The sequence below is a fragment of the Quercus robur genome, chromosome 1 (genome assembly GCF_932294415.1).
Source record: "Quercus robur chromosome 1, dhQueRobu3.1, whole genome shotgun sequence".
Lineage (NCBI taxonomy): Eukaryota > Viridiplantae > Streptophyta > Magnoliopsida > Fagales > Fagaceae > Quercus > Quercus robur.
The window spans coordinates 48391828-48463916 of record NC_065534.1 but is presented as its reverse complement, the minus strand read 5'-3'; the positions used below and the strand labels follow the sequence as shown (position 1 = coordinate 48463916).

General features: G+C 38.6%; 2 protein-coding genes across 6 annotated transcripts; both read right to left on the bottom strand.

Annotated features, from left to right (window-relative positions):
• Nucleotides 1–3564: 3564 nt before the first annotated feature.
• Nucleotides 3565–6419, bottom strand: LOC126690928 (U-box domain-containing protein 9-like). 3 transcript variants are annotated; one of them, XM_050386039.1, is made up of 3 exons: nucleotides 6207–6419; nucleotides 5822–6066; nucleotides 3565–4920 (listed from the first exon to the last, which is right to left on the bottom strand). In XM_050386039.1, exons 2-3 carry the CDS (start codon nucleotides 6056–6058, stop codon nucleotides 3829–3831), a joined length of 1329 nt encoding a protein of 442 aa, XP_050241996.1. In that variant the 5' UTR covers nucleotides 6059–6066; nucleotides 6207–6419; the 3' UTR covers nucleotides 3565–3828. The 3 variants fall into 3 exon arrangements, with proteins under 3 accessions (XP_050241996.1, XP_050242000.1, XP_050241992.1); XM_050386043.1 differs by having other exon boundaries at nucleotides 5822–6062; XM_050386035.1 differs by having other exon boundaries at nucleotides 5822–6419.
• A 35153-nt stretch (nucleotides 6420–41572) lies between these two features.
• LOC126690912 (monothiol glutaredoxin-S7, chloroplastic) lies at nucleotides 41573–70801 on the bottom strand. 3 transcript variants are annotated; one of them, XR_007644776.1, is made up of 4 exons: nucleotides 70485–70801; nucleotides 68702–68971; nucleotides 51246–52242; nucleotides 41573–41814 (listed from the first exon to the last, which is right to left on the bottom strand). XR_007644776.1 is itself a non-coding variant. In XM_050386024.1 (3 exons), the coding sequence occupies exons 1-3, from the start codon at nucleotides 70702–70704 to the stop codon at nucleotides 41759–41761; spliced, it is 546 nt and encodes a 181-aa protein (XP_050241981.1). In that variant the 5' UTR covers nucleotides 70705–70794; the 3' UTR covers nucleotides 41573–41758. The 3 variants fall into 3 exon arrangements, 1 of the variants encoding a protein (XP_050241981.1); XR_007644774.1 differs by lacking the exon at nucleotides 51246–52242 and adding an exon at nucleotides 43122–43241; XM_050386024.1 differs by lacking the exon at nucleotides 51246–52242 and having other exon boundaries at nucleotides 70485–70794.
• Between the last annotated feature and the right edge of the window lie 1288 nt (nucleotides 70802–72089).

Sequence of the window (72089 nt, the reverse complement as noted above, 5' to 3'; positions counted from 1 at the left end):
ATAGTTGAACCTTTACTCCAATCCCTAATTGGACTTGATCATATAGGGACTTCTTGCACGGATCCTAATACGTGTCTAACTCCCAGCAACTAGTTAATTGTTGTTGGATGCAAAGTTCTTCACTTCAAAGCATGTTGAAAATTTGGAAGCACTTGGTTACAAAACCATAAGGTGCACAAGAACGTAGTAGCTTCTCACAGAGTGTATGAGTTCTCTAATTGATTCTTTGTGTGTTTGATAACTTTAAAATAAAGCTTTTATACAGACTAGAGGTTTAGTGAACGAAACCCTAGCAATCCAGGTCATTGTGGGCCAAAATTCAAATCTGAGAATTCTAAAATCGTAAAGCTCGATAGATCAAGAGGTGTCAAGCTTGTGTCGAGAATCCTTCATTTAATCTCGACAGATGCTAGTGTTGAGACTAATGTCAAGGTTCATTGAATTACCTTTTCTTCACTTGATTCTTGATTCAATCTTCTTGTCTTTAATAGTACCACTTGTTATGTAAGAATTACATACTGCTTGATACATTAAACCCAACTTAGATCTACTCAATTACAAGTAAAGTGTATTTTGTCAAATGATAAGCCATAGAAAATATGACCCTAACAAAGAAGAAGAAGAAGGAAGATCTGAAAAGAAGAAAGAAGAAGAAAACCCATGAAGAAAGAAGAAGACCAAGACCCATGAAGAAGAAGATCTGAAGAGAAGAAAGAAGAAGAAGATATGAAGATTAAAATGAAGAAAGAAGACCAAGACCCAGCATAGCAAACCCATGGCAGGAACTCGAGTCTCTAAAACTCGAGTTCCACGTGGATTTTTTCTTCCACATCAGATTACCACCAATTGCAACTCGAGTTCCACATTGAACTTGAGTTTTAGAGTCTCGAGATGCGAGTTTGCTAAATAGTTTTGCAAGCTTGACAACTAAAATGTTTCAAAAATAATGCTAAATGCAAAAAATTTTTTTAAGAAAAGTCCAGAGCTCGGTGATGCTTTTGCAGAGTCCATGTCCAGAATAAGATAGAAGCCTCTGGGAGATGGATTGGAAAAAGCATGCCCCACTGATTTATAGGCTTTCATTATCAAAAGCATTCTTTAAGGAGGGAATAGAAGTCAAAAACCACTTATAATCTTTGGACCATTTAAGGTTCTTACTCGGTTGCTTATCCATCTCAAAGAAAGCTAGCTCCCCCTAACATTTTACGGTGCACAACCGAAAGCATGTCCAAAAATGTTTGCTTTGACACTGCCTGCACTGTAAATGGCTCACAGTAAAAACATGCTTACTAACCTCCAAACAAATTGAGATTGGCAGGCATTGGTGATCATACCCCTTTCCAATCTCACTGTTAAATTTAGATTCCTGCCCCTTTTTTATTCTTACAACAAATTTAGATTCCTCACCACAAACTAACCTGCTGCTACTCCCCAAATGTTGTGAAAATTGTTGTATATATGAGCATTACTCTAAAATTTATGGCTTCGCTAGTTTCAAATCAAACACTAAATTTTTAATATAATATCAATTGAAATCTTGGATTTTTTAGAGTTTATTTAGGAGTTTAAATTGATATGATTTTTTTTTTAAATCAAGATTAAATTTGAAAGAACTATAGTGTTTAATTTGTCACAATCTAAAACTTTGAATTTTAAGTTAAAACTTTTAATATTGTAGGGTTTAATTTGAAAAGTTTGACTTACCTCTAGTATTTTTTTAACTAGACATGTCCTTTTTAAAATCAAGTGGTAGTGGGTTTAAAAATATATATATATATATTTAAGTTAATTTTTTTATTAAAAAAAAGAAATCCCACTCTATCCCTTCTAAGCTGCATTTTTATATCTTTAAATATAAAGAATGAGGTTGCTTTTTTAATTAAAAAAAAAAAAAATGGAAAGGACACAGAAGATTGTGAATGGAAAATTACTGTTATATCTGCAATTTCAAAATTAAATTATGTTTTCCTTCTATTATTTTTATCAACCAATCTTTGGGGGGAGGGGAGGGGGGTGGAGAGAAAGACCACATAAGCTACTATTTTGGATGAACACTATTTTGGATGAACATTGGGAGAAAATTGGCCTCTACCCTTTTTTTAAAAAAAAAATCTAGCATTTTGCCCCTTTTCCCAAACTAATTAGGCCCTGTTATAACTCGATTGTCCAAAAATCGAGTTTTAAAACACCATTATAGGGTTCTTAAAACATCACTATAGGTATGGGGCGATCAAACTAAAAAAAAAAAAAAGAAAAAAAAACTTGCATGGAACTCGAGTTCATGGAGCTCAAGTTCCAAAAGGCCACTATAGGATCTAAAAATGTCACTATAAGGCTCCTTAAAACGCCACTATAGGGCTCCAGTTTGTTTGTTTGTTGTTTTTTTTTTTTTTTTAAAGGGCAAATCCCATTTTCTCCCGAACATTGCTTAAGGGTTTAAACATTGGGAGAAATAATGAAAATGAAACAAAAGTGACAGAAGAAAAAAGTCGATAATTATTGATATCAAAGGAGATGAAGTTTTGAAAATATGTGTTCACACTGTTCATTTTATTGTTACTAAAGTAAAAGATTGTCATTTTATTCATACTTTTTGGGGTCTCGGTCATAATTTCAAATTTACTCTTGCTATAAAAAAAGAAGTTGCTTTTTTTGGTGGGTAAATGCTAGTTGTTTTAGCAATTGGTGGTTGCCATTTTTTAAAATAAGATCCAAGAATTCCTCTTAATTACAAACGGCAGCAGTTGGATACCGTAGATGATGTTAAATATCATATATAGGCAAGGCAATTGGCCATGGGTATGCAAATTTGCTGAATCATCTTTAATAATTTATTACGATCATACAAGCAATAAAAATAACACAAAATTATCCGATTTCTTCTTGAATTTCTTATAGAAGCAACCAACTAAAGTAATCCTTTAGTCGTACTAAAAGGAAGCAGATAGATTAGTTCCTGCAAAGTAGTAGTTTGCAATAAAGAAAAAAAAAAAAATATATATATATATATATATATATATATATATGAAATTCAGTGCATTTCTTTGTTTCTTAAATTTCTCAATGTTCAACTTTTTTTTTTTCTTCATTTGAGAAGGTTCTCAATGTTCAAATTTTAGTTGTGGTATTGTGGAATAATGAGTCAGCGCATCATGGAGATACCAAATTTGATGCAAATCAATTTATACTTTGCTACTGTTACCCTTTTTTCTTCTTGTAAATTATAATATAGGTTTATAACTCTAAACCGCCGTCCAAATATACTATATTTTAATCCATTGCTCAAATAAGGGAACAAAGTAAATAAAATAAAATGTAAAGATACGGTGCCGACACTCCAAAAAGGTTGGTGCTTTATTGGTGACAGGAACAAGGGAGACCCTACAGTTCCAGTCTCTCAACCTCTAATTGATCTGAACAAGGGAGACCCAATCCTCTTATTATCATAAATTCATAATGCCTCTCTAGTTCTTGTGTAATCCAAACAAATCCCATGTAAGCAATTCAAACAGGTTAGCTAGTTGATGTAGACAAGACATGTCAGACTAGAAAATTGAACTTACCTGTCAGACTCAAAACTAACGTATTCATTCATAGAGAGAGGTAAAAAAAAAATCCAAATGTACCGTGCTCTTCTACAAGCCTAAGATGGACCAAAATCTGTGCACGATGAATACATGTAATGTGTACAAATGTGTGAACCCTTTTTCTTTACAGGTAACTGAGCTGGGATTGTTGTGTACAGCAGCAAATTGAGAGAAAAGGATATTTACAAGGAGTGACTACGAATGAATTTATGAATTTTTTGGAGAAAGGGGCTTTACTTCATCAAGCAGTGTGCGTTAATGAAGCAGCTTTATTCAGTCTCTCAAGGATGCCACTTGCCTTCCTCTTGGCCCTTAGAGTTCCACTTTGAGCAAGCCTAGAGAGTGTACCATTGGCATTTTCTTCTTGCCTAATCTCCTTCCATTTAGTTCGATCATTCATACAGATGGTGAAGAGAATGGCTACACAATTCTCCCTGTTGTGTTCACAAGTGCTCTCCCTAATGACATTGAGCAAGCAAGACACAGCGCCAAGCTCTCCCATTTCATCAACAGCATTCTGATGGCTAGAAAGCATTGCAAGTATAGCCAACAACTCATCAACTAGTACGTGATCCGCAATCTTTTTCAAAATCACATTGACTGCACCTTCATTGACAGCCCTCCCTTTATTCTCATGGGCAAAACAAATGTTGAATATTGCTGTAGCAGCATCTTTCATGGCTAATGGATGCCCCTCATCTAGAAGGTCAATTAAAGGTTTGAGGGCACCAGATTTTCCAATAATGAGCTTGTTTGGATCAAGGGCTGATAATGTGAAGAGTGCTGCAGCAGCATTGCTTCTTGTTTGAATTGTTCCAGATTTTAAGGATTCAATAATTAGAGGTATGGCCACTGGATCCTCTGCAACTAGTCTCTTATTATTATCATGAATTGAGAGGTTTAGAACTGTTGTGATCAAATCCTCTTGGAGATCAGGATGAGTATCAGCACTGCCTGATGAGAGTGGATGAAGCAATTGAGGAATGGCATCAGGGTGCTCGCCAAAAAGGGCCCGGAATGATGGCATTTTCTTTGTTAGCTTCCGAAGCTCTTTTGCAGCTTCTTTCTGGTCAGAAAGTGGTTGGGACAACTTGTCAAGCAGAGAATTTATATAGCCGGGTTGTAAATAGACTCTTTCTGCAGCAGTTACTGCCTCATCAATATTGTCTACAGGCTTTGGAAGCTCAACTCCATGCTCCTTGCACCATTGGGAAATCATTTCTTTGACCAATTGATTGGGGGTAAGATCTAAATGGGACAGGACTTGTTGGGTTTGAGGGCATGTCCGGTTACCTTCATTGAACCACCGCTGGATGAATGCACGATCATAAGTCTGCAGATCAACACAGTTATTAAATGACTCATCAGAAGAAGGAAAAAAATAAAAAATTATTAAATGCACAAAAATGAGTAATACCATGATTTTACAGATCAGTGACAAGGAAAAAGCATAAGAAACAGCCAAAAAAAGAAAGAAAAATAAAGCTGAGACATGATATTGAAAGATTGTACAAACATGATATTAAGTTTGTAGCATAAATAATTGATGACTGGTTGGTGACAATTCATTAATGTTATAAATGAATGATTCTAATTTTTGAGGTTATCATTTGAGATATAATTTTCATATCCACAACTAAATTATCTTTCGCAGTATGTAAGATTTCCAATAACAAAGCCTGCTGGCACTGCAAACATGGAGATAATGACTTCAACAAATATCATTGATCCCTCAATTCACAAAATTCTACATCCAATAAAACCACCTGTACTTTCTGACCCAGAAGAATAAAAGAATCAACCCATGGAAAGCTTGTCCTAAATTCTTAACATCACTTCCCTTCAACCATAGCAAGAACCAAAGATTAGTGAAAAATGAGATTCTTGGATTAATGTTCAAGCAAGAAACTGAGAAGAAAGCATGAAATAGATGCAGAAAATGGCAGTAGATCTTTTGCATTTATATATCTAGGGAAAGCTGGAATCACTCATATTCTTTATCAAGAATTTTGTTGCATAGAATTGAGGGGTTCATGGTATTACCAAATTGGAACATAATCAATAAAAGTGAGATCCTTAATTCCAAAGAATTCAACTTGTAAACAAATCCGTTTCTCGGCAAAGCCTAAAGCTTTTTCAAGATCAAGAAAAAATACTACTATAGAACAGAATAGAAAAGTTGAAGCAACAAATTAGCAACTGGAAACAAAAGAGGCAAGAAAAAAAAAAGGAACCTGGCCAGTAGCCAAGACAACAGGGTCTTTCATGAGCTCTTTAGAAATGGGACATCTGAATTCTTGAGGAACAGTGAAAGCATGATCATCAAGTTTGAAAGAAAGGGTGTTGTTTGATTGCTTCAAATACTTCAAAGAACACAATGTTGTGATGGCCTGGTCGGCTGTCTCAACCATATAGTCATCTTCATCAACAATCTCCTTCACCAGTCTCCACAACTCCTTCTTCAGCTCCATAGCCCTGGCTGCCATAGCCCCCCCATCAGTCTTGGTCATTTTGGATATTATGAAACAAAAAGCAAAAAACAAAAAACAAGAAAAGGCAAGAATTGCAGTGGAATTAGAAGATTGGGTATTGGTGGGAATGGAGAAAAAGATACAGAACTGTTGTGGTGGGCTGCTGCTTTTTCATTTTCTTTCTTGATTTGAATACTGTTGTGTCTTCTTCTTTTCCCTTTTGTGTTTCAGCGAGAGAGAGAGAGAGAGAGAGAGAGAGAGAGATTGAATGAACGAAATGATGAAACGGAAAGACTTTTATGAGATGGAAAATTCGGTTTACAACTTTTTACATGATGTACACACGCACACGGCCACAGGGGTCAGATGAGATGAGGTATGATATGTTATGACTAATCTATTGACTATTGCCATGTCATGTTACTCACTACTCTACCGTTTCCAATTCTCTGTTTTTGTGTTTGGACTTTAGACTCAAGTGTGTACTGATCAACCCACCTGGTGGTGGTACTATCTGAGGTCACAGCAGGAGATTCATAATATGGTTTTCTTTTTTTTTTAATATATATATATATATATATATATATATTTGATAAAGTAAAATAAGGCTTGGATTTATTAAGTGTACTTCACAATAATTACTTTTTTTTTATTAGCCTAAAACATCAATGGGTTCTTTTTTTTTTTTTGAGAATCAATGGGTTCTTTTGGTGTACATAGAATTCAATGTTCCTTATTCAAAGGGAAAAAGTCAAGGGATTTTACCAATCAACTTAATTTAAACCCACTTTTATATATAATAATAATAATAGATACAATGACAATTATGAAGCTTTGATCCTAAAATTTTGAGTTTAGCCATTGATTTTTAATAAATTAATTAAAGTTAGTCACATGTATTCTTTATTAATATTTTATCTAATCCAAATCATACTCTGTATCATTTTTTATTTTATTTTTACTACATGTGTATTCCTCTATAATTGATAGCGTAGTTAAATATTTTAATATAAAAATGTTATGAAGTTATTTCATATATTTGGGAATACTTTAAAACTATATATTCTATTAATTATTATCAATAATAACAAAGATTTTAAGAAAAATATATGTAATATTTCTCAATGACATATTTTAGTGGCAATCCATTTTCTCTATTTATTATGCATTGTTAAATATCTTATTGAAGGGATATCAAATTATCTTAGAACGTTTAAGAGAAAGAGTGCTTATACGAGGAAAAATTATTTAATATTCTAATTGTAATGTTCTCTTCTCTCAGTTGAAGGGTGAATTCCAACTCAAATTTAGTTAGTAAGATATATTATTATGTAAACGCAGAAAGCATTACTTCCAAAATACTGAATAATTACTCTATGATTAGAAGTGTGTATGAGTAATTGTCATGAAGGTAATGGTGTGAAAATATATGCATGTGTGTGTATTCATAGCTAATAAATAAGAATTTATATTTGAAGTTATGAAATATGCATCCACACATTTTTCTTTTTCATATAGTTTAATAGTTACAATGGATAACGAGGATCTAAACCATAGACATCTCTGTTGGAAACCAAGAGGTGCCAATTAAATAACAATACTCTTTGTCAAGATCACAACTAGTGTGTATGTGTAAGGTTGAATTTTATCAACCATCTTTGTTGGCTTTATTCTGTGCCAAATTTGCTTGTATTTTAGCAATTAGTAACCCTGTATTTAGGTGGGAATCATGTAAGGGTAGTGTGTGAGAGAGTGTGAAGAAATGCTCAAGATTATGCAAAAAAGCAGGGGCTCACGATTGGATCTCGCAGGTGGCTTGCGGCTTGCAAGCCGCCAAAAAAGGCACACACGTGTCAAGCATGCTAGAAGCTGAAGAGTCACACCAGCTGTTGCACTACAGGACAAAAGTCCCAGGCTGGCCAGGCCGTTAGCTCGCGGCTTGAACTCGCGACTCAACCTAGTCGCGAGGTCAAGTCGCCAGAACACCCTGTTTGGGAAAAACTGACTTTTCACATTCCTTCTCACCCTATTATATATATACTCTTATACCCACGATATTGAGAGAGCTTCTAGAGAGAATTTTGAAAGAGAAACTCTAGAGAAAAACAAGATTGATTCATCCACAATCTTCACATAGAAACTCTTCAAATTCCTCTACTCTCTTCCTCTCCATTGTCAAATTCTTGAGAGGTACATTACCAAAACTTTTTCTCACCATACCCATATCTGTGACGAGACTATTTGGTGTTTGGGAAGCAATTAAGAAGGGACCAATTTCATATTGGTAGATGCTATGGTCAAGTAGCGGAATTCGGCAAGCTAAAGAAGAAATAGGTTCGACGTAACCTCGTTGGAGTAGGAGCTTGGAGGGCTTAGGTACATTGGGTAGATTAGGCTTGGAGGGTCTTATGTTGTTTATGTATCCCAATTACATTCTTTAGTGGATTGTTTCCCGATTGGAGGGTGGCGGAGAAGTTTTACGCCGAGGGCTTCGGTTTCCTCTTCGATAACACATCGAGTGTTGTCCTTGTGTTTGCATATCTCTTCCCTTAATCTTTTCCATGTAATTTCTGCTGTGAATGTGAATTTAATTGGTTTAGATTGTTTATCAATTTTGTATTAAGCTTACATTCATTTTCCACACATTAATTGTTTGATATTAAGCTTGAATTGGTATTTTGTAAATTGGGGGTCTAAATGTTCAAGGTGTTTTATACACTTATTGAACTTTCAATTAGTATCAGAGCGGGTACACCCTTATTGGTTTCATTACCATAGTGTGATCCTTGACCCCATATTGAGATGGACCAGTCTCAATTTTTAAATGCTCCACCATATTTTGATGGTAGCAACTATGCCTTTTGGAAGGTAAGGATGAGAGCATTTCTGTGTTCTATTGAGCTGCAAAAACCTGTCGCACATACTAGTATTTGACTAGGAAAAAGGGAAAGTGGCCAAAATATTAAAAGTATATGATGCCCAAAAAAAAAAAAAAAAAAAAAAAAAAAAAAAAAAAAAAAAAACCAAAGGCTTACTCATCAAAATGAAATATCAAAAATTTCAGGCATCGATCTCAAAATAAGATGTGTTGATACAAATAGATCAAATGTTATGTCAAACATGAAGCCAAATGAAAAGTTTCAAAGATATTGTACTCAAGCCTTTGTGGGAGGTCATATATGCATATTTCTATAATTGAGATGGATCACATTATCTAGTGCTAGTTGTGTATGTCTTGATTGAATTGATCATTGAAACTCCACATTAGACTATGAACTATCTCATCTTTGATATTCACACACAACACACATGTCTATGTTCAATGAATGTCATATTCATTCGTGTGATTGTACTTGATTAAATGTGTTTTCACATGCTCTATCATTGGTGATCTATCACAAAAAGATTTTTTAGTGTTTTAGTTGTTTTTGGAAAATACTTTGTTTTAGTAAAAATTGTTAAAATTTTCAAAAATTGTTTTGCCCTGTTCTGGCAACTCAGTCACGGGTAAAACCAGTCGCATGCCCCGATCGTGAGTCCATTACAGAGATTTTTTGCGACTCACTGGCGACTCATTGGTGGGTAAATGCTTCAGTCGCAAAAAAGACTTGGTATATTTTTCAAAATTTGGATTTTCATGCTTTTCGCGGCTCAGGTTGGCGACTTGTTCACGAGTGGAAGGTCCAGTCGTGAGGGGTACACAGAGATTTTCACGGCTCAGTTCGCGACTCTCTCGCGAGTGGAACTTCCAGTCACAAAAAACACTTAGAAAATTTTGCAAAGTTTTCTTCTTAGTGTTCTAGCGGCTGGTCCTGGTGACTTGCATGCGACTTGTCTCAGTTGCGAAATCGCGTGTTTTGGGCAAACTTGGTCAGTTTTTAAACCTTTTCAGTTTTTCCCTCGAACATTTCTGACTGTTCATCTTCTTCCTTTTCTTAAAAACTCCCAAACTCACCGTGTCACTCTCCAAAGAACTTCCATTTTGAATCATTTCTTTCTCACATCTTCAAGAAAAAGGTATGGGTTTTCTCTCTCTCACTACATATTTCATGTTTTGAGCTTTATTTTCTTGGATTTGTGATTCATTACTGAGTTTTGTGTTATCTGTGGTTTCGTCTATGGGCTGGGTTCATGTTTGTTGTGTTTGAGTGTTTGGGCTTTATTGATCTTGTTTGGGCTAGGTTGCTATATCTGGTTACTTTCATGTGACTCTTCACTATTAGAGTTTATTATTTGTTCTATATTGTTTGGTTTATCTCATACCCATGTTTATTAGTCTCATTGTCATATGATATTGTTTTTGTGATATTCTCTGTTTGTGAGTTTTTTCTTTTCTATTTGGTTAAGTTCTGTTTGTTGGGTTATAATGTCCTGTCTGCTTGTTGCTATAGTTTCTTATTCTCATGAATGCTACTATTGTCTTGAGGATACTATTTACTCTATGTTGGCTTGATCATATCATAATCATTTAGATATGTCTCATAGACATATTTGTTTTGGTATTCCTTGTTTCAATTCATCTGAGTAGTGGTGATTCATTTGGTGCTTGGAATTGTGATCTAAAATGTTTGTGTTTGAGTTGTTGTGTAAACAAGTTGTTCTATCTCTCACTACTTTGAACTTTATCTTTCTACACTTGTCTCTGAACTGTGTCTTGATTGAGTACTTTGGTGATATATTTTTGACAATAATGTGTTACTAATGCTCCGAATGTCCCTCTATTGTGCTCTGTATTGTGGTCTTTTCTGCTTGTTCACAGATGGCACCTTCTCCTACAAAGAAGAAGACTCCTGCTAAGAAAGCTAACAAAAGGTTGAAAATGGACCATAACCTATTTAGGTCGGTTCAACACTTTGATAGATATAGGGACTCTTTTTTTAGGGGTACCATCATTTAGGAAAGATTTATTGACTTAGGGGATTTGAGGGACACCTTCATTCCAAGTTGCTTTGAGGGCAAAGGATGGGATAAATTACTGACTAACCTACCTGCTGTCTGTGAGCCTTTAATTAGAGAATTCTATGCAAATGTTGTAATAAAGGAGGATGAGTTAAGTTGTTGGGTTAGAAGAAAGGAATTCACCATAGATGCCCATGATATTGATGAAGTGCTAGGGCTTGAAGGATTAGAGGACTCTGACTTCACCAACTAAAAGGACAGGATGCTTTCTATAGAAACTGTCCAAACTCGCATTGGTGGACAACGAGAAGGGAGATGTCTCAACACTACCGCATTTCCAGCTGACATGAGGTGCCTAACCACCATCATGATGTTCAATTTGTATCCTGTGAGGAAGCTGACTACAATCAACAATGCCAGAGCTATATTCCTCATGGAACTTAAGGAGAAAACTTTCATTGACATCAGCTCTCACATTTTTGATACTATTGTGGATGAGACTAAAACCAACTCTAGGCCCAAGCTGATCTTTCCTAGCCTTCTTATGAGGCTTTTCAGAGCAAAATGTGTTGAAATCCCTCAAAATGTAAACCCCATGCCTACACCTTCAGCTATCAACAAGCTAACCATCATCAGGATTCAAGTTCGTCTTCCAAGTGATGAAAAGGTAGGTGATCAAGATAAGGGTGACCAAATGGAGACTGAGACAGTGCCTGTAGGACAAGCTTCAACACCCAGAAGCCGAGGCAAGAGGAGCAGAGCTTCAACCTCATCAAAGGTACCACTTGATGCATTCCAGATCATTTTAGAAAGGATTGACGGACTCAGAGAGATCTAGAATGAGCATACTGACAGGATGGCAGCACTTCAGGATCAGCTCAACATACTTTCGGCCAAGTTTGACAGCTTCAACACCCAGCAGTAACCCTTTGGCCATTACAGTCAAAAAGAGGGAGAACTTTCGACGGACAGCTCTTGAGGGGGAGTGTCAGTTTAAGGGGGAGCTATTTATGTTTTGGTTTTACTTTATGTTTATTATAGTTTATGGATTTGATGTGTCTAATCACTTAGTTTATTGTTTTGTTTCAAAAACTCATGGATCTGTTTGAAAACACTTTTGTTACTTTGGTTTGTTAATACTTAAAGTTGTTATTCAGTTTTTTTTTTGGAACTTGCTTATGATAGTTTGTGCCCATGTTGCTTCTATAAGCTTTTAAGGTTTGTTTCCATGAACTTGTAGGCTTTTATGGTCCGTACCTTGCTTTGCAGCCTTTATGTTCTGTTGCCAATACTTCTAACTAAATGTTATTCATTTTCTTTAAGTATTCTCACTCTTGTGCCCTTGTAGGATTTTGTTTCTAAATGCATATACTTTAAGTATTGTGCATTGGTTGAGTGTTGGGCATGCAAGTGATTTGCATTGAGCTAATCAACTTGTATGTCCGGATATTCATTCCAAGTGTGAATGAGCATTGTGGTCACTATTTTATAGTGATTGCCTGTTTGGTCAAGCCATGGTTTATTTCTCATTCCATTTTGCTTGATCGCATTGTGCTTGCCTCATATGCCTTACAAGTTTTCTGCATACAATGATCAAATTGTGTTGTTGTGTTTTAGGAGTTACTTGTTATTAAGTCTAGAGTTTGTTTTAGGGTTTTCTCACGGAATAGCCAAAGGGGGAGATTGTAAGGTTGAATTTTATCAACCATCTTGTTGGCTTTATTCCGTGCCAAATTTGCTTGTATTTTAGCAATTAGTAACCCTGTATTTAGGTGGGAATCATGTAAGGGTAGTGTGTGAGAGAGTGTGAAGAAATGCACAAGATTGTGCAAAGAAGCAAGGGCTCGCGAGTGGATCTCGCGGGTGGCTCACGGCTTGCAAGCCGCCAAAAAGGTGCACACATGTCAAGCATGCCAGAAGCTGAAGAGTCGCGCCAGATGTTGTACTACAGGACAAAAGTCCTAGGCTGGCCAGGCCGTTAGCTCGCGGCTTGAACTCATAACTCAACCCAGTCGCGAGGTTAAGTCGCCAGAACACCCTGTTTGGGAAAAACTGACTTTTCACATTCCTTCTCACCCTACTATATATATACCCTTATACCATTTTGAGAGAGCTTCCAGAAAGAATTTTGAGAGAGAAACCCTAGAGAAAAACAAGATTGATTCATCCACAATCTTCACATAGAGACTCTTCAAATTCCTCTACTCTCTTCCTCTCCATTGTCAAATCCTTGAGAGGTACATTACCAAAACCTTTTCTCACCATACCCATATCTATGAGGAGCCCATTTGGTGTTTGGGAAGCAGTTAAGAAGGGACCAATTTCATATTGGTAGATGCTATAGTCAAGTAGAGGAATCCGGCAAGCTAAAGAAGAAGTAGGTTTGGTGTAACCTCGTTGGTGTAGGAGCTTGGAGGGCTTAGGTACATTGGATAGATTAGGCTTTGAGGGTCTTCTGTTATTCATGTATCCCAACTACATTCTTTAGTGGATTGTTTATCACTTGGAGGGTGGTGGAGAGGATTTACGCCGAGGGCTTCGGTTTCCTCTTCGATAACACATCGAGTGTTGTCCTTGTATTTGCATCTCTCTTCCCTTAATCTTTTCCATTTAATTTCTGATGTGGATGTGAATTTAATTGGTTTAGATTGTTTATCAATTCTGTATTAAGCTTACGTTCATTTTCCGCACATTAATTGTTTGATATTAAGCTTGAATTGGTATTAAGCTTGAATTGGTATTTTGTAAATTGGGAGTCTAAACGTTCAAGGTGTTTTATACACTTATTGAACTTTCAGTATGAATGAACTTATTTTCATCAGTTAATTTGATTGAGAGAGAGAGAGAGAGAGGTGTTTAAGTTACACATTGTGTAACTTTAAAAAATATTACGCCACTTAATATTTTGCTATTGAATGCAAATTGTGACAAATCCATAGTTGGATTTTGATTTCATTTTATTCCCTAAATTCTTACAAAATTTCATGATAATCAGAGATTAATAACCATGTCATCTATCAAGTGTTTCAATTTGTAGTTTTTGTATCGTAAAATTATGCATATATTAAATGGATTTCTAGATCGAATAGTAAATAGAATCCAATTGACACAAAATTCAACATGTTTGTTAATAATATAGAAAACATGCAATTTAATGGTGGGATTTGTGTGTCTTTTGTTGGTATATATATTTATGTTAGATAAGAATAAGTTCCATTTTAAAGAGGTGAAGTTTTAAAAGTTGAAAGGAAAAATGACTCTAAAAAGTAGAAATAGTACCTGTAATGGCAGGTTTTGGATCCTAAGCCCATAAGGTAATAGGATTAAGGCCCAAAGAGCCCAATATAAGGAATTTTTAGAGAGTGGGCTGAAAACTGGTTTCAGTGAGTTGGACAACGCTCATAATGGATTAAAGATTGAAATATGTAAGGTTGAATTTTTTCAACCATCTTGTTGGCTTTATTTCGTGCCAAATTTGCTTGTATTTTAGCAATTAGTAACCCTGTATTTAGGTGGGAATCATGTAAGGGTAGTGTGTGAGAGAGTGTGAAGAAATGCTCAAGATTGTGCAAAGAAGTAGGAACTCGCGACTGGATCTCGTGAATGGCTCGCGGTTTGCAAGCCGCCAAAAAGGTGCACACGTGCCAAGAATGCCAGAAGCTGAAGAGTCGCGCCAGCTGTTGTACTACAGGACAAAAGTCCTAGGCTGGCCAGGCCGTTAGCTCGCGGCTTGAACTCATAACTCAACCCAGTCGCGAGGTTAAGTCGCCAGAACACCCTATTTGGGAAAAACTGATTTTTCACATTCCTTCTCACCCTACTATATATATACCCTTATACCCATGATTTTGAGAGAGCTTCCAGAGAGAATTTTGAGAGAGAAACCCTAGAGAAAAACAAGATTGATTCATCCACAATCTTCACATAGAGACTCTTCAAATTCCTCTACTCTCTTCCTCTCCATTGTCAAATTCTTGAGAGGTACATTACCAAAACCTTTTCTCACCATACTCACATCTGTGAGGAGGCCATTTCATATTGGGAGGCAGTTAAGAAGGGACCAATTTTATATTGGTAGATGCTATGGTCAAGTAGCGGAATCCGGCAAGCTAAAGAAGAAATAGGTTCGGCGTAACCTCATTGGAGTAGGACCTTGGAGGGCTTAGGTACATTGGGTAGATTAGGCTTGGAGGGTCTTATGTTGTTCATGTATCCCAACTACATTCTTTAGTGGATTGTTTACCGCTTGGAGGACGGCGGAAAGGTTTTACGCCGAGGGCTTCGGTTTCCTCTTTGATAACACATTGAGTGTTGTCCTTGTGTTTGCATCTCTCTTCCCTTAATCTTTTCCATTTAATTTCTGCTGTGGATGTGATTTTATTTGGTTTAGATTGTTTAAAACATATTCCGCACATTAATTGTTTGACTTTGAGCTTGAATTGGTAATTTGTAAATTGGGGGTCTAAACGTTCAAGGTGTTTCATACACTTATTGAACTTTCAATTGGTATCAGTGCGGGTGCACTTGCTGTGGTTTAATTACCTAAGTGTGATCCTAGACCACTTAGCTATGGATGAAGCCATTGAAAAGGCTATGCTGGATTGTGGTTTAAATGTTTGTGATAATGACTCTATGAGTATGTTTGAAGGGTGCCCTAACAAAGAACTCCTAGAGTTATTAAAAACAAAGAAACATGCTAGAATGTTTGTTCACATGCTGAAATTTTTAGAAAATGAGAATCTCACATCTTGCACAATAGTCTATGTGAATCTAATTCATTGGTTAAGAAGTATAAAAGAAGAAATAGAATATTGTGTGATAAGGTTGATAATCTGAAAAAGAAAATTCAATCTAGCAATAGCATGGAAAATGAAGATAAGTTTCTGTTTGAAGGTCAAGAGTGCTTGTCCCATGCTTGCCTATTTGTGTACACCTCATTGAAGGTATTTAATTCATGTTTATGGTATCTTGATAGCGGCTATTCTCATCACATGACAGGGGATAAATCACTGTTTAAGTCTCTCAAAGAAAAGGTTGGTGACTATGTGACATTCGGTGATGGAAGTCATGCTCTAGTTCTTGGCAAAGGAACTGTTGAGATACCGGGATTACCTCTATTGAAGGATGTCTTATACATCAAAGGACTGAAGGTGAATCTCTTAAGCATTACTCAAATATGTGATGAAGACTTCCTTGTTCAATTCTCAAAGAAAGGGTGCATAATCATTGATGATGAAGGGATTCAAGTCTTGAAGGGAAATAGGACTACCGACAATTGCTACGGAGTGATTCCTACGGCACCAATTTCTTGTAGAAGTGCTTGTGTTGACATGTTGGAACTTTGGCATCACAGATTTGGGCATGTAAGTTTCAAACAATTAGCTAAAGTATCTAAACTTGAAGCTGTTGAAGGACTTCCAAAGTTTGGAAAGGTAGAGAAGACAATTTGTGGCGCATGCCAAATGGGAAAGCAAACAAAGGTGAAAGCTCGAAATGTGTAAAAACACAAGAGCTTGTTTAGACCTCCAATTCAAATTACGGCTTGGTTGATTTTACACTAACTTAATACTAAATGCGGAATAGTGTAAAAGCAAGCATACAAGTAAGGGAGCTACTCTAATCCATATTTAAAGTAAAGTAAAATGAAATGAACAAGAGTAGGGAAGAGAGATACAAACACAGATAACACCGAGACGTGTTATCGAAGAGGAAACCGAAGAAAAATCCGCTCATACTCGACCCGGACAAGAAAATTCCAAAAAAAAATAGCAAAAAAAAATCAAAAAATTTAAAAACCTCTTTCCGGCATTATTTTTAGCCAAAACGGGATGATATAGGCCGAGAAAGAGAAAAAAAAAAATTTGTTGTCCCGAATTCCGTTTATACTCGACCCGGACAATAAAATTCCGAAAAAAATAGAAAAGAAAATCAAAAAATTAAAAAAGCTCTTTCCAGCATTATTTTTAGCCAAAACAGAATTAGATAGGCCGAAAAAGAGAAAAAAAAAATTTATTCCCGAATTTCGTTCATACTCGTCTTAGGGAAGAAAATTCCGAAAAAAATAGGAAAAAAATTCAAAAAATTAAAAAACCTCTTTCTGGCATTATTTTTATCCAATACGGGGGATGAGATAGGCCGAAAAAGAGAAAAAAAAATTTTAGTTCCGAATTCCGTTCATACTCGACCTAAGCTAGAAAATTCAAAAAAAATATAGCAAAAAAATTTTAAAAATTAAAAAAAGTTAATTCCGGCATTATTTCTATCCAAAACATGTTGAAAGAGGCCGAGAAATAGAGAAAAAAATTTTAGTCCCGAATTCCGTTCATACTCGGCCCGGGTATGAAAATTCCGAAAGAAATAGCAAAAAAATTCAAAAAATTAAAAAACCTCTTTCCAGCATTATTTTTAGCCAAAACGGGATTTGATAGGCCGAGAAAGAAAAAAAAAAAAGTTTGTCCCGAATTCCGTTCATACTCGGCCCGGGGAAGAAAATTCCGAAAAAAATAGCAAAAAAATTCAAAAATATAAAAAACCTCTTTCCGGCATTATTTTCATCCAACACGGGATGAGATAGGCCGAAAAAGAGAAAAAAAAATTTTAGTCCCGAATTCTGTTGGTACTCAACCCGAGCTAGAAAATTCCAAAAAAAATAGGAAAAAAATTCAAAAAATTAAAAAAGTTAATTCCTTCATTGTTTCTATCCAAAATGGGTCGAAAGAGGCTGAGAAAGAGAAAAAAAAATTTTAGTCCCGAATTCCGTTCATACTCGGCCCGAGCCAGAAAATTAAAAAAAAAAATAGCAAAAAAATTTAAAAAATTAAAAAAGTTAATTCTGGAATTATTTCTATCCAAAACGGGATGAAAGACGCCTAGAAATAGAGAAAAAAATTTTAGTCCCAAATTCCGTTCATACTCGACCCGGACAAGAAAATTGCAAAAAGAAATAGCAAAAAAAATTCAAAAAATGTAAAAACCTCTTTCTGGCATTATTTTTAGCCAAAACGGGATGATATAGGCCGAGAAAGAGAAAAAAAAATTTGTAGTCCCGAATTCCGTTTATACTCGACCCGGACAATAAAATTTCGAAAAAAATAGAAAAAAAAAATCAAAAAATTAAAAAACCTCTTTCCGGCATTATTTTTAGCCAAAACGGGATGAGATAGGCCGAAAAAGAGAAAAAAAAAAATTTATTCCCGAATTTCGTTCATACTCGGCTCGGGGAAGAAAATTCCGAAAAAAATAGGAAATAAATTCAAAAAATTAAAAAACCTCTTTCCGGCATTATTTTCATCCAATACGGGATGAGATAGGCTGGAAAAGAGAAAAAAAAAATTTAGTCCCGAATTCCGTTCATACTCAACCCGAGCTAGAAAATTCCAAAAAAATAGCAAAAAAATTCAAAAAATTTAAAAAGTTAATTCCCTCATTATTTCTATCCAAAACGGGTAGAAAGAGGCCGAGAAAGAGAAAAAACAATTTTAGTCTCGAATTCCGTTCATACTCGACCCAAGCTAGAAAATTCAAAAAAAAAAAATAACAAAAAAATTTAAAAATTTAAAAAAATTTAAAAAGTTAATTCCGGCAATATTTCTATCCAAAACGGGTTGAAAGTGGCCTAGAAATAGGGAAAAAAAATTTAGTCCTAAATTCCATTCATACTTGACCCGGGCAAGAAAATTCCGAAAAAATAGCAAAAAAAAATCAAAAAATTAAAAAACCTCTTTCCGGCATTATTTTTAGCCAAAAAGAGATAGGCCGAAAAAGAGAAAAAAAAAATTTAGTCCCGAATTCCGTTCGTCCTCGGCCCGGGGAAGAAAATTCCCAAAAAAATAGCAAAAAAATTCAAAAAATTAAAAAACCTCTTTCCGGCAATATTTTTATCCAATACGGGGATGCTACGAAAAGCCAGAAAATAAAACAAAGTTCCCTTTGTCTGGGAATGGAACGAGGCGAGCCAGCACAGGGTAGTGGTGGTGGCTAGGCAACCAGCAGACTAGTGGATGGCCAGGAAAGGACACCCACAACAGGCCAAAAGCAATTGAAGGATAAAATGGTAAATCTTATCATGGCAGGTAGTATAAAAAGGCCTTAGTTGTGCACAGTAAACAACAACTGGAGAAAACAAGGAAGAATAGTAGGAGACAGAGATAGAAAAGAGAAATACAAAGCAAAGAAAAACAAAGATGTTAAACAAAATGAGAGAAAATAAGAGAGTAGGAAGTGAAATGAGGAAAACTAAAGTGTGATAGGCCATGCACCAATAGGCTACTCCCTTCTCTCCCTCTCAATAGCCTACTCTCTAGCAAGTTAAAGGATTCGAGATTAAGCCACTAAGGTCCATTCTTCCAAAGTGGGCAATTTCCATGACAAGATTTCCTTGTGAGGTTGCCTACATTGGAGATTGGTTCCCTTCTTGGACTTAAATCTGCTAAGGAGCCAAGTTTAGAAGACTAATCCCCTTCCCTTCTCTTATCATGATTGTTTAAGCATTAACATTGTTTCTTTTGTTGCTAACTTATTTCTGCCATACTCATATTATCGCGTTTTCCTATTGCAAAGTTGTTTAAATATTATCTTTGGTTGACAGCAAGCATTTTAGTTAGAATGCCTCTTTTTATTGTCATGTTATATTATGTCTCTCTTGCCATAATATTTTTGTGATAGCATCCCCTGCCGTGGACATGTGATCAAGATCTTTGTAAAGGAGTCCTGGCTTGTGCACAAGCTAGCTTAAGGTGGGTCATAGTTGAGCTAGTCCCGACTCTCTCACCCCACAACTATCGAACCACAGTATAGTAGGAATAGTCCATCCCAGAATACAAAATGGCCCACCACAAATGGTAAATGTAAGTTTATGCATATCAATATCTCAAGTTCCAAAGGATACATCCTATTCTAGATGGATCTTTTTTCCTTTCCCATTGGGGTGCATCTTCCACTAGCACGTGCCATAAAATCTTTGAATAAAACCACAGTGGACCATTCGTGTTACAAACATAAAGCAACCCAATAGGGTGCATACTTCTTCTCTTGATCTTGATCATAAACCCAAGTGAATTCAACTGACTAATTTTTTCTTTAAAATGTGATCAGGCCAAGGTGGCTGCCTACGTACCTCCATATGGAAGGATCAGGTCATTAACTGAGATTTTTTATTGCCTTAAGTTTTGCCAAGACCACCCTTTCAGGTTTTTAATCTAGCAGGCTCCCTCGTGCTCTTTCTTTTGCTATCCTTTTGCGTAGACCACTATTTCGGGTTTTCAATCTACCTTTTCATATATATATATATATATATATATATATTTTTTTTTTTTTTTTTTTTTGCTTTTTTGTTTTTGTTTTTCGTTTACATAGGAATGTAGGAAAAAAGAGGTTGTGCTTGAAGGCTCCCTTATGCAAAGTACTGTATAACAGCATTAAAATTGGTGGGCATATTGAAGTCGTTCCCATCCACATCAGCTAGGATCAAGGCTCCTTGGAAGAAGGCCATCTTCACCATACACAGGCCCTTGTTGGTCAGGGAAAACTTTCCTTTGTGATCAGGCATGGCCTGGTTATACACTTTTTCAAGACTAGGTCACCTTCTTCAAAGACTCTGGGTCTAACTTTCTTGTTGAATGCTTGCTCGATGTGGCATTGGTACAACTGTCCATGGCACATTGTGGTCATGCGCTTCCCGTCTATCATGTTCAGTTATTCATATTAGGAATGGCCCACTCAACCTCTAATAGCTCTATTTGTGATAAGATTCTAAGAGATGGCAAAAATGCGATATGCGCACAAGGCAAATGGCAAGAACTCGTGCCAATCCTTATAGGTGTTCGTCATCTTCACCAAGATCTTCTTTATGTTCTTGTTGGCAGCTTCTACTGCACCATTCATTTAAGGACGGTAGGGAACCAAATTCTGGTGTTCGATCTTGAACTATTGGCAAAGTTATTTGATCATTTTTCCATTTAGGTTTTTCCCATTATTGATAATGAGCTCCCCTAGAACACCATAGCGGCAAATGATGTTCTGTTTCAAGAATCAGGCCACCGCAACTTGGGTGATGCTTTTATAGAAGACGGCTTCCACCCACTTGGTGAAGTAATTGATAGCCACCAAGATATACTCATGCCCATTTGAGGCTTTCGGAATCAAAAGTCCGATGATGTCCATTCCTTAGGTTGAAAAAGGCCATGGCGCTGCTAGAGAGTGCAAGGGTTAAAGGGTAACATTCTTTCTATTCTGGTAGACTTGGCAATGGTGGCACGTCCTTACATGCTTGATGTAGTCACTTTCCATGGTGAGCCAATAGTAGCCGGATCCCATTATTTTTTGGGCCAACAGGGGTCCACTGGCATGGGCTCCAAGCGAGCCTTCAAGCGTCTCTTCCATCAAATGGCTAGCCTCAGGGGCATATATGCATCGAAGCAAAGTTGTATTGTGATTTCTCTTATACAAGACTTCCCCACTCAAGAAGAATTGGCACGCCATGCGCCTAATAAATTTTCTTTCATTGTCCATAGCTTTGGATGGGTATTCACCATTCTTGATATAAGTCTTGATATCATGGTACCATGGCTTCCCATCGATCTTAGCTTCAACGTTCATGCATTCTTCGATATTCATGCAGTAGGCCAGCACGCCTCGGACCTCTATGCACAATTGAATCATCTCATCTCCTTCTGCCAATTTAACCATGCTAGCTAGGGTTGCTAAAGCATCAACGAACTGGTTATGTGCTCAGGGCAAATAAGCAAAGGTAATGTTCAGGAATTTTTGGATTAGGCGACTGTTGCACTTCTGATAAGGAATTAACTTGGTGTCTCGGGCTTGTTACTTTCCCTCTATTTGGAAGCTGATCAACAGAGAGTCTCTAAAGGCGCTTAGATCATACGTGCATGCCCACTATGCATGCCTCGTACTCTGTGATGTTATTGGTGCAATCGAAATACAGCTTGAACGAAACATGGATTTATTGGCCCTTCGAGGATACTAGAACTGCTCCCACTCCATTTCCATTGCTATTGGCAGCTACATCGAAATAAAGCTTCCAACGGCATGGTTCTACATTGCCAGGTTCTAGCTTTATTGCCAAAACATCCACATCTGGGAAGAGGGATTCTAAGAAATCTGGGTCGTTCAACGGTTAGTCTGCTAGGTAATCAGTTATGGCTTGGCCTTTAATGGCCTTTTGCACTACAAATATGATATCGAATTCGAAGAGCAACATCTGCCAACGGGAGATCTTCCTTGTGAGGGCAGGCTTTTCAAAGATGTGCTTGATGGGATCCATGAGGGGAATCAACCGCATGGTGAAGTAGAGCATGTACTGCTGCAACTTACGTGAGGCCCATGCTAGGGCACAACATGTCTTCTCGATAGCGATGTAATTGATCTCACAACTGGTGAACTTCTTACTTAGGTAGTAAATAGCCTTTTCTTTTTTATCAAGTTCATTTAGTTGGCCTAACATGTAGCCCAAGGATGTTTCTTGTACAACTAGGTAAAGAATCAGCGAATGTCCTGGCATCGAGGGAACCAGAATAGGAGGGTTCAATAAATACTGCTTAATCTTGTCAAAGGCCACTTAACACTTATCTGTCCACTCTATCTTCATGACCTTCTTGAAGAGCTTGAACAAGGGGTTGCATATGGCAGTCAACTGTACTATGAAGCGAGCTATATAATTAATATTTCCTACAAATCTTCGAACTTGTTTCTCGATTTTCAGCGTAGGTATGGCCCTGATGGCCTGGACTTTTGTTGGGTCCACTTCAATTCCTTTTTGGCTTACTATGAAGCCGAGCAATCTCCCTAAACCGGCTCCGAAGATGCACCTGTTAGGGTTAAGCCATAACCTGTACTTGACAAGGTGCTTGAATAGCTTTCTCAAATCTATCAAATGATCTCTAGGAGTGCGTGACTTGGCAATCATATCATCCATATAGACTTCGATCTCCTTATGCATCATACCATGGAACAGGGTTACCATGGCTTGCTGATAAGTCGCACTAGCGTTCTTCAAACCGAATAGGGCATGTTGGTCCCCACTGTCACAGAATAAGCAAACTTCCTAAACAAAACCTAGAGCTCCTATGTTCTTGAGAACAATGTGACTTTCTTGGGCTAAGGCCTATAGCATGGCTTTTCAAGGGAACGAGGGGATGAGAAATCTGGAATCCTTTCTTCCATTACAGAAATAGCATTCACATTCCCTTCCTAATGAGGGAGCAAGGGGTTAGTGATGACATTCAGCCCAGCCGAGTTATCGAACTGTATTAGCTTGTTGTCAATGAGGTCTTGGATCTAATGCCTCAACTGTGTACACTCTTCTAAAGTATGCCCTTTGGCTCTAAAATGGTGTTCACATTTCTTGGATGGGTCAAAACCAGGCAGAGGAGGAATGTCTCTAGGTTTCGCAAATATTGGAGTCACTAACTTCTTCTCCAACAGATGGGCATTGGAAGCGGAGAGAATTTCCAGGGTTACCCTCTAGGATAGCGGGGTTGATTTGGCTTTCCCCTTTGGTTAAATGCTCGAAGAAATGCTTGGGTTGGCTGAACTTGTTGCTGATAGGGTCAAGCTGTCGGAACTGTATAAGTAGAGGTGATACCTAGGGCCATTTAGGCGCTTTCTCAATCACAAGAACATCAGCTTCCTTCCCTTCACGGCCGGTTGCCTTCTTCACTTGTTGTTCTATAATAGAATTCAGAGCCTCATGATTGACTACCTTCTTACTCCTAATACCCTTGTCAATATTCCCTAATAGGAATCAAGCTTGCAAAGTGAATGACTTGGGCACTGATCATCTTCTTATAGTAAGAAGGCTTAAGGTTACCAATGAACCACTTGATCATTTTGTCTTCCATCATGGGAGGAAGCACTTGTGTAGCTAGCTCACGCCACCTCTAGGCATACTCACAAAAGGATTCTCCACTCTTCTTTTCTATCCTCTGAAGAACTGTGCAGTCGAGAGCTATCTCAGTGTTGAACCGGTAATACTCCAGGAACGCATTAGCCATCTCTCTCCATCAGGAGGTCTTTTCTAATCTCACATACCATGTGGCTACAGGGCCAATCAAGCTATCAGGGAAAATTTGGCAAAGCAAAGGATGATCGTCTCCATAGGATGCCATCTTCCTACAAAACATGTGCAGATGGGCGTAAGGATCTCCAGTGCCATCATACTTGGCAAACTCGGGTGCCTTGAACTTGGGAGGCATAATGACCTAAGGGAGGTTAGACTATCTAGATCGACACTTCCTCCGGTGCTAGGGCCTTCTATGACACAGATTTTCTCAGTCAGGGTCTCCACTTGACTTTTGGCCTAACCGTAACTAGACTCTGAGGTCTTATCCTTAGAAGGATCTACTCCTTGGTTGTTCCCCTACGAGGTGAATGGTGGTGTGGCTTGGCCCTGATTTGGATCTGGTGGAGGCTGAGCCTCGTTTTCAAAATGAGGTGTAGAGCCCTCTAAAGTAGGACCAGATGATTCTCGGTTCCCTCCTACAACCAGCTTTTTCATCACGCGCATCATTTTTGCCATCTATTCTTTCATTTGCATGAACTCAGCAACACTTACTTTAGAAGCTGAAGGATCACCAGTAGACATCTCTCTAACACAAGACCTAGTGATGATGGGATCACGACGTGATGGTAACTTAGACTGTTTCCTTTAAGCAATCTTTTCTCTTTAGGATCCTAGAAAGGAAAAGAATGGGATGCGAGAGAAATAGGGTATATTTGAAAATTTGACAATGTGGAAACATAAAATGAACACGAAGTTAGTTTAGTTTCTTGCTTATGTAAATTACACCTATCATTTTCGAAATATTGGCTTGGGCCCTTGATCGAGTATTTATCAATGTGAGTTTCTATAGTGACGTAGAATTAATGCACAAGCTTGGCAAGTAACTAGAACTTTCATATCATGCTTGAAATTATAGGATGGACCCTTCTTTTTTTATTACATGGAAAGCAATGATTTTACAAAACTTGGCTTTTTACAACGCCCCCAGATCATGGGCTATAGGCAATGGCTCCAATAGTGGGCCTTTTTCAATACAAGGAAATTCAAATTTACAATGAAGAGGCTTCATTCTGAATGACTTTGCCTTCTTGGAGAAGATCTTGAACTCTTGGCAATGTCCTCCTTTGTGCGGAGTTCCAGCTACTTGCCACAAATTGTATTTGTACACATTTACATGACGAAGCCATTAGTGTATGCATGCATACCCTTGTGGGGTTGGAAACCCTTAGGGATTGGGTATGATATAATGTGTAAGCAACGGGGTTGCTTTTCCCTAGGGGTTAATCATAGATGCTGTGTGAACAAGATGGATAGAACCTGGAGTGGAGCAAAACTCTTTGATGCAAGCAAAAAGGCAAACCTGCAAACGGAAACTTGACACCCCTTGACTCATTTTGAAAATAGTCCTATGAAGGATATCATACCCTAGGCTGGGATGTTCACTCAGATTTGACTCTTCCTAGTCCTTAGGGGTTTGACATAGTTTAGGCCAACTATGTGAGACACGCTTAACCGGTAAGTTGGTCCTATCCTTAGGGGGAACCTCAATCATCTAATCCTTCCCTTCATATAAGTTGTGGGATAGAGCAGACCCAGAAGTGCCTGCAAGTCAGTGCCCAGTAACTATCTATGGTTTGTGCGTCAAATGGTAACCTTAAAGCGATGAACCCGAGTTCGACATAAAATGAGGGGTGATGTCATGCATTTTGAAATCAAAGGGAAAAGAATTTCCAAGCACAACAAATATATGCATAGATAAAGGTGTAGCAGAAATTAAATTTTACTACCCTCAGTTCACACATTTGAAGGAAAGCTGTAAACCATGCTTATGAAAGCAGGAAAGCTTCACACATATGAAAATACATCAAAACTGGTTTTTGGAAAACCATTTAAAAAAAAAATTTTGGAAAATATTTTTGAGTTTTGAAAATAGTTTACTAGGATATGGTAAAAGCAATTTTCAAAAGGAAAGCCCCGGAGGCTAATGCCAATTTCAATGTTTTTGAAAGCCAATGTCCAAAGATTAAGATCTTATCAAAAGCTCTAAAGGCTAAACTCTCTAAGTATCCCAGTGGAGTTGCCAGTCTATCAACACTTCACGGCTACTCGACCACCCATCGCGCCAACGCTCACATGCCTTTCTCTATGTCTAGGGGCGAGAATGTGGTATGGAGGTGTGTCATATCTCTGGTGTGTGACTAGAATCTGAGTCAATTTAAGTAAATTACCAAGGGCAAGTGAAGTCACCACCAATCATTGGGTTTTTCTAAGGTGTGATTGATCACCTGACTCTATTTGATTTTATTATTGATCCTATGTTAAGAAAAAAAAGCATTTTTCCTAATCTAATGTGGACGGATAAAAAAAATCTTGATTCTTTAGTTCAAATGTCTGGTTACGTGTGGGGAAGGTGTTAGGCACCCCACAACGCTTGTCTATAGACAGTCCTTTGTTTTGGTAAAATAATAATTTAAGGACATTGGCAATTGAAAACGAGCTATTGGCATTAGCATTCGAGGCTTTAAGCGAATTGGGCTTTGAGGTATGGTTTCAGAATGGGTGTGGTCCCAATCGATGTTTTCCCAATGCATTTGGAATCGATGCCAAATTTCCACGAAAAATATTCAGCAACATTTTGCCTTATTTTCGTGGCGGAAATCTGGCAGTGCCTCGCCTCAGGTGCTTCATAGCACACAAAACGCTATTCTCACCAAGCCTTCACTTTGAGAATATGGCAACAAGGTACCCCATTTTCACAGCGAAAATCTGATAAAGTTTCGTGTTTGGTGTGTTGTGGTGCACCGGTAGGGTTTTTGCATCTATGTATACGGTGCATATCGACATGCTCGTACTGTGGCGAGCCAAAGCCCTTCAAAGCGTCAAGCGTGTTGATGCGTGTCACATACATAAGGAAACCAATGTCACTCAAGTGACATGGATCAAGAAAATCACTCTATGATGATCGTGCACACAATATAGCATGAATATGCACCTACAACAATCGCCATGAGCGCATACCCACACTACAAGGTCAAGGGCACTTGTGATCAGCGAGGGTCACTTGCGTAACCACAAGAGTCCATCATTCAAAGTGCACAATTACCCACACACATGCAGGCATATATATATATATATATATATATACATACATCATACATAATGCTATCACATAGAGCAAGAAAAACAAAATAGACATTGCCAACATTCCAAGGGTATGGCCCAACTAGGTACAGCAAATGTAAAAGCAGAAATTGCCATACCCAGGGAACGCAATCCAAGCAAGAAGCAAGGAGAGAAAAGGGGGTATATGGAGACGGGGAACCCTAATACATGCTCTAGAGAAGTGGATTTGAGAAAGGGAGAAGGAGAAAACCATTCCGAAGGGGCTAGGCCCCTTAATCTACTGAACATTTCACTTTGTGGGCTTGCATCCTTGCCCTTTTTGCTTATGCCTAGGAGGTCGCGCTCTTGCTCCAAGCATCCATGCTCCATGCATGTGCTTGCAAAGACAAAGAAACAAGCCAGCAGACAAGCAAAAAAGTAAACAAAGGAGATAGGGAGAGCATGCACAAAACATACTAATAAAGAAAGCCAAACGGGGCAAACAAAGCATGCTAAGCGTATGAAAGGGAAAACAAGCATGTTATCAAACAAAAGAGGATGTCCAAGGAGGAAAAATATAGGTTTGGATCGAGTGTCCATAGTTCCATTGGATTAGAGTACAAGCGACACACAGACTCATGCATGAACATGTAAGCAAGCATGCAAAGATGCAAAAGAAGCAAAGAAAGCCAAACGGGTGGCACAAAGCAAGAAAGGCAAGCATATAGACATTGCACAGAGCGGAGAAAGGCACGAATCAAGCGCACCAACACCATGGAGGTGTATCTCACAAGCGGCTACACCCAACCAAACCCTAGGAGGAACAGATGCAACTACACAAGAACAAGCCAATGGGGGGCATAGAGCTAGCAAAGTCTAGATCTAGAGAAGCTAACATAGGCATAAAGCATAGAAACAAACAAGCAAACATAGACATGCGTAAAGGAAATTATCCAAACCCTTTGATATAGGCCTAGGTATGCGAATGTAGGCCTAGACCATAAGATCTAGATCTACACCCCACCAATGAGGGCCAAGACATAAGAAAGAGAGACATCTAGAGATAGAAGGGCTTTAGAAGCACATGGCATAGCAACCAACATGTAGTTCTAGATACATGAACAAGGCATAGAGCACTCAAAGATATAGATCTAAGCGTAAGCATGGCATAGAAAGTAAAAGGCATGTAAATCTAAGCATAGACATGGCAAAGAACACATAGGCATGTATGTCTAAGCATAAACATGGTAAGGAGCCTAAAAGCATGTGGATCTAAGCACAAACATTAAATTTAGACATATCCTGGCCCAAGAAGGCTAGGCTAACAACATCAAAGTGATAAATCATGGCATAAGCAAGGAAACATGCTAGAAAGACATGCTAGGAAGCAAGAACATGCTAGGGAAAGCAATAAAACATATTATTGAACAAGAAAAGGCTAGAAAAAGCTACAAAAAGAAAAGGGTGTGAATTGTAGCTAAAATGCTACATCCACACCCCTAAATCTCAAATCCAAAGTAAGGAACTAAGGAGAGGAAAATTGGGTGCAAGAATACTACCTTTTGATTGTGGTGAAAAGATAAAAATCAAAGGTGTTTAGATGTGTTTTGATGTGTTTAGGAGAGAAATTAAAGAGAGGAGAGAGAGAATCTGCTCGGGAAACTGCCCAAAAGCTTCTTATGTTTTTGCAAAATGAGGGGTCTAGAAGCTTTTTTAGTGGAAAACTGACCCTTCAGCTTCCAGCACACCTTGTATGGCCGCCGGCCACCACAGCCACACAAGGGCCACCGGCCACCCCTGCTGACAACAGCAATTTTGACTTTTTCTGGCCTCGCTTCGAACGCATATTTAAAGGTCTTCCCAGACTCCGATTAAGCTAATCTTAATGTCCTTGAAAATTTCTGGATGTCTAGTTTCTATAACACTAAAGAAATTGAAAATCAAACAGTTGGATCAAAAGTTATGGCCTCGGGAAGTTAGCTAACGCATTTTGCACAGTTTTCAAGATATCTCAACTGTTTTAACTCCGATTTCGACCCATGAATAGTGGTTGGAAAGGGAATTCAATTTTTTTTGCAATGACACTAGTTTCAACCCATTCTAATGGTCAGATCAAAATTATGATTTTTAGGGCCCTCAGGTGTCAACCTTGGGTCAAACTTAGGATTTTTAGGACCCCACTCTTGAGGAGTTTAGTGCAATCTTAGGCGAGCCTTCAGTGAATGACCTTGCCTTTCCTACCATGGGTGGTGACCTTCCCACCTTGATTCAAGCTTTGTTGGGTGTTCCTCTTGAAAAGGCAAAGCATTGGTGTGTTTTTGGTAAGTTGAATGTTTGTCTCGTCTTTGCATAATTCTCTTAGTTAGCTATCCCAACGACCGAGATACCATGCTCTTGGTCCTTAATGCCTTTTGCCTATGCATGCTTGCAAGATACTTCTTAGTTCATGAGACTTATTGTGTGGATCATAGGAGGTGGTTGCCGATTTGAGGAATAGAAACCTTGTGGGCATGATCTTGGTTGAAACCCTCAATGGTTTAGATGCATTCCATAGGAAGGAAGCAAACTTCTTTGCAAGGAGCCCTCTCCTCCTTCAGGGATGATCCCTAATTTTTTACTAGGTTTCCAACCTAGCGCAATTCCTCTAATTTTTGCATGGGTTGCCTTTCATTTTTCAACCCATCGAGGCACCTTATATCGTCTTTTTCCATATTTTTATTATTAGTTTTTTTATTCATGCTTTCTCTTTTTCCTTTCTTTCTCTTCTTTCCCTCCTTTTCTAGATATGGCTATCTAAGAGGCTCCGTTTACTTCAACCTCCTACTATTCCTCCTAGTCAATACCTACCTAAGCATTATAGTGGCGCCCAAGCGTGCTGAGATGAGCTTTGAAGAGTTTACTGAGCTTAGGGAGCGTATTAATGCTATAGACATCCAATGGGTGGTGGAGTGGTGGCACATCTCAAGCATGGCTCACCATAGCCTTAAGGACTTTGCTATTACTCTTACTACTCCACATGTCGCATTGCCAAACAGTTTGGTGGCCACCAAGGGGCTCCTAGTGATAATGGCTCTTTCCATACCTTGGAGTTCACTGATAGGACTTTGAGCAAGTCTGTGAGGCTTGGCCATGATGAAGGGTGACTAGGGACATCCGTCCTTCTCAATTCCTTTATCCAACTTCAAGGTACCAAAAGTGGCTGCAAGATGACATGAAATGGGTCCTTAAGGATGAAAAGACTTATAAGAAGTCTGGCAAAAGGAAGAAGGTTGAATGACAAACTTGATATGGCCCAAATTTTTACTTTTTTGCACTTTCTGATTCTCATGTCTTTCTTTTGAATTTAATAAAGGATTACAATGTTCCAAATCCCCTATGGGAATAATTTACAATCTTTTAATTTGAGAAATAAGAGAATCATTCATTTATTATCTTTGCTTATTGTAATTTTTGCCCAGACGTCCTTGAAGGAATTTTCGCCATGACTTGGTCTTTCCCTTATCTTTTGCCTAGACCATCCTTCCGGGTTTTCAATTCAGCAAGGTCTTTTTGCCTTAACTTTTGCCTAGGCCGCCTTTTCGGGTTTTCAATCTAGCAAGATTTTTTTTTTCTTTTTCAAATATTGTATTTCTGGAGTCTATCCATGTTGATTGGGTGAAGCATCTCTTCCCCATCCATATCTGTAATTCTTGTAGTACCCCCTAACATTATCTTCTTGATAATGAATGGTCCAGACCACCTTGGCTTTATCTTTCCCCTCGGATCGAAAGTTTCATCCCTAAGCACTTTTAGGATCAAGTCCCCTTCTTTAAGGTTTCTAGGTTTCACTTTTTTGTTGAATGCTCTAGGAATTCTCTTTGGGTATCCTTATGCATGGTACTGTGCTCTAACTCTCTTATCATCTACTAAAGCCAATTACTCATATCTTGCCTTCATCCAGTCTTCTTCCAAGACCTTGGTTTCCACTAGCACTCTCAAAGATTGTATCTCCACCTTAATTAGAAGCACTGCTTCACTCCCATAAACCAAAGAGTAAGGTGTTGCCCAAATTAATGCACGGATAGAAGTTCTATAACCACATAAAGCAAATAGAAGTTTCTTGGCCCAATCCTTGTATGTCACTACCATTTTGGCTAGGATGTTCTTGATGCTTTTATTGGCTGCTTCTACAGCCCCATTAGTTTGTGGTCAATATGGTGAAGATTTGTGATAATCAATGTTATACAACTCCATAATCCCTCAAACCTCCCCCTCGAAGTGGGATACATTATTAGAAATGATCTCTTGGGGTATCCCATATCGGTAGATGATGTCATTCTCTATGAACCGAGCCACATGCTTGGCTTTCAGCACGAAGTAGGAGACTACTTCCACCTACTTGGTGAAGTAGTCAATTGCCACTAGGATGTACTCATGTTCATTTGAGGCCTTATGGGCTATTCTTCCAATCACATCTGTGCCCCATACTGAGAAAGGCCAAGGAGAGGTCATGTTGTACAATTCACTAGGCAGTACGTGGTTCAAGTTTGCATGTGTTTGGCAATCATGGCAACTCTTCATGAAGTCCACACAATTGGTTTCCATTGCGCTCCAATAGTACCCTATCCTTAGAATCTTCTTGGCTAATATCCTCCCATTCATATGAGGATCCCAAATCCCTTGGTGAATTTCCTCCATAACTCTTCCCGCTTCTTCTTTCTTTAGACAACTAAGGTGTATACCATCATAGGACCTCTTATAAAGCTATCCTCCACATAGGACGTATTGCATTGCCATCATCCTAATCGAACATCGCTCTCCTTTGTTGGCACCATCCGGATATGCCCCCAACTCCAAGAATTTCATGATGTCATAATACCACGAAACCCTTTCCACTTTTATAACCAACACTGAAGCTTCATTCTTCTCCTTGTGCACTAACTCATAACTCTGTTCAATCTCTAAAGGTCATCCATACTCCCTCGGGTATTTCCACCATGGATGCCAAAGTAGCTAAGGCATCTGCAACTGATTCTAAACTCTAGGGATGATCATGTACTCAATTTTGTCAAAATCTTTGGTCAAATCTGCTAGAGATTGCTGATAAGGTTTCAAATGTTCTTCCTTTACCTTCTACAACTTCTAGGCTTGAGCTATAACCAAGGTCGAATCTCAAAACACTTCTACCTCTTTTACCCCTAACTCTTGGAGGGCTTTCATTCCAGCGATACAAGCTTCATACTCTGCCATGTTATTAGTCACCTCAAAGTTCAATTTAACAGCCAAAGGCATATGGGATCCATTGGGGGTGATCAAAAGTACTCCTATTCCATTCTTATATTGGTTCACAACTCCATCAAAATACATTTTCCATGCCCCTAGCTCAATATCCAAGATGTCATCATCCAGGAAGTCTTCTTTTCCATCCTCTCCCTCTATAGGATTCTCGACACAAAAATTAGACACGATACTCCCTTTGATAGTCTTCCTTGCTACATACTTAAAATCGAACTCTGCTAATAGGATCAACTATCTTGACAGTCTTCCACTCAAAGCTGGTTTCTCAAATAGGTACTTCAAGGGATCCATTCTAGCTATCACCTATACTTGGAACGATAGGATGATGTGTCTCAACTTCTGCATGGCCCACAAGAGTGCAAAGCATGACTTCTCTATGGGGGTGTACTTAGTCTCATAATCATGGAACCTTTTGCTCACATAATACATTGCCCTTTTATTCTTATCGTCGTCTTCTTATGCAAGCATGCTTCCAACCGCATCTCCTATGATAGAGAGGTATAGTAGTAATGGTTTTCCATTCATCAAGGGTACCAAGATGGGTGGATGGAGGAGATATTCCTTAATAAGCTCAAAGGCTTTCTGACATTCATCATTCTATGTGTGGGGTTCATCCTTCCTTAGGAGTTTGAAGATGGGCTCACAAGTGGAGGTGAGCTTGGCAATGAATCGACTAATATATTGTACTTGACCTAGGAATCCTCTTATTTCCTACTCATTCTCGGGTGGGTGCATCTCCAATATGGCTTTAATCTTGGATGGATCCACGTCTATCCCTCTATCACTTACAAGGAAACCTAGCAACTTTCCAGCTGTTACACCAAAGGTACACACTTCTGTGGATTCAACCTTAACCTATACTCTTTGATCCTTTCAAAGAACTTCCTTAAGTTAATGATGTGACCTCCCTTATCCTTGGATTTTACAATTGATAGGCCAAGAATGTATTGACCCCTTGTGATGAATTAACAAATAAGTTGGTCGAGTTAATTAATTAATTCAATAAGCATGCAATACGCGTGGTAGCACAAACAAATCACCAATTAAGTAAATGCAATGGAAATTAAATTGACACAGTGATTTGTTTACGAATGGGGAAAACTTGCACAACAAAAACCCCACTGGGTGATTTTAAGGTCACTACTCCTAAGAATTCACTATTATCACAACAAGTGGTTACAAGTAAAGGAATCTCAGTACCTTATACCAACCTACAGTTGAATCCTTACCCTAATACCCAATTGGACTTGTACTGTAATGACAATCTCTCATTTTCAATGCACGGCTCCTAGTATGTGACCAACCAATTCGATGCGCGGATCCCAGTACGAGGCTTACTCACCAACTTGAGAAAAATGTTGGCTGCAAAGTTCTTTAGTTCATCAGACGACGAAGATCACAAAGCTCCTTGGTTACAAAACCCTATGGTGTACAAACACAGCAGCTTCTTTAAAAGAAAGATGAACTAAGGCAAATTTTGTCTCCGGTCACAATTTGCATGAACACAATTTTGCTTCACACTCGCGCAACCTTTGACAGCCCTTAAAATAATTCTTATATATGTTTAAAGTTGTGAGAGAAGAAAACTCAAACATATACACACGGATTGGATGAAAATTAGAGCTGAAAATCTATTTTTCATAAACCTCGATAGATAGCTTATCTATTGAGCTAGTTGTTGAGCATTGGGCTTCAGTAGGTTTTAAACCTTGATAGATACTAGCTTTCAAGATTTAAAATCCAGCACTTCTTCACTTGTTTCTTGGACAGATTTATACGGCTTTAACACTTGATCTTGAAACCTTGTTTCTTGAAACCTTGTTTCTTGAAGCATTAAACACATCCTAGATCTACCCAATTACAAGTAAAGCGTGTTTTGTCAAAGGATTAGTCAATTACATAAAATATTGACATATGTTCCTAACATGATTCACATATGTCCTAACAATCTTCCATTTTGGCAATCCATGACAAAACCACAACAAACAAATGAACATATGAGAGAAATCAAAAAACACTCAACTCATACGCACTTGTTGAATACAATAAAATCTATCCTAACACAAACTCTTGAAAAAATTTGCAAGAAGAGTGATTATGGAAAGAAGACTTTGACAACCTGTATTTCTTAAACACTTTAAACAAAACTGATTACAGCATCTTAGTGTGAAACAGAAACAATAGATTGCATACAATATATAAAGAATCATGTGCATAAAAAGAGAAAAGAAATAACACATGAAAAGATAGGTGAATAACATACATCAATATATATAAACCCAAATATAAGTACAATGTATGTCAAATGGTCACAAGACCAATATACATGAGGTAAATGTAAAAGAAAGAAAGGAAAATACATAAAATCCTCACTACATCCCTCATAGACACTCTCCCTATCACAAAAATCTCCTATGCTAACCCTTCCCCTATGTATATGACTATTCTCATATCAAAACTACTCCCCATTTTTTTCACGAGTGACTATCTCATCATCACTAGGCAAGCTAGCACCATCGTCCTCATCAGTATCATCACTGCCGGAACCATCATCACTCTCATCCTTGGAAGCTAGTGGAGAAGGAGAAGAAGCAACGGTGAAACCACCCATGATAGCCTGTCATCGTGTGATACGACCAACACAGCAGTTCGCCTGACACAACTCATCACTGAGAGTGCCAAGGCGAGCATCCATGAGCACAAGCTGTGCCATGATGGCCTCAAGAGTCACTCCACCCGCAGAAGACGAAGGAACGGAGGTGGAAGGAGCGGTAGAAGTTAAAGGAGTTACCGTCTTGGTCTGTGTCCACCTCAGGCAAAGCTAAGCCTAACTCCGTCTAACGATAGCGATGTCAATGGCACCCATAACGGAGAAGTGATTAGACAGAGGACAGGGGACGGAAAAATGGAGAACGATCCTTGTTATAGCCAAAGGAAAAATGAGCTTATCATGGGTCGTTGTAATAGACATCTACAAGGTATAGGACGAAGTGAGAAAGGAAGTCGATACAAATGTCCTCTAAGAGGGACAACAAAAACTGAGCACGAGGCTTTGTGATAGTGTTATAGTGAGACAAAGGATGAAGAATGAATGTCATCACCATGTTAAGAAATCTCAGACCTTTTGCAAAGCCCAAGCAATGGGTGTTTTGACGGTTACCCCAAGATGAAGGTGTCTCACAAAAGATGAGAGTTCATCTTTGGACACAGTCCTTAGATGATCGCAACCAAGGTAGTCAGGATGCGCTACCCTAGGAACATGTAGTACCTCAGATATAAGATCCGGAGTAACTACAATGCATATACCCCGAACGCGAGTAACAAACTAGGGGATAGAGTAATCAAATCCGTGCATGTTGGAGTAAAACTCCTGTATGATCACGGAATGGTATGTGACCAGGATGCCACACAATGACTCCCAACCCCTATAGTAGATGATAGTGGGAAGGTCAGTATCAGAACAGAAGAATGAGTGGGGTCAGATGAAGAAGTTGATGTCCCAGAACAAAGAGGATTCTGGGACGGAGTGGATTTTTGTTTAGGTGCCATGATGCAACTATCCGAATAGAGAGAGAGCGAGAGAGAGAGAGAGAGAGAGGGAGAGAGAGAGAGAGGGCGAGAGAGAGAGAGAGAGAGGCAGAAAAGCACCAAACAAATCAATATATAGAAAGATAAAGAAATGAAAGTACATATGCATGAAAATGCATGAACATGTGACATGTAAACCAAAAAAATAATCATGGGCTCAGCCCAATCCAAACCTAACAGCACATAGCAGATCAACATATATAGCACACATCTATAATGCATGAAAATATAGTTATAATGCAAGTGTGATGTAGTGCATGACATTTAGGATCATTTAAACATAACCCAACCCAAAAATTTCACCAAAAATTCATCAATTTCGTAAAAACCCAAATTATAAAAATTAAAAAATTAAAATAAAATAAAATAAAATAAAACACCAAAATCTAGGTCAAAATGCATGAAATGTACGATTAAAGGCTAGAAAAGATATCATACCAATGAAAAATGCAATGAATAGACCAAAGAATGAGTAGGGATGATAAAGAGGTTGAGTAAGACGTGTTTGGGAGAGAGAAAAGTGATTTTCTGTCAAGAGAGATCAAGGAGAAATGAGAGAAAATCTCGCTGAAAAGTATATATAGAAATTCATAAAGCTCGATGGATCGAGAGGTGTCGAGCTTTAAAAACACGTGTATTATCTGTCAGAGAGCTATCCAGAATCTGTCAAGAGGTGTCCGTAGCTAAAGGATCTCGATGGATTGAGAAGCTATCGAGAATCTATCGAGCATCCAGAAAGTTTCTCAATGAATCAAGCAGCTATCGAGAATGCGATAAAAAGCAGTTGAAGGGACTCGATAGATAGCCTAGCTGTCGAGAGGTGTCCAGCAGCTATCGAGATTGCTTAAAAACAATTTTTCAAGAAGAGAAAAACATAGATATGAATGCAGTCAAGCATGCTACACAACCAAAGATCCAAACAACATTTTAAACTCTCAAAATCATCTCTCAACAAGAAAAATGTTAAGCACATAGATCCAAAACACACACACACACACACACTAAACAAGTCTAACCAATTTTATATTTCAAAAACAAATTAAGATAGTTTAGGGAGCATACATTAACACATGTATTTCTTGTGATGGTCAAATCACATTGTACCTGCACATGTATCAAAAGTAGGAAAGAGTATTACGTGTTGTGTGTGAAAAATATCACAAGATTGCGTAAGTGTTTACATGTTATGACAATTTGAGATATGAGAAAATCAACTCACATATACTCATAACTGTTTGATGGGGACTATTACCTTCAAGATACATCCTATAACTCCCACATCTCTTAGAATACACTCTTGCAATCATATATAAAACATTTTGATTTTTTTTGCTTTTTGTTATTATTTGCATATTTTTCTTTTAAGCAAACCATGCGTGGGCATATAAGAGATAGAAAAGAAATACTCAATGATGTTAAGCATTTTACATTCCACTTTTGCTATGCCAAAGCATATGAATGTCATTTCATGATTGACGAGCAACAGTGGTGAAATGGTTATTTATGCATTTCTCTTTGGATTTTCTAGTCCTTCCTGTCAAAAAGAGTTATACGAGTGTTAAGTACAAGAAATTACTTAATCTTACTCATCACAAACACGAGCCACAAAGCTCACTTGCTTAGTTGTGCATAGAGATGCTCATCTAAGTTACAAAAGATACAAAGTTTAGAAAATTTTGTTTCAATGGTCATCCAAGGTACACAAGTACCAACGTACACAAACACACACTATTTTTGTATTCTTCTATTTTTTCTTTTTCTTTTTTGAAAAACAAAGTAAAGCAAAACTAAAAGAAAACAAACAAAAACATGTTAAACATGGGTTGCTGCCTAGAAACCCAAAAAACACAGGAAATGGAGCAAGGTTCAAAACATGATTTCTAACAACCTAACATGCTTTTAAAATGTACAAACAACACAAACCTAGGCTATACAAGAATATTAAAGCATAAAACAAACAAAGAAACAAAGCAAAGACATAATTGAAAGCTAGAAATGAAAGAAAAGTTTAAAAGAGTACCTCAAAGTAAAAAAGCTACTAGGCTTGATATTTTACCATTCCCCTCAGTCAATTCTATCACAAATCAATATACGTGTGATTAGTAATCTTAAAATTCAAAGATCAAGGCAAAAAAAAGTCCCTAATCAAATAAAATTGACTTGAGGATGTTTTGTGAAAAACTCCCTCTTTGATTCACTATTTATAATGAATCTTAGTGTTTTCCCATAGGATTTCTCTATGTCTTTGAAAGTTACCATGTAAGGCTATTTATATTGTGAAAATGGGGGTTTGGAATGGCTCCCAGGCGATGTGGGATTCATTCCAAACCTCAATCTTTAATGTAGAAAACTTGCATTTCTGGTACTCCTAAAACCCTAGCTGTGTGCACAGGCTTGTGCTTAGGTACTCAGGCTTCTAGGCTGCATATGCAGGTTTATGCCTACGTACTTAGGCCTAGGGTTTCTTTTGGCCTTTATTTTCAAAAATAGATTGTTTGCTCATTAAAAAGTTATATTTTCCATTTTAACATCTCTCAGGTCAATTTGTAATCTGATTAGGCTCTAAACCAATCTTGGATCTTAGAATTTCAGTATCATTGGGGAACGAGAGCCTAAGTCGTAAGGGATTCAAAATGCGGTGTCTACAGGTGCTGCTGTGGTTGTAACCCATTAAGTGTAAAAGGCTCCTTAGCCATTCCGAGGAAAGATAAATTTAACTTTTTATCCTTAATCAACTTGATTAAACCTAATCTTACTGCCTTCATTTTTCTCTTTGATACAGTTTATCATTTAGGAGTCAAAGTGTTGGTCCGCATACCCATCTCTACAAATTGATTGTAGTGGGCCTTGATCCAAGCCCAATCCTATATTGGGCCTCGAATTTTAACCCCATACAATAATAATAACAAAAACAAACATGTATACTTTAATTTCTTAAAATGATGGCAGTGGCACAAGTGGACAACTATATAATTGGTGTAATTTTCCTTCCTAATATACTATTATATGAATAATACGATACAAGAAATTACTCCACGATTCAACTCTATGTAACCGGCTTTTGTCATTTCCCCTTTCAAACTGTACCTTTTGGGTCGGAGAACATAAATGTTATGTCTAAAATAATTTAACAACAAATCTTAGGTGGTAAGTTATTATTAACTGTTATTGATGAGCAAAAAAGTGATTTCAGTGGTGGGCTCAAATTTAAACCAATAACAACTTACCACATAGAGTTTATTGTTATTAAATTATTATGAAAATATTGTGAACATAGAATTTTCGTGCATAGAATCATTAGCTTCCATAAAGTCTGCCATATTCTTTTGTTAAATCATTCCTATTTGACCCATTGCTTTGTGTCAAGATCGTGTATGCTTAGCTCAATATGTCTCTTGTTTATTGTGGGATCAAATGATCTTATCTAGAAAACCCAACTTGGAATGCGAGGTTTGTGCCAAAGCGGGTCATTTAGAGATTAATTTCCCATGCCTACCTTTTGCTAGGGTTTTTTTTTTTCTTCTTCTTCTTCTTCTTCTTCTTCTTCTAACATCACAACCTAGTGATTTTTGTCACGCAAAAACTCTTCATTAGTAAAATATTATCCTTTTTGAGAGTGACACATTGTCTCATCCCTCAAGGTTTTAAAAGGCCTCGAGTCCAAAGCCCTCCATGTAAGGCTTAAGACCTCTCCCTATCCAGGAAATGTAGAACTTAGTCAAGATTTGGTTTTCCCTCACCTCACTCAAGATGCCTTTTGGCCTTTTGGATCCCCACAATCTACTCTTTAAAGGGTCACATGTCACCGTGAGACCTACCCACCATCTCGTCTCGTAGAAGTTGCTCTAATATCATTCTATCAAGCCCAAATCTTTTTTTTCTTTTTTCTTTTTTTTTTTAATAAGTAAGAAAGATGTATATTCAAAAAGCTACCTCATGAAAAAAAGCATAAGGCAGAACAAAGAGTACAAAAAAAGAAACAAGCAAACAGAAAAAGCTAATTACAAAGGAGAGAACTAAGGAACAAAGGGAGAGAATCACTAGAGGTGAGTCCCCAAGCTCTAGACCGTTCAAAAAGAAAACCACTAAAAGAAGCAAGCAATTAGTCATCGGATTTGTCCATGTCCTCAAAAGTTTGTCAATTTCGCTCCCTCCATATACACCATATTAGGCACAACGGAGCTAAATTCCAAATGCTAAAAGAGTGCTTTCCAAACCAATTCCACCAACCAAAAAGAGTATCTGCAACTGATCTTGGCAAGACCCATGAAATCCCAAAAGATCTAAAAACCAAAGTCCACAACTAATAGGCTTTTTCACAATGGAGTAGCAAATGATCCACCGTCTCCCCATTACAAGACACATAATGCACCAGTCAACAAAATCAAGGCCGCTATCCTGCAAATTGTCACCCGTAAGAATCTTATCCCAAGTTGCAATCCAAACAAAGAAAGAAACGCCTCGAGGAGCCTTAACCTTCCAAATACCTTTCCAAGGAAAGATAATAGGCAAGGGACCTCGTAGCTTATTATAAAACAAGAGGATGTCAAAATCCCTATTCTTCGTCAACTTCCATCTCATACGGTCTCCGTTCTCATTTTGAGGTAAATTAGATCCCAAGGTTCGAAGGAATTCATCCACAACACCCAACTCCCAATCATTTGGTTCCCTAATTAAATGAACATTCCAACTTCTCTATGCCTCTATCCCCAACCGTTCAAGAGACGAGGCCACAGATGCCTCTCTATTAGTAGCAATCCCAAACACTAACAGGAAGGATAGTTGGAGTGGTAAATCCCCACACCACCAATCTGTCCAAAACTTCACTCTATCCCCCACCCCTACCTCAAACCGAATATTTTTGCTAAAAACCTCCCAACCTTTGCGGATACTTCTTTATAAACCACACCCATGTACACCCCTACCTAGCTTGGAAGACCATCCCCCCCACTCTTCCCCAAACTTCAAAGCTACAACCCTTCTCCAAAGTCATGTCTCTTCAACCCCAAACCGCCATAACCATTTTCCTAGTAAGGCTTTATTAAAAGTAGTTAATTTCCTTACTCCTAAACCACCATTCACCATAGGTGCACACACCTTATCCCACCCCACCAAATGTGCCTTCGAATCCCCCCACAAAAAATCCCTTTGCAACTTCTCAATCTTATTAGCCACATGCGAAGGGATGGTAAAAAGAGAAAAATAGTAAGTAGGAAGACTAGAGGTTTCAACTGTTGGTTTTGGAGTGTGAGAATCATCTCTATAATCGTCCTAGTTTTTCCAAAATCTTCAAACATTCTCTTTTAAGTACTGTTACTTGATCTATAAAACAATTTTGCAATTAAAATTCAATTCTGTATGTGAGGCACTGTGGTCAGATTGAGGTTGTAGAGAAAGAAAGTGTAGATAGACCTAGAGAGTGCTAAGGAATTAAATTGGTCCAAAACTTTGAGAGGATGCTAAGTGCTAATGTCCACAATCAAAGTTGGCAGCCATGTAGGGTAAGGTTCCCCACATATACATGGGAACACACGCACACACAAAATGAGCCCATTGCCATAGTCTTCATCTTTCTGACCTAGACCTGTATCTGTAACAAAACATATATAATACTATTGATTCGCAGGTGATTAACATGCAACAAATAGTAAGCTGTCATTGCCAAATAGAGATTTCTATTTTGTAGTCAAATACAAGGTATATGTTTTGGGCCATAATCAAACAAATTTTAAGGAATGATGAATTATACAATACACTTCTCAATCACCAGGCAAGTCAAGAGTGCAATTATTATACCATTGCCCAACTGAAAAGCTTCAAGAACACATTGCCTTCTCCAGTATTTCCTGCAATTGACCATTCTTGTATGCCTCTGCAGAAAAAATATATTTTATTAGAAGAATTTCACAACTACTCACAAATTAACAAACATACAGTATCTTTTAATATTAAAGAGATCTATAAATTGTATAAAAGCAGACATGTTTGAAGTTTTACTTGAACTTTTAGGGCCAAATTATTTTTTAAAATTGCTCATACTGGCACTGTGAATAGCATTGCATGTATAGGGTAAAAACTTTGCGTTTATCTTTTAATAGTACAAGTGTGTGCACGTGTATTATATATTACTAAGCTGCTGCTGCTGCTGCTAAAGCTATTCCAAGTATAAACTGCCTGAAAAGTGGAAGGAAGAAAAAAAAATGCAATGAGAACAGAGTTGGAACCAAACAAAGACTTGAAGAGGTTTGACCAAACCATGACAAGGCTAGGCATCCTGAAGGACATGGAAACCACAGCCACCTACAGAAACTCTTATGCCAAATTAACTATAACCTTTATTTCACTCCTGACATCAGCACATAGAATCTAGGTCTACGCACAACAAAACTCAGCTGATATATACAGAGAGAAGACTGGACATTCATTCCTTGATAGGTTGATAGACATCACCGAAGTGCCATCACTAGCAACTATTCAACTCCAAGCTTTGGTAATTTGATGGCATTCATCCACTCCACAACAAAAATTGATCCATGCAGGTTTATAAGCCAACAACCTGAACTGAGGATGTGAGGTCACAAGTAACAAACATTGCTTGTTTTCTATTTCTAGGGATATTCCAAAATTTTGAATACGGTTTAAAACTTTATTACATTTTATTTGGATGAAGCGATTTCCTATGCAAACCTGTCGATTCAGTAATGGGTCACTTTCTGTCCTGCCTGTTTGACCATCCACGTTGTTTTTTTAGCATATGACGCATAAGACATAATTCAGCTCTATTTTTTATTGGTAAATTACACATGCACCAAGTGGGTGTTGAACCCACAACCTCACCCTCCCTGCATGCTTGTGGAAGAAGGAAATGCCATTTAAAATCAAAGCTCATTGACACCCATAATCCAGCTCTATCATACGATTTTTTTTGTACGTTGCACTGAGCCTGCAACACCACATCAATTTTTTTTTTTTTTTTTGATAATTCAATTGTTACAAGTAGTGGGGTTCTTCATTTTTAACATCAAGTAATTATGTCGCCAAAAAAAATTTGGGAGTGGGGGGGGGGGGGGGGAGGGGGTTCATTTTGTTGTTTCCCATCATTTTAGACAAGATAAATATGACTCATCAGTATTAATAAAATAATAAAATAATAAAATAAAAAAAACATGGGGGCATAACCTCACTCAACCAATGAGCTCTAGCTTAACTAGCACCTCCTCCTCTTGTAAGTGGCTGGTGAAGAGTGAGATTATGGGTTCAAATCCAACGGAGATGTCCAAGGTTCAAATCTCCCCTCCCCTAAATATTAAATTATCAAAAAATTGTCTACAATTGACTCTAGAAGCTCTATACCATAGTACATCAAACAAAAGATTAGGCCACACAACTGGATTAGTCAAAGCATAAAGATTCCTGGAGACAGATAAATCACTTAATTGGTTGACAGTTCAAAGGCTGTAAAAATATGGAAAGACAAACAGGCATCACTAAGTAGATGGGAAGTATTACTGAATTTTATAAGACAAAGAATTCCAAAGAAAAAAACAATGAAAATACCGGATTTTATGAAGAAAAATAGATTCAATCTCATTCAAAGAGTTCTCAAAATCAAGACTACAACATTCTTTCCAAATGGTCTTCATGAATCAAAAGTAGGGCTGTAAATTAACCAAGCCGTTCATAAACAACTTGGGTTTGGCTCAATAAAATACTTGTTTATGTTTGTTTGTTTATAAACAAGCCAAGTTTAAACTTTAGTTTAGGCTTGTTTAATAAAAAAGCCGAGCCCAAGTAAAAATAAAATTGTTCACGAACAAGCTCGTGAACATTATGGCTTGATACAAAACAAGTTGAGCATAGGCTCATTTATGGGTTTGGTAATAAGATTGATGTGAACTTACGAATGAACTCATATTTTTCTAAGACTTTAATTAATTAGGAGTTGAGATCACTCATCCAAACCAAATAGGCTAGATAATAAGCTTGATATGGGCTTGATAATATACTTGTGTTAGATCTCAAGTTGGAAAGCATGATATGCAGCTCGAGCTTGACTTGACTAATGAATCAAGAAAAGCCAAGCTGAGCTTAAGTTTTTATATTTTATAATGAGCTCAAGCTTGAACATTATTTGTAGACTTGATTCAAGCTCGAACCAAACTTGAACATTCTACTTTTGTTGTCGAGCCGAGCTTGAACATTTACTACTCGACAAAGTTCGGCTCGTTTACAACCCTAATCGGAAGGGAGCCGTTTTCCATACAAATAGCTCTTTTTATCTCAAAATTTATATGCCACTATTCAGAGGAATCAGAGCAAACAACCAAATGATTTGTAGACATCCCTCCACCACCACCTCATAGAGTAACAACCCCACCAAGCTTATCAAAGCCCCAATTAAACCTTCCCATTTCCCCACCCCCAACATTTCTAACAACAGAAGCTGAAAGACTAGGAATGTCACAATTGATGGCACGGAAAGAAGGAGAAGGTAAGCACACCTCTTGTGCCCCACCACACCAACTACACAGTGCACGTATATGGAAGATCCCCAAACTTCTGCTTTCATTAATCATAATAATCATTCCCATCTTCCCTACCTCCATTGTTTGCAAATTTCCTTTGATCCTTTTTCCATCTTTTTTCCTCCCTTCTTTTCAGATGAAAGATGGGAAACTAATACTGACGTAAGACAACCAAAACAAAACTAAACAACAAAAAAATAAATGGATATAACCTAGGAGTCAATGCTTCAGCTTGGCTTGGAGTCGACACCAAGCAGGGAAACCACTAGGAGTCAACACCTAAGGTGGACCTGAAGTCAGCACTAGACCAAAGAGAGACCAAACGACCATTTTTTCATTCATCAAAATATCAACTATTTCCTTAAGGAGTACAATAGGTTGCTTATAAAAGATTGCTAAACCTTAATTCTAATTGGCTAGAAAACCCTAATTGTCTTATTACAAAAATAACCTTGCTTCCAAATTAAAATTCTAATAGCCTAATAAACTACTAGGACCTAAAACATAAAAATACAATTGACTTGCAAACATAAATAATACTAAATAAAAATCTTCTTGCTCTCCCACATCATTTCCCTCTGGTTGTAGAAAACTCGACCTATAGTTTTAAAGCATTGAAGGATTAGGATGCTGACAAATAACACTTGCTTTAAGTCTGGAATCACCTCAGGGAGCACAAGGAAAAGAAAAACCTTGAATTCCACCACATCAAACTCATTTGGAATAACAAAATCAATGTGTAGAATCAGTATAATCTCATCTTGAAACTTATGAACCATAGGAAGCAATGTACTTTTAACCTCTTCAACTTCACCAAGATGTAGATCTTCAAGCACTATGGTGGGTTGATCAGAAGCACATTCAACAACATCAATATTCACATCATGTGCACACTCAAGCTTGCTGCGTTGTTTTTGAGTAGGTGCCATTATATTTTCTAGCTAGGCATTAATCCTAGTGATTATTTGCTCTCCCAATTTCCACGACATTCTGATTTTCCTTTCTTACACTAGCAAAAAGTGAACTGAGAAGATCCAAGGAAATGTCTTCACATTCATCTATAACCAGATTCATAATTGTTTCCATGGCTGAAAGTACAGCAGGTGGATAGTTGGACCTAATTATCTTTATGAAACTTTGAAACATCTCAACAACCAATGCGTCACACTTAAGATCCAGCATCACCAAGCATAACTTGACCTTTGCAATGGTATCAAGAATTGAAACCACCTTCTTATAAGAGCGAGTAGACACATTAGACCTATTTTCAAATGCTGCCACAATCAACTGAAATATTTCTTTCATTTGCTCGTCCTTATATGGGGAATCTGGTGTTGTTATCCTTATAATCTCAATAATGCAAGATACAACTGAAACCTTTACATCCATTTCAGCATGTCTCAAAAGTTTATTAGTGATCAATGCCTTCACTAAGGGTAAAAGTGCATCTCGCATTGATTTGGATGGTTCTTGCTCCACATATGCTAACAAATTTTCAACTTTATCAAGAAGCGTGAGATCTCATCAATGGAGGAAGGAGTCTTAAGGAGTCTATTCCCAGCCTCCTTAATCTGCTTCTCAAATTCTCTATCCTTAAGTTGCTTCTCAAGTTCTCTATCAAAGGAAGTCATTTTGCAGCTCCAACTTAGAGGCACATAACACAGAGACTAAAACTTAATTTTCTAACTTTCTATTTTTGGTTAGGCAAGGTTTTATGGTTCAATATAGTACTAGGTTGTCAAACAATAGGCTTAGGCTTGCGTTTGTTAGGAAATGGGGCTGATGGGTGGACTTTTAAAGGGAAAATTGGGTCAGGTAAAGATTTTTTTTTTTTTTTTTTTTAACGGGTTTGTGCTGGGGTTAATAGGTCGGGCACAAGTTATGTATCCCGTGAGGTCATATGGATTGAGTATTGCAAAGAGAAGTGTGTTGGGATTTTAACACAAGCTATTTACAAGTTACCTTACGGGATTGGGTAGAGCTTGGTGTCGCAATTGGGTTCGGTGAAGTCTCGACGGTGGCTCTCATGAGTCTTGGAGGCTTGTGGCGGCATGGAACAAAGGTGATGGTGGTGACGTGCTAAGCAAACTTCGTGAGCAATTGAGTCTTGAACACCTTTCATGAGTTTTTCAAATAATTCCTTGCCTTGACGAAAGGTAGATTGTTCAAAAGTGCATTGAGGACATGAAATGGCATGAGGATTCTTTGTATTTGCTTCAACTTGAAAAGTACCACACTGAGATTGGGGTAGATACTTAGCTCGAAAGTATGGTGACAAATACTCATCACAAAGCTTTGCTTTCATATCTTCCCACATACTAATGGCAGGTTCATACTTTATATAGCTCTAAGACCCTCCCAAAACATTTGTGCTCCACCTCTTAACTTCAACTTTGCATACCTAACCTTTATGTTATCCGCAAAATTTGCTTGCTCAAAGAATTGCTCCATCCCATTCATCCAGTTGACAAAATCCCATGGATTAGTTTTACAACCATCAAAATAAGGTGCTTTTGATATTGCCATAATAACTCAATGAACAAGGATCTTATTGACTGATGTTTACTAGACTGATCAGATTGTGTGCGTGTTTTTATTTCAATGGGGTAGTTGGGTCAGGTCAATGCTAGGCTGAAGTTGGGCTGGAATTGTTTTTTTGTTTTGTTTTATTTTTTTTTTTTTTAAGAAAAACTGGTGTTGTAAAAGAAAGGTGTTAAAAAATGGGTCGGGTCAAGGGTTGTTTTCTAAAATGGGTTGGTTAGAATATTTTTTTGGCTAAAGAAAGTGGATAATGCAGAAGGGGGCTGAATTGGGTTACCTTTGAGATCGGGTTGATGGAAGACTTGTCAAGGAAGGCCACAACTTGACGGGGGTCGGCGGCAACAAGACTTCTTCTCTATCTTCGTGGTTGCAAAGGGTTGGTGATTTGAGTGTGGACTTAGGATATGTGGCCGTGGGGTTGGGATCTTTAACTAGTTGGGATGTTTATGTCAATGGTGGCAACATGGCTTGAGGAAGGAGAGATTGGTGATTCACGGTGGGTCTGGGAGTTTGGTAGGTTCTCTGTTTGGTTTGAAATCTGAGTCACTGTGGGGTGGTGGGTGTTGTGCCGATGGGTGGAAAATAATGACAGCATAGGTTTTTTTTTTTTTAATACTTTTCTAGTTCGTGACTGTGGTGATGCTTCAAACAGATAGGTGTCTGCTCTGATACCAAAACTAAGGCAAGACAACCAAAACAAAATTTAAAAAAAGGAAAATAAATAGATATGACCTAGGAGTCAACACCTAGGCCTGGCTTGGAGTCAATACCAAGCAGGGAAACCACTAGGAGTTAACACCTAGGGTGAACTTGAAGTCAACACCAAACCAAAGAGAGACCAAACGGCCATTTTTTTCATCATCAAGATATCAACTATCTCCTCAAGGAGTACAATAGGTTGCTTATAAAGGATTGCTAAATCCTAGTTCTAATTAACTAGGAAACCCTAATTTTCTTATTACAAAAATAACTTTGCTTCCGAATTAAAATACTAATAACCTAATACACTATTAGGACCTCAAACATAAAAATACAATTGACTTACAAACATAAATAATACTAAATAAAAATCTTCTTGTGTCTTCCGCATCATTGAGTCTTATAGTATTAAGTTGCTTTAGGTCGGAAAATTGGTGGTTCAGTTTTAATAAAGTATCACTAAAATAGGGGTAGTTTAATAATTTCCAAATTTTCTGGAATATTAGTCGTAGGTTGTTTTAAAGGCCTATGAGTCTTACTTTATGTTTTGAGTCCTTTTTCTATCTGATTTAGAAGTTCTTAATTTTTTTTCTTTATTATTAGGAGTCCTAGTCTTTCAAAGAAGAGGTTATTTAGGAGATGCGGTTGCTTAGAGAACCTAGGTGTGATTACCTGCTTATCTTTCCTGTTTCTTGTTATATTCACTGCTTTAACACCAAACAACCATCAAACTAGTTCAGGATCCAATCTTTTTATTACTTGAATCATACCTAAACCCTAACACATCAAACCCTATTCAAGAACCCTAATTTAGTGCTGAATTTCTAAAGATCCTATTAAAGTTAGTTTAATCAACTGGCACACATAACTCCAAAATTGTTGCACAGCCTTTTAGGTAGATGTTTTTCCGAAACAATCTTTATAAATTCTGCTTGCACAATCCAATGACTCAATGAAATGATCACATATGGCTTCATCCCAAACCAAGTGTCCATAATTTTCTAAATCTCCAATATAATCCAATGACCAATAATCTAAATGCAAGATGATCCACCCTTCTAGGAGTGTCATTAGAATAGTCTTTGGTCCATCACAAAACGAGATGTTGAGATATCTTTGAACTGCTATTTTATTAATCAACTCTTCCTTTTTCCATGAGAGACTACGTTGATAAATCATACATATTTTCTTGGTTGCATCTTTTAGTGATTTGCACTTAAAACAAAACAATCCATACAATGATTCATTTTCCTATGTGGTGGATCTATACAGATTACTTTGTCATTCAATAACAAATCATTGTAAGATGAAACCGTTAAAAAAAAATCAGAGCACAACTTTGCTAACCCTTATTCTTTCAATTAGTATGTTACATACACTGAGGGGTGGCCTTAGCCCTTAGACCCAAGACTTACCCTCCACCCCATTCTTATTGGTTCCATTTGAAGCCATAATCATGTCAACTCACTCTCAATCTAAGGGTAAGACATCAAGAAAAAGCCTTATGATAAAGAAACTGTTGTTTACTGTGAAAGTGTTTTAGGGTTTGATAAGTCAACCCTAACACATAAAATATTATTTACTCCCTCCGTCCCACTTTGTTTGTCCTCTATTCCATTTTGGGATGTCCCAAAATATTGTTCTGTTTCTAAAAATAAAAATCATTAATTTACTAATGTTCCTATTATATCCCTATTTTATTAATAATTTAATTTTTTGATAAATTTATTTAAGGGTAGTTTTGGAAACTTATACATTTTTAAAAGGTAGACAAGACAATAAATGATATTCCCTTAAAAAATTTGACTTTTCAAATAAGACAAACAATATGGGTCAGAGGGAGGATATATGAAGTACATGATATTACTGTTTTGCCCCTATTACTCATAACACTCCTCCTCAAGCTGGAAAGTATATATCATACAATCCTATCTTGTTACATGATAAACCCAAACGAGTCTTACATAAGATTTTAGTAAACATATCAGCAATCTGGACTCTTGTAGAAACATATGGAGTAGCAATTACACCATCTTCTACTTTCTCCTGAATAATATGACAATCTACTTCAATATGCTTGGTTCGCTCATGGAACACAGGATTGAAGGCAATGTAAATTGCTGCTTGATTATCACAATGCATAGTCATAGGCAGCTTCACAACGAATCTTAATTCCTTCAATAAATGCTTAATCCACATAAGCTCACATGATGTGTGTGCCATGGCTCTATACTCAACCTCTGCACTAGACCTAGCAACAACAGTTTGTTTCTTACTTCTCCAAGTAATCAAATTTCCTCCTAGAAAAGTGCAATACCCAGTAGTGGATTTTCTATCTGACGGTGATCCAGCCCAATCAGCATCAGTGTAAGCTTCTACCTGTAGGTGACCATTAGTTTTATACAAAAGACCACGGCCTAGATGTGCTTTAAGATACCTCACAATTCGAATAACTGCCTCCCAATGTGGAAGGCAAGGAACTTTCATAAATTGGCTCAAAACACTAACTGCAAATGATATATCTGGACAAGTAATTGGAAGATAATTTAGTTTACCAATCAAACGACAATATCTCTCAAGATTAGATAACAACTCCCCCTGATCTTCATACAATTTGACATTAGGATCCATAGGAGTCTCCACTGGTTTAGATCCTAACAAGCCAGTTTCTTCCAAAATATCCAACACATACTTCCTCTGTGATAAACTGATACCTTCTTTAGATCATGCTACCTCAATACCCAAGAAATAACAAAGTTTACCCAGATCCTTAGTTCGAAAGGAGTTTTGAAGGTATCTTTTCAAATCATCAATACCCTGCTTGTCATCTCCAATTATTATAATATCATCAATATATACTATCAACAAAATCTTTTCTCTATCAGAGGCATGAGAAAACACAGAGTGATCAGAGTGGCAACATCGCAATCCAAACTTTAACACTACTTCACTGAATTTACCAAACCAAGCTCTAGGAGATTGTTTAAGACAATAGATGGCCTTATGCAACCTACACACTTTTCCAGACTCCCCCTGAGCAACAAACCTAGGTGGTTGCTCCATATACACCTCTTCCTTCAAAGCGCCATTCAAAAAGGCATTTTTAACATCTAACTAAAATAATGGCCAACCCAAATTAGCAGCCAAGGAGATCATAATTTGGACAGAAGAAATTTTAGCAACAGGTGAGAATGTCTCGGCATGGTCAACACCGTATGTCTGGGTATACCCTTTGACAACCAAGCGAGCCTTCAAACGCTCAATAGAACCATCAGACAAATACTTCACAATATACACCCAACAACAACCAACAGTAGTTTTCCCTGGAGGACGAGTAACTAAAAGACCAAGTAGCATTTTCAGATAGGGCAGACATTTCTGCCTCCATAGCAGATTTCCAACCAGAGATGGACATAGCCTCCTGGACAGACTTAGGAACAACAGTAGAATTCAAAGATGCGGTAAAGGCATGAAGAGATGAAGACAAGTGACCATGAGACAAACTGAGAGATAGGGTGAGAGGTACAAGAACGCTTACCTTTGCGCAAAGCAATTGGAAAAGAGGCAGGATCAAGAGTCGGATCACTAGGCGGGGTAGAAGTCTCTGTTGGAGGTTTCTGCAGACGACAATATACCTAGAGTGTATTCTGAGGAGATTCAATAGGAGACACAGGTGGAGGAGAACTGCCACTAGCAACCGAAGGAAAGAAATAGGACTGAGATTCATCAAATGTGATATCAGCACTAATGAAACGACGCCGAAGAGTAGGTGAGTAACATCAGTATCCTTTCTGAGTATGAGAATACCTAAGAAAAACACATTTAATAGATCTAGGATCAAGTTTGTCACTCCCTGAACCTAAGATATGAACATAGCACACACAACCAAAGATATTAGGAGGTAGATGAAACAAAGGTGCATCAAGAGAGAGCACAGTATAAGGGATCTAACCACCTAGAACAGTGGAAGGCATACAATTAATTAGGTGATAGGCAGTGAGAACAAATCACTCCAATATGATTTGGGAACACGCATATGAAACTTTAAGGCACGAGTGACCTCTAACAAATGACGCATTTTGCGTTCAGCAACACCATTTTGTTGTGGAATATGGGGGCATGAAGATTGGTGAATTACACCATGATCATCAAAAAATTGAGACAAAGATGTAAGTTTAATGAACAAAAATGACAAAATATCTAAATCCCAACAATGAGGGAGTGTTTATTGGACCCCAAATATCATAATGAACTAAATGAAAAGGACTACTAACACGACTCTCACGCCTAGAGGCAAAAGTAACCCAATGGTGTTTACCCAACTGACATGCTTCACATTGTAAAGACTCAATTTGACGACACGACGGAACTAATGACTTCAAATTCTTGAGAGATGGATGACCAAGGCGACAATGATGTTGAAGAGGCGAGATAGACAAATGAGAAGCCACTAAATGGGAAGAACCACATCGATCCAAGTAATAAAGTCCACCGGCTTCATGCCCTCCACCCATAATCTTCCCCGTCTTGAGATCCTAAAAGATACAATGAGTGGATAAAAAAATGGCAACACAATTCAAAATTTTAGTAAGCTTACTAATTGACAAAATGTTAAAAAGAAAATCAGGAATATATATAAGACAGAAGAGAAAGAAAGATTAGGACTGAGATTGGCAGTGCTCAAACTAGAAACTGTAGTGGCTGAGCCATCTGCCAATGTAACATTGGGAAGACTACTAGATTGCTCAAGGTCAGAGAGTAAACCTGAGGTACCTGTCATATGGTCAGTAGCACCTAAGTCAAATGACCCAAGGGTCCTAAGTGGCAAGACAAGCAGCGGAAGTACCTTGTTGAGCCAAAGTAGCAGTAGAATCAAACCCAACAAAGTTGGAATGTAGAGACAAGAGGCGATTGTACTCTTCCTCAGGAATAGAGACTACTCTAGATGTTGGTGGAAGTGATTGTGAAGGCGGTTCTTGAACTTGAAAACGAGCTTGGTGAGCCGAGGGTTTACCATACAACTCCCAACAAAAGTCTACTGTATGATTCTCACCATGACAATAAGTGCACTTACGAAAACCACGTCCTTTACCACGACCCCCTTGTTCACTACCACAACCCCCTTGGTCACGACCTCCACAGCCTTGGCCCCCACGACCTCGACCTCCACGACCACCTCTATTACTCCCCATATAAGTGGTAAAGGCAGATTTATCACCAGAAGGTAATGCATCAGTATTGGAGGAAGAGAAATGGTCAGTACTCGAATCAGATAATGTGGCCTGTCGAAGTCTACCAAAAACTTCACTCAATGAAGGGAGGTCTGGACTAGCTAAAATTGTGATTTTACTGGATTCAAACTTTTAGGCAATCCAAAGAGGAAGCGAGCAACATGCATAGAATCTCGTTGTTTCTTCATAATTTTAACATTAGAGGAGATAGGCTGATAAATATTGAGTTCTTCACATAAACCCTTAAACTTGTTATAATAGTCTTCCAAAAACATATCACTCAAACTCAAGGAGAAATAATTTTGATGAAGATCATAAATCCGCTTCAAATTTTTAACACCAGAGGAAAGTTCCTTGGCTTGTTCCCAAACAAGTTTAGCAGTTGGTAAGAAAACCAAACTACAACTGATCTTAGACTCCATACTATTCTACAAACAACTCCTAATTTGTGCATCTTCGGCTCTCCAATTAGTGAATTTAGGGTCTGTAGGTACAGGAGGTCCCTTAATCACGTAATTAAACTTCTTTCTACCAAGAAGAAAGACTTCAACTGCCTGTACCCACTGAGCATAATTACTACCATTTAAACGAATGGAGGTAATTGATAACATATCAGGAGATAAGAAATAATTAGGGGGCTGAGCACTATCTTTGGACTCCATAATAGCAATCTGAATAACAAACTAACAATAAAGAAATATGTTGAACTGAATTAAAACAAACTCCAACCAACAACCAATGTACTTCAACCAATCAGCCACGCCAACAGCAACTCAACTATAACACCAAACTATTCCAAAAACAAGGCAGCAACAAATCCATACCAACACCAAAAAGAAATGCCCAATCCACCACTAAACATCAACCTAAGGCTGCCTAAACAGATAATCAAAGAATGTATTGAAGAAGAGAAGAAAAAAAAAATCAGACCATGGTTGAAACCCTCAATTGAAAAACTCTGGCGGCAACGCTAGGGTGCAAGAGCAGCGGCGCAAGGACCGGCAAGTAAGCTAGGCTGGGTCGCTAGAGAAGGGCGAGTAAAACCCTGCCTCTCTTGCAGTCAGGTGACATCAATCTGGTGTCGTGAGACCGAAGAGAGGGTCACTGGCACTGGACAACTCCTTCAACCACTAAATCAAGATCATCGGAGCTAGCAAGTAAGGTTATGGTTGCTGGCGACAACAATATCGGTGGGTGGTGGTCGCAGGGTTAACTGCAACAGCGGGTTGGGTGCTCTGATACCATGTTGTTTATTGTGAAAGTGTTTTAGGGTTTGATAAGTCAACCCTAACACAAAATATTATTTATATATGAAGTACATGATATTACTGTTTTGCCCCTATTACTCATAACAGAAACCATTACATTAAGTTCCTTCCTCATGAATATATTATATATCTAGGCCTCAAATTTACCATTCTAACAATGAAAAACCTAAAATTATGAAAGGAAATCCAGAATCAATTCAAAAGATTTTTAGGAAAGACTTGGATAGGAAGGTGCATACTCTAAAAAAAATAAAAAATAAAAATTCATTCTTTTTTTTTTTTTTCCTTGGGTGCTAATCAAGTTAAAGTTATACTATGCTACTTGTGACGACACAAGATGAGAAGTACTTCACAAGGTCCACCATACTTTACATGTGTAGCATCTTCATCTTTGCCACTTGTTGCATTGTACAGTGGGACCAACGGATTATATTAAAAATTTCTAGAATTATTGTAGCTGTAAACTTGGCTGTGGTAAAGCCATAAATGATATATGACTATTTTTTTTTTTTTTTTTGATAGGTAATCAGAAAACTATTATTAATGAGAAAATAAGGAAAAGTACAAGTTGTTCATAATGATAAACAAGAAGAAAAAAATAGAACAAACAGCACAACAAAAAGAGGGTAATCATGAAACTAAGCTAAGGGAAGACATAAACTAAGAGAGAGAAGAGCAATTAGTAAAACCCTAACAACGAGACCACTCCAAAAGACTACGTTGGCATAAAACCTTTAACTTATCCAACGTCTTCTCACTGTCCTCAAAGAAACGACGATTTCGTTCTAACCACACAATCCACATTAAGCACCCTGGAACCAAATTCCAAATGTCCGAATTATGCTTCCTAAGCCACTGATGCCAACAAGATAACAAACCTGCCACCGATCTTGGCATAACCCAAAGAATACCAAAAGCCTGAAGCATAAAAGACCATAGGGAATGAGTAATAGGACAATGAAGAAGAAGGTGGTCTACCGACTCCCCATCACAACAACACATACAACACCAATTAGCCAAAATGCGACCCTTAAGCATTAAATTATCCAAAGTGAGGATCCAACCATGTGAAGCTGTCCACAAAAAGAACGCCACGCGCTTAGGAATCTTTGGTTTCCAAACACCCTTCCAAGGAAACAGAATTCGAAGCACCCCGAATCGCATGGTAGTAAGACCAGGTGTCAAACTTACCATCACCTTTTAGCTGCCAACAAAAAGAATCTCTCCTATCACCCCAAGGAATACGAGTTTGGATAAACTGAAGTAGAGAATAAAATACAGCTAGCTCCCAATCTTCAAAAGCTCTATAAAACCTAAAATCCCACACTCTAACAGTACCCCCTTCTGGAATCCACAAAACCTCAGAGATACAAGCATCCTTGACCACTGAACACACATAGAGCTCAGGATAGAGATCTTTTATAGTACTATCACCAATCCACCTATCATGCCAAAAGCGGATACAAGTGACTTCACCCACTACAAAAGACAGATGCTTAGAAAAGCTCTCTCCCACCCTTCATTAATGCTTCTCCATAAACCACACCCATGAGTCCTCCTGCAAACTTTAATACTCCACCCCCCTTGACCCTCACAATATTTTGTGGAGATAACTCACCGCCAGAGATGGATAACTTCATGACCATATCTCCACAGCCATTTCCCTAATAAAGCTTGATTAAATGACAACACACTTCTTATCCCCAAATTACCCATCTCAATGGGTAAACACACATTTTCCCAAGCCACCAAAGGATATTTGAAACTCCCTTCATAAGACCCCAAAAGAAAATTCCTTTGAATACTTTCCAATCTAGCAACCACAATTTTAGGAATAGTCAAAAGAGATAAAAAGTACGTTGGAAGACTTGAGAGAGTACTCTTTAGTAACATCAACCTACCACCCTTAGATAGTAGAGACGTTTCCACCCAGATAGTTCTCCATTTTCTCCAAAATAGGATTCCTAATCGAAGCTGTCTTAAAAGAAGTTCCCAACGGCATTCCCAAATATTTCATAGACAAACTGCCCACTCTACATTGAAGAATATTAGCCTGTGCATCTAGATTATTCACCTCCCCAATAGGGACAATCTCACTTTTTCCAACATTGACCTTCAAACCCGTAAAAGCCTGAAAACAAGACAGCACCAATCTTATGGACAACAACTATTCCCTAGAGGCATCACAAAATAAGATAGTATCATCAACAAATAGCAGATGGGAAATACACACACCAACAGAGTTCACAGCTCCCACATGAAAACCCCGAATAAGATTACACTCCTCTGTCTTCTTCAAGAGTCTACTTAAAACCTCCATTATCAAGAGAAACAAAAGCGGGGATAGCGAATCCCCTTGTCTCAACCCACGAGAACTTCCAAAAAAACCTTCAAGGGATCCATTTACCAAGACTGAAAAACAGATAGAAGTAACACAAGCCTTAATCCATCCCCTCCATTTCAACCCAAAACCCATCCGGCCCAACAAATAAAACAAGGCCTCCCAGTTCGCATGGTCATAAACTTTTTCAATATCAAGCTTGCAAACCACACCCGGTATTCTGCTCTTCAACCTACTATCCAAGCATTCATTTGCGATAAGCACTGAATCCAGAATCTGCCTTCCGCCAACAAACGAAATTTTGAGTCTCAGAGATGAGATTATCCAAAACCACCCTCAACCTATTAGCCAACACCTTAGACAGCAGCTTGTACACGCCACCCACCAAACTGATGGGGCAAAAGTCCTTAATGTTAACGGCATTACACTTCTTAGGAATTAAACTAAGAATTGAAGCATTCATAGACCGTTCAAACACAGAGTGCCGATGAAAGTAATCAAAAAAATCAATGACATCTTTTTCCACAACACTCCAACATATGTGAAAAAAAGCCATGGTAAAACCATAAGGACCAAGAGTTTTATCACCCTCCATCTCCCTTAATACCTAGATGACTTCCTCCTTCGTGAACTCCTCTAAGGATAACCGCTCATCCTCTTCAATACATGCAAAATCTAACCTATCCATAGTAAGACGCCCCACCTCAGTTTCCTTATACAACCCCTGATAAAAGAGAACTAACTGAGAGCAAACATCAAACTCATCCTCATAAAGAACACCGTCCACCTCAATCCTTTTAATTTGATTAGCATTTCTATGTGAGTTTGCCAATCTATGAAAGAACCGAGTATTATTATCACCCTTCTTCACATACAAGGCCCGAGACTTTTGCCTCCAGGAAATCTCCTCAAGAGAAGCCAACTGTTCTGTCTCCTTTGAGTTGAAGGTGACAAATTTGTTCCTCTTTTGAAAGACCCACCAACTCCTCTCTCACATCTAAACCCATCAGCTCAGTCAGCAAGTTCTTCTTTCTAAAAGCCAAATCACCAAACTCCTCCCTGTTCCACTTTTTTAAATTTGCTTTCAGAGCCTTCAATTTTTGTGCCAAAATGAAACTTGGAGAGCTCACAAAACTGTACCCATCCCACCGTTGCTTAACTCTATCAACAAAACCCTCAACTTTCAACCATATATTTTCAAATTTAAAGGCACTTCGACCACGTCGAACAACACCAGCTTCCAACAAAAAAATGCAGTGGTCTAAACTAACACGAGGAAGCACCCGTTGGGATACATTCTCAAAGTGCTCCTCCCAATCAAGAGAAACCAAAGCCCTGTCAATTCTTGATATAGAGGGAAGACCAGAATCTCTAAACCAAGTGAAGGAGACCCCCTCTAAAGGTAAATCAACTAAAGAATTATTCTCTATAAAATTTGAGAATGCAAACATAGCAGGGCTAAAAGACTCACAGCCAAGCCTTTCACTTGGGTACCTGATAATATTGAAATCACCAACAAGACACCATGCCATGGGCCACCTGGCACACACCTATGATAACTCCTCCCACAAGGTAGACCGCTATCCATTGTCATTAGGGCCATACACACCTGTACAAGCCCAAATAAAGTCATCCACTACTCCTCTCAATAATACACTGACAGAAAACTGTCCAACAATTACATCCAACTTTTCAAAGGCCCTCTTATCCCAAATCAGCAAGACCCCTCCCGAGGTCTGCATAGCATCCAAAACAACCCAATCAATGAAAGGACTACCCCATAAACTCCGAACAAAAGCAACATCGATAGAAGATACTTTCGTTTCTTGAAAACATACAATATCATACTTCCACTCTTTTAGAAGATTCTTACAAACCTCTCTCTTCTGGGGATTGTTAAGCCCCCTTACATTCCAAGAAAGTAGTCGTAGAGTCATTTAAAACTACCAACAACCCCCACAGCAGTCGAAGAAGCTCTGCTCCTACTCCTAGGAGAGAGACCATCATAATTAACATAAGAAATAAGCCCCTTAAGCTCCCTGAGACCTCATGACCCTGAGTTTGCAAGTTGCTTAGACACCCCATCATCATTCACCTTGAGACATTCCTGTTCCAGAAGGCGAAACAGAGGCAAACATTGAGCTTCATGTTTCACAATAGGGAAACCCACCATTTTACAGAAATTATTCATCAACTGGGACACCCAATTCGAAGGTGGCCCAGACTCTATCACCTGTGTTCCCTCTACAGAATCCTTTTTTTTTATAGGTAATAAGAGTATTATTAAACAAACTGAAAAATAGAAGAAAGCAAATACAAGGTGTTCATGATGGTGAACACTAGGAAATGCAACAAACAAACAAACAGCATCAAGCAACACGAAAAAACTTAAAGTGCAATGCTAAGAGAAGGAATAAACTCCAAGATAGTGGAACAATCCGAAAAACCCCAACACCTAGACCAATCAAATAAAGTCTTCTGGCATAAGAGTCTTCTGTCATAGTTACCTCTACAAAATCCTGAACCAACAACACCTCACTGAAATCATTAGGTTCCCACCAAGACAGAGGTTCACATTCCAACACACAATTATCTCTCTCCACTGCCACAACCACTGTCATCCACCCCACTGGTCTCCCACAGTAGAAGGTGAAGCCCAGAATCTGTCTGAAATTCCCCAACAGAATACACTAACCTCTATTGCGTCGTATCATCATGAGGACTACTCTGTTCTTCTTCATGAGCTTCCCCTTCCCCAAACTCAGCTTCCACCCCATTACCCAAGTTTGAGAGAGGAGAAAATCTATTTTGAACCACCCATGGATGCCGACAAAGGATCAGCGGCACCTCTTTCAGAATCGGAGGCTCAATCGCTGCCATTGCCAAGCTAACCACCATATCACCTGTGAACCCAGAGTCTCGATTACCTAATCCATGAATTACCTTGGCATCGAAGCCCGTGCAACCAGACAATGATTGATTTCGCACCTGAATCACTAACGCTGGTGACTTCTCGGCATGAAATCCACCATCTGCTATGACGTCGACCACCCTCGGAAGCTCACCATGTTGACCCAACTCCTCATTCTGACTCAACGAAGCTTCGTGAAGGGCAGTGGACATCACAGCCATCATTGACATGCGGGCTTCTGGCGTTGGTGGGCTTGGGTCAGCTAACGAGGAGCTCTCACCCATTTCCATCCTAACTGGGCCTGTGAGCTCTAAGTTAGGGAAGCCCACCTGTTGGTCACAATTGGTGTCTAGGCCCACCACATCCTTATTTGAGCCCATGTGACCCATTTAAAATTTTTTACTCCCTCTTTATCGCTATCCCAAGAAATCCATCTCCTTCCTTTCACATCAACTTCCACAATTAAATCACTCCCTATCCAGCATGATCTCCTTATATCACTCCTCTTCCCATTTTCATTTGATTTTGAATTCAAACTGAATCTTACTGGGATACATTTCCTATTTTCTACAAGAATTTGCTCACCTAATTTTGTATCCACATTAATGCACTGCTCCCTCCTATCCTTTTCCTCCCACCACCATTGTATCAGGCTTGCCCACTGAAATATCCCCCACCTTAGCACTTATAAATTTCGGATTCATTGCCAACAACCCCCTTGATTGATTCTGCCTCTCCACAAACTCCCCCTGAAACATATTTTTATCCTTATCCTTGGTTGTAATATATTGTGACTGAGTCACAACCCTTGGCTGCACCTGACCCTTCAATGTCTCAACAAAAGACCAAGAGGGATGAAACCCCGACATTCTCTTTTATGGCTGAGACATTCTCCTCTATGGCTGGGACACAAATTTGGCCTGGCCTAAACCACCTAAAGCATATTGGTTAGGAAATAGTATTAATTTTACTTTCAAAATATTAGTCTGTTGAAATAGTTTTGCTATAGGAACTTTCTGCATGGGGGGGGTTCGTAGTTTCATCATTGAGTCCAAATTTTTTCAGTTAGTAGTAGAGGAAGGGGGCCGTTATTTCTTGTTAAGGATTTTTGAGAGGGGTAAATTCTTTATGAGATCTGTTTTTATGGGCAAGAATGCAGCACAATGGTTGATGTTTAACATTGAACACCTTGTCGTTGGGGAGAACTCCAAACAGTTTTTTACTTTTAGAGAAGGTGACACTGCTTTTACTCTTCAATGGAGCTCTAACTCCTCTGGTCAGTTCTTGCTGTTGACTGAACTCAAAGCTGGTGGGCCTAGGAGGTCGCTTATTATTCCGGAAGGCAAAGAGAGAAATGGTTGGAGGGCTTTTGGTCTGGAACTAAGAAAATTGTTGAACCCTTCTCATTATGCGGTGGGTGGAAAAGGTCTTCCTAAGTTCATTCCTCAAGTGCGGAGGCATAACTTGGAGGATCAATATTCTAGAACCTTTGCTGAAGTTGTGCAAGGTTTTCACGGAAGAACAGAGGTTAGAAAGAATCTAAAGCAACTAGGATTCACAGCTAAGGGGAAGGTTACTCAGTTAGGAGAGGAGAAAATGGAGTTGAATCTGAGAATTGCAGGGGCAAAAGCAGGGGTTTTTCCGGTGGGTAAGTCTGATAAGAAGGAGGTGGTGGGAGGGGTGAGGATGGAGCAAAGTATTAATGAGGTGGTAGAGGTAGGTGAGCAAAATCTGGCAGATAGGATACGTTTCCCAAGTCCAAGTCTGTGTTTGAATTCAAAAGATTATGAAAAGGGGAGGAGGAGTGAAGTTAGGAGATCTTGCTGGACAGGGAAAGGTCTTGTCGTGGAGGTTGATGTGACAGGGAGGAGGCGGGTTTTCTGGGTTAGAAAGAAAAGAGGAGATATGAAGATCAGAGGGGATGTACGGGCAGGAGATTGGAAATGCAATGAAGAAGCTTCTAAGACCCTTAAATGGGTTCCACGGGGTACAAACCAGGCTGCAATTAACCCAGCTTTGGGCCTAGGTACAAGCCCAGTGGTGACCGAAGCTGGTGTGGGCCACTTTCAGTCAGTTTTCTCAGGCCCAAGTCTTTTTGAAGTGGGTGAGACCTCTCTGACTGGAAAAGGATTATCAGCCCAGCCCCCGTGGACACTGGCGCACCCCAAGATCTTCTCCCAGTCTTTCGATCTCGAGCCAGTAGAGCCGGTCCAGTGCGCAGCAGTCCCGTTGGTGGCCGACGGCCCATTTTCCGCCGGTACCAGCTCCGACGAGTCTTGGTTACCTGGTACTAGCTCCGACGAGCCTTGGTTACCCAGTACCAGCTCCGACGAGCCTTGGTTACCCGGTACCAGCTCCGACGAGCCTCCGGTTATGGCCGATGGCTCCTCCGCTGCCGAAACTAGCGCCGTCGTGCCTTCGCTACCACCGGGCAAGGCCGCCGGAACCTTTTTCGTCAGAAATAGCTCCGATGATCCCATGGTGACACCGGGTAAGTCAATCAAGGGGTTTTCCCGGCCACCGGTTGAATGCTTTTTAGCTGATTTCTTCTTGAGCTTATACCGGGCTGGGCTTGTGGTATTGGGTAACAATGAGGGGGATAAAGGTGGCTGGGAGAGTTATGCCATTGTTAGGAAGGAAGCTATCCTTGATCTTGAGAAACCCAGTCTGGCAGTGATACCCTCAAAGACAGTGAGTGTTGTCCCTGGGGTGAGTGCTTTGGCAGTGGAAGGTTTGATTAGTCCAGACATGGGTTTGGGAGGAGAGGAAAGTTTATCTATACCTCTGTTGTCTAACACTCCCTTTGGATTACCTTCGTCAGCTGTATTGAATTGTGGTAATGAGACTGTGGAGTGTGAGAATATGTTGGATATTTCTAGATGGGTAAAGAACAGGCTCCCTAGTTTCAGTAAATTGGTGGGGCTGCCTTTGAGCCAACATGAGGATTTATGCATTGCTTTGTTACAAAAGATTGAGAGGGAGACGGAGGCTGCCAAAGTGTTGAACAGGAAGGTAACAGCTTCTAGAAAAGTTGTCATCTACAAGGATAAGGGGAAGAGAGAGCTGAGGAATTTGCAATCTTCGGTTAATTATGATGGCAGGTAGTGTGCTGGCTGCTGAGCTAATTTATCAGTTGGGGAATTTATGTCTTTATGAATTTAAAAATTCTTTCTTGGAATGTTAGGGGTCTGAATGACTTTCGGAAACGTTCAATAGTGAAAAATTTATTGCGTGAGTGGAAGTGTGATGTAATCTGCCTTCAAGAAACTAAGCTTTCTGGTCTGGACAGACAGATGGTTGGCAGCCTGTGGAGTTGTCCTTTTGTGGATTGGGTGGCTTTAGATGCAGTCCAGACGGCCGGTGGGGTGTTGTTGATGTGGGATAGTAGGGTTTTAGAGAGGTTGGAGGTTTTGGTGGGTTCTTTTTCTGTGTCTGTTCGGTGGCAAGGGTTGGGAGACGGCTTCATTTGGGCGTGTTCTGGGGTCTTAGCCCAGTTGATAACAATGCGAGGGGGCTAATGTGGGACGAGTTGGTAGGTGTTCACCATTTCTGGAACGTCCCTTGGTGTTGTATCGGGGATTTTAATATTGTTCGTTTCCCTAGTGAACGGTTGGGAAATTCTCGTCTTACTCCGGCGATGGAATTGTTTTCAGAGTTCATTGAGGATCTTAATTTGATAGACTTGCCTTTGGAGGGAGGGAGCTATACTTGGTCTAGCGGATCAAATCAGCCGTCGATGTCTAGGCTAGACAGAATTTTGGTGTCTCCCGATTGGGAGGAACATTATCCGGATGTGATTCAACGGATTCTACCTCGCCCTATTTCAGATCATTTCCCAATTCTGGTGGAGATAGGGGGAATGGCGAGGGGGAAAAGCCCTTTTAGGTTTGAGAATATGTGGCTAAAGACGGAAGGGTTTACTGATAGAGTGCATTCTTGGTGGAATCGGCATTCTTTCTCAGGTACTCCTAGTTTTGTGTTTGCCAAAAAGCTGAAGGCTTTGAAAGAAGACATCGTTCGTGGAATCGGTTGGAGTTTGGTCATGTCGGACGCAAAAAGACTCAACTATTAGAGGCTTTGAAGTTATTAGATGCCAAGGAAGGGGAGTTTGGCCTCTCTGATGCAGAGACATGTGAGAGAGTTGCGGTGAGATCTGAAGTTGAGAAACTTCTCTCCTTGGAGGAAATCTCTTGGAGACAGAAATCAAGGATGCTATGGATTAGGGAAGGAGATAATAATACGAAATTCTTCCATAAGGTGGCTAATTCCCGTAGAAGGTTTAATCATCTGAGTTTTTTGGAGGTGGATGGGGTGATTTATGAGGAGGAATCCGAGGTGGCTGCCCAAGTAGTAAATTTTTATAAAAATTTGTATCAGGAGACAGAGGAGTGGAGGCCTTTTGTGGAAGGTTTGGAATTTGATCAGATAGATGGGTCGGAGAGGGGTTGGCTTGAAAGGAGATTTGAGAAGAAGGAGATTCTTCTAGCTGTTAATGAGCTGGCTGGAGATAAAGCTCCAGGTCCAGATGGTTTTTCTATGGCTTTTTTCCATCATTGTTGGAGAGTGGTGGAAAGTGATGTTCTAGCAGTTTTTGAGGAGTTCTATCATCATAGTAAGTTTGAGAAATCTTTGAACGCTACCTTTTTAGCCCTTATTCCTAAGAAGAATGATGCTTCTAATATTCGAGATTTCAGGCCTATTAGCTTGGTGGGGAGCTTGTACAAGATCTTGTCTAAGGTTTTGGCAAATCGATTGAAACGGGTTTTAGATCAATTGATTTCTGAGTCTCAGAATAGTTTTGTGGGAGGTAGACAGATTCTTGACTCAGTTCTTATTGCCAATGAGTGTGTTGACAGTCGAGTAAAGAGTAAGATCCCGGGGGTGATTTGTAAGCTAGACATTGAGAAAGCTTACGATCATGTGAATTGGGAGGCCCTTCTAGATCTTTTGAAGAGAATGGGCTTTGGCGAGAAGTGGTGTAGATGGATTCGCACTTGTATTTCTACTGTCCAATTTTCTATTTTGATTAATGGGGCTCCAGCTGATTTTTTTGGGAGTTCGAGGGGATTGAGACAAGGAGACCCGCTTTCTCCAATGTTGTTTTTGGTCATGATGGAGGTCTTAAGTAGGATGTTGAAAAAAGTTGAAGGTGCTGGCTTGATCAGGGGTTTTAAGGGTGATGGGAGACGGGGTGAAGGGGAATGTGTGTCGCATCTTTTATTTGCGGATGATACTATCTTATTCTGTGATGCGGAAATAGAGCAGATCCTTCATGTGCGGATGCTTCTCCTTTGTTTTCAGGCTGTGACAGGTTTGAAGGTTAATGTCTTGAAGAGTGAGATGATTCCAATAGGGGAGGTGAATAATGTCCATACCTTGGCAGAGATTCTTGGTTGTCGGATTGGGTCTTTGCCTATGACCTACCTTGGTATGCCGTTGGGGGCTTCCCATAAGTCCCCTTCTATTTGGAATCCTATCTTGGAGAAAATTAATAGGAAGTTGGCCGGGTGGAAGAAGTTGTATTTTTCAAAAGGAGGTAGACTGACACTTCTTAAGAGTACGCTCTCTAGTCTTCCTACTTATTATTTATCTCTTTTTACTATCCCCTCGCATGTGGCTAATAAGATTGAGAAGATCCAGAGGGACTTTTTGTGGGGGGATTCGAAGGTTCATTTGGTGGGGTGGGATAAGGTGTGTGCTCCTAAGGCTAATGGAGGTTTGGGGATAAGGAAGTTAACTACTTTTAATAGAGCCTTATTAGGAAAATGGTTATGGCGGTTTGGGGTTGAGGAGTCTCGTCTTTGGAGGAGGGTCGTAGCTTTGAAGTTTGGGGTAGAGTGGGGGGGTTGGTCTTCCAAGCTAGGCAGGGGTGTTCATAGATGTGGTCTATGGAGAAGTATCCGAAAAGGATGGGAGGTTTTTAGCAAATATATCCGGTTTGAGGTAGGGGCAGGGAATAGAGTGAAGTTTTGGACAGATCAGTGGTGTGGGGACTTACCACTCCACCTATCCTTCCCGGTAGTGTATGGGATTGCCACTAATAGAGAGGCTTTTGTGGCTTCGTCTCTCGAACGGTTGGGGACCGAGGCTCGAAGAAGCTGGAAGGTTCTTTTACTTAGGGATCCTAATGATTGGGAGACGGGAGATGTGGTTGATTTCCTTCACACCTTGGCTTCTAGTTTACCTCAATCTGAGCAAGGTGACCGTATGATATGGAAATTGTCGAAGAAAGGAGATTTTAACATCCGCTCGTTCTACGATAGGCTTCGAAGCCCCCTGCCTATTATCTTTCCTTGGAAAGGTATTTGGAAGGTTAAGGCTCCTACGCACGTCTCGTTCTTTGTTTGGACTGCTTCTTGGGAGAAGATTCTTACAGGGGACATTCTGCGATGTAGAGGCTTTGATTTTGTTGACTGGTGCGTTATGTGTCGTTGTAATGGGGAGACGGTGAATCATTTGCTTCTCCATTGTGGAAAAGCTTATCAGTTGTGGAGCTTGGTGTTTAGATCCTTTGGGATTTCTTGGGTCATGCCTAGATCGGTTGCAGATATGCTTTTCGGTTGGTGGAATTGGTTTGGAAAGCACTCTTCTAGCATTTGGAATTTAGCTCCGTTGTGCCTAATGTGGTGTATTTGGAGGGAGCGAAATTGGCGGACTTTTGAGGACAGGGACAAATCCGATGACCAATTGCTTGCTTATTTTTGTGGTTCTCTATTTGATTGGTCTAGGGCTTGGGGACTCACCTCTAGTGACTCTCTCCCTTTGTTCCTTAGTTCTCTCCTTTGTAATTAGCTCTTTGTTGTTTTCCGTTTGTTTTCTTGTCTTTTTCTTCTTCTTTTTGTTTCTTTCTCTGTACTCTTTGCCCTACCTTATGTTTTCATGGGGTAGTTTCTTGAATATACATCTTTCTTATTTATCAAAAAAAATATTGGTTAGGTTCCAACATCTTCCTCAGTTCAAGCCCAAAGACCTTCCAACCATTTTGTGTTTTGCCTCCAGGAATTATGACATATCTTCTATGCCCGCCAACTTTGAGTTCAGACACTAGAAGGAACTGACCAAAGGAGTTTGATCCCCACTGCAAAGTGTACAAGGTATCTCCTTCCCTAAGTGTAAAAAACTGTTTGGGATTGATTCCAACCACCGTGTGTTCTATATTCTTCATCAACCATAACGCAGCATTCTTGCCCATGAATACTGACTTCATGAAGTGTTTGCCTCGTTCAAAAATACGTAAGGAGAAAAATTTCCTCCTTCCTCAACCACCAATTGAAAAAGCTTAAATTCATTGAAAAAACTACGAATTCCACCCATTGAAAAAGCTTAAAGTTCTATGCCTAACTCTGTTGCACCCTTCCCCAATTCAAGTAAAACTTATACAAAGCTTACCCAGAGAAATTTGCATCTTATTTGTCATAAATAGGTGTGGTTTTGAGACTTTGTTAGCAAAGGCATCCAACAGATCTTCCAACCTCCTATATAAAGTCCACCAGAGAAGTTAAGCCAGAAGCAAAAGAACAAGCAAGAGAGAGGAGAGACTAATTGATGAAGCCCTAAACCTTTTTTTACCCCTCTCTCTCTCTCTCTCTCTGTGTGTGTTAACCTAATTTTTTATATTTCACAACTCAACTTGGTATCACAACATCCTGATCCAACCCTAGAATGTACTATAACAATCTACAGATTTCTTTTTTTTCAAATGACAGGATGTACCTATGACTATTTATAATCATGTAATGATGTAGCCAAAGATTATAGACTTCACAAACTCACACACGTGCTCACCATACACTCACACCTAGGAAGCACGGGTGCAGATTCGGGTTCGGATGTGGATGTGGATGCAGGTGCGATGCGAGCAGCGACACGGCAATTTTTGAAAAAGTAGGACACAAGTGCGACGAGATACGTTTATTAATTAAATATTAAATATATTTTTATTTTTATTTTCTATATATTGCTAAGCATTTTTTTTTCCATATAATGGTAAACATATATCAATTTAAGAGCAAAAGTAGATAATAAAGTGAGAATTGAGATGATTTTAGGGTTGTTTCCTTTAAAGTCTGCCAACAAAACAGTGTGTTTCTGGTGTGTTTTGATCTAATCTTTTACATTTTTTTTTAATAAGTATTTTGGCCCATATCGAACCGTATCAGCCCATATCGGTCCGAATCGGGTCCTGTTTCAGACTGTTTCAGATCAAATTGGACCGTATCAGACAGAATCAGACATAATTAGGCCGCATCAAAAAATAAATAAAAATCGTCCACAGACACGCATGCAGCTGCGTCCACATGAATCCAACTTGGGTGCACCAGCCAAATCGGCACACCCATGCTTCCTTGACACACACTCACAAAAATAAAATATAAACCCACCTAAAGGCCAGTTTGGATTGAGAGGGAGTAGAGTAGAGTTGGCCGGAAATTAGGCATTTTCCCACACTTTTGGAGGTACATCAACTAATTAATTAGACTTATAAGCTAGCAATTTAATATTAATATACTTCTACAAAATATGGGGTATATGCACTTGTGAACCATCATAAGCAAAACATAACCACAAGTTCCCAATCACAAACAAAATTGATTACATAGAGAGATGTACCAATAACATTAATTCTTTTTATTACGAACATTCCACACTTTATAGGTATCTGCACATATTGATTAAACTTTTCTATAAGTAAACAATGCAAAAAGGGGCACAACCCTAGTACATAGGAGAATACAAGGAAGAACCCAAAAAAAGGATTTAAAAAATATGAAAAAATTATCTAAAATTCATATCAGCTAGGAATTCAATAAAAGTATTAGACTTAAAAGGATTAGAAATCGACGTCCACTCATAAAGAGAAAGTATGTGCACCTTATTATCCATCATAAGCAAAACATAACCACAAGTGCCCAATCCTAGACAAAACTCATTACAGACAAAGATCTACTAGAAACATTGATTATTTTCTATCACGCTTGTTTGATTTATACCTTCTTCTTTTTTTTCTATCATGCTTGTTGGACTTCATTTAACCAAGTCCCATACATATTAAAAGAATTACAACTTATTGACATTTAGAATCTTCAGAGGAACAGCTCACTAAGTCAGCACTCATTTAGGTATCTATTTTTGCAAAAACTTCAACAAATTTTAATGGCTGTGCACTATTATAAAAGTAATAATTGGATATGGAGTTTACTAATTTTAAACAAATCCAACCTTCTAAAAAATAGATAAACTTACCAACAGTGATGTCACAGCCACCAAAAAACTCTCCTTCAATGTAAAGTTGAGGAAAGGTAGGCCAGTTGGAATACTGTTTTAATCCTTGACGTAGTGTTTCATTTTCTAGAATGTTGATTGTTTCAAAAGGTACGTTAAAAGACCTCAATATCTGCACAACAGTGTTCGAAAATCCACATTGTGGAAAATCCTTAGTTCCTTTCATAAAAAGAACCACTTTGTGCGAAGTAACAACTTTATCCAATGTATTCTTCAGCTCAGGAGTTAAGACTGCAAACACACACACAAATAAAGAAAGAAGGAGAGGTTTTTCAGCATCTTAACGTCTCAAAGCAAGATGTTAGAACTGCACAAAAGAATTAATTGCACGTATGTATCTTTTTTCTTTGGAAATTATTATTATTTTTTTATAAAGAAAAAATAAAGGGATTTTAAGATAATGACCATATCTACTTGATCTTTCAGTATCATAATACAAGTTGCACAAAATGAAAAAGAAAAGACCATGTCAAGGTTTTCTTCTCTTTCAGTAACAAAGACACTTAAAGATTTTTTATCAAAGTCAAGTGTGCAAAAGCTCAACCCAAGTATTTTAGTTTTTGCTAAGAGCCATAGAGATTTCTTTTCTATCTGCCTGGACACTTCTTGCTAAGGGAGGCCATAGTTGGTACACTCAAGACACTAATGAACCCAAGCAGGAAGGCGATCCTTTCACATATGATTACCACTTGGGAGACCTGTACTATTTTCCTTCATTATAACTATGGGACCGACAGTACAATTTGTCATTCCAAGTACAGCAACCCTAGATTCCCACTCCAGTTTTGCTTTATCTTTTAAATTAACAATAGATCTATCAAAAGAATGTGAGAGGGAATTGCCCAAGTACACAAAACTTATAAAAGAGAGACACTGGAGAAATCGAGTCCTAAGATAGAATCATCTCTAGGGAACTTCTTCTTTTTTTAGGCTTAAATGCATTGCAGATACAAGCTCCATGAAATCACGATTGAATTTATAAGTGAAATATACGCTACATTTTTTAAATACAGAAGACAAGGTAACAAAGTGCCCCGTGAAACTAAATGAAATTCAATAATATGCGCAACAAATCAAACCACAAGGTTGAATAACAATTTCTTTTCTTTTTTTAATATAAAGGTTGAATAACATGTTTGAAACAGAATAATTATCAACAAGTAGATGTTAACAACAGAGCTTCATATCAACTATAATAAGGAAAAAAAAAAAAAATTGCTTCTAAAGCGAACTGAAATATTACTAGGCTCTTGAAAAATCCTAAAACTCAAGTCGAAAAAGTTGGAAATTGAATATCACAAAATTCATAAACACGACAACCATGATAGATGATACCCATCAACCTTCTCTTCAAATTTTTGTAAACCCACTATAACCCATGCATCTAAAACCATATCCCATTAAAATTAAAAGTTATTTACTCAAATCAGATTACACCCATCAGAGAAAACTCAGAGGAAGAAATGACAAATCCTAAAACCCAGTTCAAAAAAGTTGAAAAATTGAACATCACAAAATCACAAACACAAATAGACAACCATGATAGATGATACCCATCAATCTTTTTCTTCAAATTTTTGTAAGCCAATTATAAACCCATGCACTTCAAACCACATCCCATTAAAAATTAAAGGTTATTTACTCAAATCAGATTACAGCCATCAAAGAAAACTCATCAGGATCCAGAATTACAAAAACCAGAGATGAAGAAAAAGAAGAAGGATGAACGAGTAGAATGGAATACCTGAGAAGCAACGAATGGAGGCAAGCCTTGTAGAGCTTGAGCCATTAAGGATGGTTCTGGAAGAAAAAGAAGAAGAAGAAGAAGTAAATGTAAGAGGGCGGGTGGGGCAGTGGAGGAGTGTAGAATGGGTATTGGTGGATGTAGTTTTGGTCACTGAACTAACGGGGAAAGATGATGCTATTGCTGCTGTCGTCTCAAAGCCAATTACGCAAGACATCATTCCTTCCTCCTCCACTTCTCCGAACTCTAGAGAGAGAAAGAGAGACACAAAATGCTTGCGGTTTTGTTTGTTCTACACGTGGGGGTGGTAATGTTTAGTACCATGTAGCCAAGTACCATGTACCAACTGCTTCGAGTTGTAGCTCAATTGGTTATCAATCATTTGCAAAATTGACATTAATTAAAGGGTAAGTATGTCCGGTCCCAAGATTTTTCAAAACTTTTTAAAACTAGCTAACTTTATAGACTAAGTTGAATTTAGGGGCTAAATTGATTGATTTTGAAAAGTTTTGGACCTAGGTAGCATTAGTCCAAATGAGTGTAAACTCTATTTTACCCTTTGTTGATTCCTATTTTTGCTAATCCATGCCCAAAGGTCTGATGAGGAGAAAAGCCCAAGTTGGCCCAAGAAATGAGTTTAGGCATGGTCAAAGAAAAGGCAATTGGGCCGTACTCCAAGAGCCCAAAAAGGAAGAAAACACACAAACATGGCCCAAGCAATGGGCCCAAAAGCAAAAGTATCTCTCGAAAATAGAAAATATAGCCCAAAGTGGGCCCACAAGCCCTCTTTAAGAGAGAGGTGATGCACAGGAAGTAGCCATAATAAAATGGCCATTCTTGAGGAGTAAAATGGGTCCTGAAAAGCCCAAAAATGAAGGAATAAGATAAAGCCCAACTAGTGGTGCCTAGCAGAATCCAATGAAAAAGAAGAAAATAGACCAAAAAGGCTAGCAAGTCCAACCCAACAAGGTGTAATTAGACATGGAGAAATAGGCAAAAATTTGATGACCCAACTCGACCTCGCCCTTTTTAACATTGTCGATACCGTATTTTGTCCGGCCTCGATTTACACGTCAAAACAAAGACGAAAAAATCAAAAAATTTTGAAAAAATGTGCAAAATCATGAGTTTCAAAGCCAAAAAGGGTAAAAATAATAATAAATACAACATAATTGGATGGTGGATCAAAAGGTCACAATATTTGAAAACTATTTTTCTAGCAATTAAGACCAAAACCCTAACTGGGTATGGTCAAAAAGTTGACCTTTTAATCTAACCATTAGAATGTGTTGAATTTTGGACTATCTTGTAGGACATATTTGTAATGACCTCACCCCAACTGTGTCGATATTGTCCGCTTTGGGGCCTCATACCCCTCACGGTTTTGATCTCCCCCAAAGCACACAATAGTGAGAGAAAAGGTCTCTACACATTAAAGGGAGGTTATTCCTTATAAACACATTCTCATGTGCTTCCCTAGGCAATGTGGGATTCCATGAAATGCAAGACCCCCCTTTTTGGGTCACTACAATCCACCCCCCTTACGGGCACACGCGTCCTCACGTGTGGGGCCCACACTTCCAACTAGGGCATGGCTCTGATACC

Bases quoted from the DNA above. Each gene is read 5' to 3' on its own strand.
- LOC126690928 (XM_050386035.1), bottom strand. From the start codon at position 6,097: ATGACCAAGACTGATGGGGGGGCTATGGCAGCCAGGGCTATGGAGCTG. The intron at 4,921-5,821 runs GTTCCTTTTTTT...GTTGATCTGCAG, and splicing joins TTGTCTTGGCTACTGGCCAG to ACTTATGATCGTGCATTCAT.
- LOC126690912 (XM_050386024.1), bottom strand. From the start codon at position 70,704: ATGATGTCTTGCGTAATTGGCTTTGAGACGACAGCAGCAATAGCATCA. The intron at 68,972-70,484 runs GTATTCCATTCT...GTGTGTTTGCAG, and splicing joins CTCCATTCGTTGCTTCTCAG to TCTTAACTCCTGAGCTGAAG. The intron at 41,815-68,701 runs GTAAGTTTATCT...TTTTTTCTGCAG, and splicing joins TGGCTGTGACATCACTGTTG to AGGCATACAAGAATGGTCAA.